The sequence below is a fragment of the Homo sapiens genome, chromosome 14 (assembly GCF_000001405.40).
Source record: "Homo sapiens chromosome 14, GRCh38.p14 Primary Assembly".
NCBI lineage: Eukaryota > Metazoa > Chordata > Mammalia > Primates > Hominidae > Homo > Homo sapiens.
In genome coordinates, this window is record NC_000014.9 from 98,888,866 (window position 1) to 98,960,650 (window position 71,785).

A 71,785-nucleotide genomic window follows, 5' to 3' on the forward strand; every position below is an offset into this window, starting at 1 on the left:
TTTGCAAGCGGTAAAGTTATGGCAAGGGAACAGCGAAGTCCAGGGGTGTGTGTGGAAGCAGAGGAGGGAAATAAACGATTGGAAGCAAAGTCATCCACCCATGTATCCAAAGTATGTTCTGAATCTGCGCATCATTCTCCCATATTAACCAGCCTGGCCCTTATCTCCTACCTGATCTCCCTGATCTCTCTCCTACCCCCAGCCCCTCACTTTATTCTTTGCAGATCAAACAGAGTTGTCTTTTAAAATTGCAAACTGTGTCACGGCACTGCCCTGTTCAAAGCCCTCAGATGGCTGCCATCACATGTAAGATACAATCCTAACTTCTTGCCCTGGCTGCCACACGCTATGCTCTCAAAGCTTCCTACCTCTTTTCATTCCCATCTCTTAAAGGCTTTGAATTCCTCCAGATGCAGGAATCCCGCTCCTATGCAACACAATGTTGCTGCACCCCCACCCCATGCAGTGGTGAAGACTGGAATCTGACTGGGCCTCATGATGTTTAAGCTACAACCTGAGTAACAAGAAGATCTGGGGAAGAGCAAGCCAGGCACAGAGGACTGCTGACCTGAGTGACCTTAGGCAGGAGCAGGAAAGCCAGTGGGGCTGGAGTGTAGAGGGCAGAGGGAGGGAGTGGCATGGGAGGACGCGTCAGTCAGCCTCTGCCATGTAACAAATGGCCCTGAAGTTAGCAGCTTGCAACAACCACCATCTCAAATTTCTTCTGATCCCATGCGTTGGCTGCACAGTTCCTCTGCTGGCATCACTGAAGCACCTGCAGCCACACTGCCCTGGAAGACTGGCCTGGCTGGGAGGTCCAAGACAGTGTCACTCACGCGTCTGGCAGTGGGTGCTGTGCTGGCCGGGATGCCTCAGTTCTCTCACAAGGCACAGCCTTGGCACTCAACCAGTCTCAATTCCCCTTCCTGCCTTTCCTTCACTGTCTTCTAGACCTGGAGTTCTTTCCAGTGGAGGCCTGAAGCCAACCTATCATTGTGAGGGGATTCCAGGAACGCTGGCGCAGCCCTTCAAATGCAACTCCTCAGCTGAAATCCAGGCCTGCTGGAATGAGATGGAGCTCCACAGGAGAGACAGATGCTAAACCCTGGCCCGGGTAGCCCCGGAGGGCAGGCGAGGCCCGCTTCTCCCCAGAACAGGGCTGACAGACCTCATGCCTCCTGGCTCTAAGATGAGCCCCATTCGGTGGCAGCTTGGGTGTCTGTGAGACCAGCACCATGGGCTTTGATTGGCATCAGCGTCATGGCACCTCTCTGACCCTCAGGCTTTTCTTCCATAAAGTGAAGGAACAAAACAGAGGAGGTGGGAGTGTTGGGAGCACCTTCAAGTACCACTGCGTGTGAAGCATCCTTTGTGCTCAACCCGTGAACAGACAATTATCCGTGATATTCTGCTGACTGGGTAGCCTTTGGTCGACCAATGCAGACCCCTGTAACTCTGCAAGATGACAACTTAAGTCTGAGTTACACGAGAAGAAAAATCACAATATGCCTGAGAAGCAAGAGGCTGCACCATGCGATCCTAAGCACCCAGTTCATTTGTATTTTCAGGGAAAGAGGTGGAAATCTCTCCTGCTGCACGAACTTTAAAAAGCCAGCACAGAAATCTCTTGACAGCTCTGCTCTCTGGAATTTCATTGAGGCACTCAATGGAACACTTTAGTTGCAAAGTAACCATTTCTATTGTTCTGAGTGGCCACGATCCCTTTTTATTGATGTCATAAAGTAGGTATTTATGAGATGAGGTTATTAAGATCAATAGAATAAATGGAACGCCCAATTCTATCTTTTTCAGAGCGGCACAAAGCATTCTCTTGGCGCAATCCCAGTGAATAAAGGGACCCGGGCGCTGTCACATAGGCCTAATCCCAAAGCAAAGAGCTCACCCTATTAACGGTGACTCCCTTTTACATGCTTCTTAAAGTCAAAAATTCTGTTGGCCCTAAGTAGACTTTATTGAAATTTTTTTTTAAAAAAGAGTACAGACTGGAATTCATTGTGCAACTGGATTTACTACCTTTATAACCAGGTTGGCCACACTAGCTTTCATTTCACCAGAAGAAGAAAAGAAATAACAAGGAGAGGAAAGAGCCTTCTGTTTTTAAAGCTGTTTGGAAACATGTAACTGGTTTACCTAATACCCCTTTCAAGGGAAAAAGATTCCACTGCAGGGGAAAACGCTTGATCCTAGACTCGACACTGGTGGTTAAGGGAAGCCCTAATCTCTGCAGAGACTGCTGGGCTCTTAAGAAGCTAATGCTGACACAAGCCCTGGAAGGCCCGCCCACTCCTTCTTCCAAGCGAAGGAACAGCAGAACAGGGAGTGAGTTGTTGATCTGTTTTTGCACCAGAACGAATGCTTCCAGGGGTAATTATCAAATGTCTATATTTAGACAAACTCGGCCCATTCTGAGATAATAGCACAGGCTCTTATTTACCAAGTGTGTTTTCCAAGGAAGAAAGCATCCAGCAACCGTGCTCGGCATATTTGCTTAGGTTAAAGCAACCTGGGTAACTAGGGGGCAGAGCCACCGCGCTTTCTGCAGCGGCTTTTGGAAACTGATTCTGACTGCACCCCAACATCCCATGGGGCAGTTCACATCAGTGGAACTGGGAGGAGCCTAGCCAGCACCCAGCACATGTGTTCCACAGCCCTTCACAGAGGTTCTGCTGTGTGCCTAGCACTATCCTAGGCACTGGCTGCGACTGTTCTTGTTTTTGTAGCTATCTTGGCCCACGAGGCCATTGGTGGTCACACCCACCTACCCTGTCCACCTTCTCCCCACTCTCATCCTCCATGCATCCTACGGGCAGGTCAAAGGCAACAGCTTTGTGTGTCCTTTTCCTCCCTGTGACATCCACCCTAGGCCCTGATCAATGGGATCTCTGCTTCCCATGTTCCTTTTCCCTCTCACGAGTGAGATAAGATGTGTCACATCTTATCCGTGGATTTATTACCTCCTGCAGTGATTAAAGAATCTGCACATAAAACAGTATCAAGTTACTCCAGAGCCACTCTTCAGGGTCTCTGCGTCAGCGATGGAAAGAGGAACTCTTCCCTTGGCCCTCAGGGCCAGGGTGAGCAACCCAGATTGAGCCCCAGTCCCTCCCTGAAAACAAGCTGGGGACAGACGCGGACAGATGTAGATAGTGAGGACAGACAGCAGAAAATCACGGAGCATGCAGGGATCTCAGAACAACAAGAGGACATGCCCAGCTCCCCAGCCCACTGGTTACGAGGCATTTCCACATCCATGACCTCATCAGGTCCCTCTACCAGCCAGGGAGACAGTGGATGCCGATCTTGCTTTGGAATTGCAAAAACCAAGCTAGGTGACCTGCCCACAAACTAAGAAGGTGCAAGAATACAAGTTTAAGCCCGTTCTTCCAAAGCTGGAGCCATTGCTCTTTTTACCACACCCCAGGGAGCAGCATGGCATGCCCAGTTGGGCTGTTCCCAGAGTCCCCCTGCCAGGCTTCAGGTCCCACTCCACCCCCATGCAAGCTGGGAGACCTCCCAGGCCAGGTGCCTTATTAGTCCCTCTATGCTTCGGTCTCTTGCCTGGAGAATCGAGGTGCCATGGTGAAATATGGGTGACCCTGACTGTGATCAATAGGGTTATCTTCAGGATTATGAGATAAGATGCAGGAAAGCATCCATATGGTGCTGGACATACATGAAGCACCCAGTAAATAAAAACAATTGTTCTACTTCATTCTTTAGGTCAAGAACTTTACAGATGAGAGGTTGTATACTTGACTGAGACCACACAGCATGGGGCAAAGTCAGGACTAACCACAGACATTCTGATGGACAAAGAGCCTCAGAGTGAGAGGCCCTGCCCTAATAAGATGCAGAAAACATTTGTAGCCCCGTTTAGGCAGTTAGTAAAAGGTGGGTCCAGGATGACACCCAGGATGACACCCAGGTTGACTCCGAATCCTTTGCTCTTTCTCACTTTATTAGGCAGGCCTTCCTTTTGGTCCCACCTAGGTAGAGAAAAGGAGGTGCCACTGAGTCACTAGGTGCCATGGACCAGGACAGCAGGATCCCAAGGTGATGAAGAGTGAGCCACAACCTCACTCGTTCCCCTGGGGTGTGCTGGGCACCATGCCTGCTGATTTCCATCAACTGGGGCCTCCTGGCAGCAGAGCTCAGCCTTTACAATCGTCCTTTCTGAGTGGGTATCATTTTATGATGGGCGAGACCTCCCATGTCCTGAGAGTAGCAGATTTATAATTGAGCAAAGCAAAAATGCCATTAGATCAAAGGTCCCAGGAAGTGAGGCCTCGTCAGTTCTCAGTAAAACATCATTTAAGTGGACATCAGGGATGGGAGTCCAGCAAGGGCATGTTCAAATTCAAGTCATCTAAGTGCCTAAAGTAGTTGGCCATTTCCTAATGACACGGATGGCTCTCATGGCAGGTGCTTTCCCTGGGATCTGAGCTCATATAGAAACAGAGGTTAAACACAGAGTATGGACTTCCAGAGCTGGGAAGAACAGAGGCAACCCAGTCTTTTGCTTCCGTTTATTTTACAGTTGAAGAAATAGAAGGAAAGCAACTTGCCCAGATGTCAGGTCAGACCAGTGACAGAGTTCAGGCATTCATTCATCAAACTCTCATGGAGCATGCCGTCTGTGTCAGGTCCACTGCTAGATGCTAGGCATATATATATAACAAGACTTAGCTCAAGGAGCTCCTGCTCTCAAGGAGTTCACCATCCAGTGGAGCATAGAGTGATCCTCTGAGGATTCAAATGGAGACAGGAGCTACAGACCATCAAATCCAGAGGGACCAAGTACAAATGTCTGATTTCAAAAGCAAGTGGAATAAATGACAGAAGCAGAAATGTGTATCTCTTGGTACTGTATTAGTCAGAATGAGATAGCTTGCACTGCAATAACAAACAATGCACTCACACCATGCCCAAACAGGTTGGCAGAGGAGGCTTAACTTCACACAGTCACTCAGGCTGACCAAGGCCACCACCTTGCAACTGCACCTGCTAGAACACACCAAGGCAGAGAAAGAATGCCAGGAATCTTGGACCAGCAATTACATTCTTAAACTCATAAGTAATATGCTTCACTTCAACCAGCTGCCCTAACCAATTCACTGTCTACTAACCAATTCAAATTAGTCCTGTGTCTCTACCTAATTACAGAGGGGTGGGACATCATAAATCTCCAACAAGCCCAGAAGGGAAGGCAAGTGGATGTGAGTGAGCCTTAGAACCCCACGGACACACTTCTGCCCTAATAGATGCTTGAGACTATGTTTCTCTTCCATCAAAAAACTTAGCTTATCTTTCTTGAAACCCTGTTTCTTTAGTTTATTTTTTATTTTCCCACTTTCGATAAACACATGAACATAAGATATCTTTTGTTCCTCTTAATGTTTCCATAAATGACAACTAGCATTCAGCCCAGAGTGGGAGCTATAAGGGTGAGTGGAGACTGTGGCATAAGGGGGACAGAGAGAGGAGCAGCTTCTGCCCTCTCTGCCTTCCTGTGGCCGTGTTGAAATGCCAGCAGCCTAAGTGGCACCAGTTGGTTTTTTTTCAAAGGGAAGCCAAAAATCTGATTTTTTCAGTAGAACCTCATGATGTTAATATATTAGCAAGTAAGCCAGCTTTTTTTAAAAAAAAAGTGATGGCCATACTACAGACACCAAAAATGTGTAAAATAAAAATAAATGCCTGGCCATCAGTGGGAGACTTCTGCTCCAATCAACATCTTCTTCTCAAAGAAAGGGGCAAGGCTCCAGGGGAAGGAGAAACTGGCCTGAAGTCAGCAGCAGCTCAGGAGACAGGAACAGCCTGGGCGAGAGGACCTATCCTCCGAGTACTGGTGTACTTGGCCTCTCCTTAAGATTCTCCCATCAAAACCGACCAACACGGCTCCTGCTGAAATGCAACACAGCTTGGCGTGGGTCCAGGCCTCTTCCCTGCTTCCTTATCTTTGCTCAACTTTGGTTATTCCAGGGCTTGGCAAGCCTTTGAACAACACCAAGCTGCCAGACTCACAAACTAAGAGAACTTCCAGCATGGAGGAGCTTTCCAATGGTCCCTGCTCATGGAGATGTCCCAGGGAGGGCTGGCAGGGGTGACCTCCCGTGAGGAACCTCAGCTTTCCCATTCAGGACAGACCCCCATCAGAGCTGGAGCCTCCAGTCTCTTAAATTAATGCATGGCCCAGGGGGCTCTGGGATCCCCATTGGGTGTCCTTCTACACTTAGACCCTCTCCTTCCTGAGCTCCAGATCTTTTTCCTGGGAGCAGCTCATGCTGCCTGGGATTGAGACTACCAAACCAAAGCCATGCAATGCACCCAGGGGTAACACAGGGCTACTCATATCGCACTGGATGCTCTCCAAAGTCCTGACAGGCAGGATTTTGCCAAAGAGCCCTTGTTGACCTTAAAGACTCAGAGGGGAGGCCAGGCATGGTGGCTCACACCTGTAATCCCAGCACTTTGGGAGGCTGAGGCAGGCAGATCACCTGAGGTCAGAAGTTTGAGACCAGCCTGGCCAACATGGCAAAACCCCATCTCCACTAAAAATACAAAAAATTAGCCAGGTGTGGTGGTGGGCTACTGTAGTCCCAGCTGTGCGGCAGGCTGAGGCAAGAGAATGGCTTGAACCCAGGAGACAGAGGTTGCAGTGAGCTGAGATCACGCCACCGCGCTCCAGCCTGGGCGACCAAAAATAAAAATGAAAAAGACTCAGATGGGAAAGATCACATGACTGGTTAGCGGCAGAGCTGGAAGTAGGGTCCTGGTCTTTGAACTTTAAGGACACTATTTATTTTGTCCATTTTCCATGAACAGAAAGTGAAGATTTGTGTCAGATGAACAACGGGCAGTATCATGGCCACTACATTCATTTGTTCATCTGAGAAAGAAAATGTGAGTGTTTATCACGTGCCAGCACTTTCCAGATTTCAGATGTGTCTTCATCAGTTCGGGATACTATAACAAAACACCTTAGACTGGGTGTCTGCAGCAGCAAACATATATTTCTCACAGTTTTGGAGGCTGGAAGTCCAAGAACAAGGTGCTGGCATGGTGGGGTTCCTGGTGAAGGATTGCCTCCTGGTTTACAGACTGACACTTTCTTTTTTTTGTTTTTTTTTTTTTTTTGAGACAGTCTCCCTTTGTCACCCAGGCTGGAGTACAGTGGCGCGAACTCGGCTCACTGCAACCTCCACCTCCCAGGTTGAAGCGATTCTTCTGCCTTAGGCTCCCAAGTAGCTGGGACTACAGGCACCCGCCACCACACCCAGCTGATTTTTGTATTTTTAGTAGAGATGGAGTTTCACCATGTTGGCCAGGATGGTCTAGATCTCATGATCTCACGATCCATCCACCTCGGCCTCCCAAAGTGCTGGGATTACAGGCATGAGCCACCATGCCCCGTCCAGACAGACGTTTTCTTGCCATTTTCATATGGCAGGCAAAGAAAGTGCTGGTCCCTTCACTCCCTTATAAGGGTGCTAATCCCATCACGGATGCTTCACCCCATGGCCTCATCCAAACCCTATCCCCTCCCAAAGGCCCTGTCTCCAAATACCACCACAAAGGGGATGAGGGCTTCAGCACATGAATTTGGGGGAAATGCAAACATTCAGTTCAATATGTAAATACGTAAAACAAAACACATACACACCACCCCCACAGATTCGGGAATTGTTACAATTTGCAATTTACAGAGAAAACAGAGGCTCTAAGTTACACAGATAAGAGCAGACAAAGCGGTTGGGTGTGGAAGAACAAAGCTGCAGGGAGGATCTGCATCTGAATTCTCAGGCCTAGATCAACACTTCAGGTTTAAAGATCTCTCAACCCCAGCCAGAGACAATGGAGGGAATTAACACCACTGACAGCCACCACCACGCCTTATTCTGCACCACGTATGATTCCAAGGACTTTTTTTTTTAACAGTTTCATTTACATACCATAAAATGTACTCGTTTTAAGTGTACAATTCAATGCTATTTAGTAAATTTTCAGTTATGCAACCATCACCACAATCCAATTTTAGAACATTTGCACCATCACAAAAGAATCCCTCAGGCTTATATACAGTCACGTCCCACTCCCCTCTGTCCCCAGTCCGTAGCAACCATGAACCTACTTTCTCTTTCCATGGATTTGCCCACTCGGGACATTTCATGTAAATGAAATCATACCATATGGGGTCTTTTGTGCCTGGCTTCTTTCACTTAGGGCGATGTTTTTGAGATCCACTTTTTTGTAGCATTATCAGTATCTCTTTCCTTTTTATTGCTGAATAATATTCCATTGATGGCTGTAACACATTTTCTTTCTCTATTAATCCATGGATGGGCATTTGGGTTGTTTCTACTTTGAAGCTATGATGAATAATACTGCTGTGAACATTCACATACAAGTCTTTGTGCAGAAGTGTTTTTATTTCTCCTGAATAGATATCTAGAAGTGGAATTGCTGCTGTGTAAATTTATGTTTAACTTTTTTAAAAAACTGCCACAGTGTTTTCCAAAATGGCTGCAGTATTTCATGGTTCCACCAGAAACGGATGAGGGTTCCAGTTGCCCCACACCCTCACCAACACTTGCTATTGTGTATCTTTTCACTATTGCCAAGTGATTTGTTGTTATCAATTAACTTAGAGAATCCTGGCAGAAACCATAGAGATACAAGCTGTTCTTATTCCCACTTGACAGCTGGGAAGACCGAAGTGCAAGAATGATGAAGCCCCTTGCCCAAGGTCACAAGCCGGTAAGGAGCAGAGTCAGGGCTGGACCCAGGTCTGCCTCTCCCTGAGGCTGGTCTGCCACTCACCACCCTTCTCTCCTGCCTCCTGTGGCATTGGGCAGTGCACTGGCTTTCCCCACATCATCCAACCATTAATCAGCACCTACCAAGAACCAGCACTGACAGGTCTCAAATAATCCGTGGTCACTTGTGTCATCTCATACTCTCACTCACAGCTAGCTTTTTCCTGCAGAAACTAAGATTCAAGAGAAGTCACCATCTCTCCAGGGATCAGCAAACATATTCTGTAAAGGGCCAGAGAGTAAATATTTTAGCTTTGCAAGCCCAGTGGTCCCTGTTCCAAATACTCAACCTTGATCCAGGAGTGCAAAAACAGCCATGGACGATACATAAACGAATGGGCATGGCTGTGTTCCAATAGAATTGTATTTACTAAAACATGCAGGAGGACAGGTGTGGCCCACAGGCCATAGCTTGCCAACCCATGATTTTTTTATCCATTGTTACATGACCAGGAAGGGACTGAGTAAGAATTTGAATCTGAGTGGGCCTGACGTCTTGGAGCCCGTGGTTGTCCCAATCCTCATAGCCTTGTACAAATCCACTTCCCATGTTGATTTCAAGACACTCTTTCCATCCGGGTTGTACACAACTCTTCCCCTCCATTATTGCTCATGACTGGCTGTGGTCATTAATTCATATATTTAGCACAATTCAACCACTAGCAATTCCTCATGCCCCAGGCTCACGCAAATATAACAGGAGCACAAGTGTTGGCCCCAAATGCCCAGTTCAAGTCCCAGCTCCACACTGCCTGGCTCTGGACCCTCTCAGAGCCTCACTCTTCTCATTTGTAAAGTGGAGGCAGTCAGAGTGCCTGCATCATAGGTTGGTTGTAATAATGAAATAAACTCTAGGAACATCACTTTCAAATAGGGCCTGGCACAAAGTAGGCTATCATCAAATGATAGTTATCGCCAGGTAGCCCCCGCCGTCCAGGAACTGGCATCCATTTCACATCAACGCATTATTTAATATCTCACGGGGGAGAGCAAAGAACGCACTGAGGTTAAAAGTTCCTATGTAATAATTATCATTGGCTGCGCAGGGTGGTGCCATACGGTTCTGCACAAAGTGGAACAGCCCGAGGACAAAACTGTAACACGGTAGTAGTAATAATAATGATAATAATAATAATAATAGCTCACATTTATTAGGCATTTAGTAAGGTGACATGCTAAGTGCTTTCCAAAGACGGTCTCATAATAGCTCGCATCAGGACAGCCCTTCCGAGCTGACAAAGCGTTTTCCTGGGCTGTATCTCACATGTACCTCCCATCAGCCTGTGAGGGTGGCCTCTGTGTCCTCTCTAGTTTACAGATGAGGAAACCGAGACTCTGCGAGGCAACGTGACTTATGCAGGCAGCCAGTGAGAAAGTGGTCAGGCAGGACTGTCACTCAGGACTCTGAATTGCAGAGTGGGCTCCCTTTCCTGACTTCACGCCCCACCCTCCCCATGCGAGGCTTCAGCCTCACGTTTTCCTTATGCTTCTGCCCACGGCTGCAGAGGGAACAGCCATGCTAAGACACCAGGCACTACCCACTCCCAGGAGTGGGTCTGCTCCAGAAGACTGGGGAGGGGGAATGCTTAGCCAGGAGAATGCCCTGTGGCAAGAGGTTCTCATGCAGGCAGGGCCTGCCTGGTGCTTGAGGACCTTCAGGCTGGGGTCCTGCCTGTGGTGGATGTGCAATGTGGAATTTAAAGTGGGGAGAAGCCTGAGCAGCCACTGTATTTGACCTCCCTCCCCAATGCTAGAATGTTCTCACAAGGCCATGCTCTGGGGAAATGCCTCCAAGAACAGGGGATGATTCCTGCCCCCAACCCCAGCAGCGTGGATTGGGAAAGTCTGTTTGTGTGACATCGTCTAGACAAGCCAGGGGAGCCCGGTGTCCTCTGCCCTGTGACAGCCTGAGGGCAGTGCTGCCGGCCGCCACACTTCCTCTCCAGGTGACCCTGCAGTTGCAGCCTGCACCGTTTGTACCTGGTGTCGTTTCCAGACACCTTAAGGGGCCAGCTCCGGCTATGTCTTCACCAACCACACCCATGGGTGGCTGGTTTGGAAGGACACAGACCAACCTTGATCATTTCCCTCCCCTGTGAAACAGGAGTGATGACCCTCGCAGTGTGGCTGGTGTCTGATAGAATCAGAGGCGGTACACGCCAGGGGCTCCCTGGAAAGACACTGTGAACTAGGGCTTCTCTGGCAGTGGTAGATGCTACCGGCTCTGTCGCAAAGCCAAGAGTCCTTCAACAGGGGCCGGAAGGCATGCCTTCATTTTGCATGGACCTCGCACAGCCTCTCCTATTGGGTGAAAGGGATTTATTAATAGAGGAAACAAAATTACTTTAAAAAGTATTTATTTAAACGTTTAGTTGACAAATAAAAGTCGTACATATTTGCTGGTGTGAAGCTTGATGTTTTGAGGTAGGTACACACTGAGGAAAGGCTCAATCAAGCTAATCAACACATCCATGGCCTCACATACTTCCCATTTTTGTGTGTGCAGTGAGAAGAGAATTACAATTTTTTATTTAAAAATGCAGAAAGCAATCTTCACGGCGAACGCCATGGCCATCAGAATCGCGTCTAATCTGTCGCTCCCTCATGGTTCCCGCACTCGGGCTGGGGCAGCAGCGGACCATTACCCCCCACCAGGAACGGCCCCCAAGGACATGAACAAACAGGGATGTGCCTGCTCCCATCAGAGCCTCCCAGGACCCCCAGCCAAGCACCAGGACATGCCATCCATTTGCCCTGCTGTTCCTTCTATCTGGAAGACACTCTCTGTCCCTTCTGTCTTCATGTCCTAGAGCCGCCATCCTCATGGCTCTGAAGCTCTCCCAGGCGGCGTGGGTGTGAATGCTGCCGCTTCCTTTCTTGGTGTGTACTATACGGTGCCATGTGAGTGCTGGCCCCCATGCCTTACTCTCCACCAGCCTGTCACAACAACAATGAACAGCCACTGTCCGCTGAGCACTTGCTGCACGTGAGGCACAGTGCTGGGTGACTTAGATGTGTGTTCTTGCGGTCCTCCCTAAATCCTTGATAGTCAGCCCTTTGGTCTCATCCTCTGAAGAGGAAACTCAGGTTGGCGATTTTTCAAGTTACACTGTGATGTTAGGGCAGAGCTGGACTTGACTCTGAAGCTCCACTCATGATCTCAGCCGTCTATCCCCAGCCCCCAGCACCTGTGATTCCAGCCCAGTGAATCGCAGCCCTCTTAGGAGAACAAAGATTATCAGTTGTTGTCTTGCAATAACAGGGTCTCCCAGATACCTCATTTAGTAGCAAACCAGATGGCAGCCCGAGCCAATGGTTCCTGCTCCACTGCCCAAGGGAAACAGCCTTACCTCCAATTGCATCATCTCCCCTTCCATTGGGGGTTCTTGATCTAATGACCTTGGCAAACAGAGACTTAAGCCAACGCCAGCCTCCTGAATCTGACTGTCCTTCCTTCTTTCCTTCCTGCATTTCTTTTTTAGCCTTTCCTTCCTGCCTGCCTCCTTTCCCTCTTCCCTCCCAGCCCTTATCTCTCACCTGTCATTCATTATCCTGCACTCAGTTGACAGTAGCTGTGCCCTGCTGTGGGCTGCATCCTAGGCCACATGGAGAAGCACACATGTGTCCAGGACGTGGAGCAGACATAGAAGAGGGAAGAGGGGGACTGATGGGTTCCAGGAAGGCTTCACAGAGGAGGTGTCGCCTGCACTGGGTCCTGATGGCCTACACTCTGAGGAGTTATGGAGCCAACAAGACAGAAGTTTGTCCCCACAGCCCCCTGCTGAGTGGTTTCCTCTCCTGATGCTCCAGTCCTTGTTGGCGGCACCAGCCTTCTCGCCTCTCCGACTCAGAAGCTCAATGCCAGCATGGCCTCCTCTCCCTGCTATGCCTCACTGACCCATTAGGCATCGTGTCCTGTTGCATCTCACTCTATAAAGTCTGCCAGCTGGGCTCCTGCTCTTCTCCCCACTCAGTCACAGCCATTCACAGCCAGACCTACAGGGGCCCTGCCCAGCCACTGTCACAGCCCGCAATCTGGCCTCCCTGCTTCCCATGCCTCCCTATCACACCCATCCTCCAGGACACACTGCACCTGCCTGAATAATCTCCCAAGCACAGCAGAGCTCACAGGACTGCCACCCACAGCCATGGCAGGGTGGGGGCCCACATCCCCCACACCTGGATATGAAACCTCCAGTGTCATCCTCCACCACAGGGAGGCCCAGGAAGGCGCCTCCTCTGCACCCTCGCTTCCACCATTCTCCCTCCCCAAAGGGCACAGGCACGGAGAGTTTCGGCCAACTTGGAGGGTGCTGGGTCCTGAGAGGTGACAGCCCCTCCGTAATAGCTACAGCCGAAACCCAACCAAGTGCCAGGCACGATGCTCAGCGCTTCACATGGGTCCACCCATCCAATCCCCAAGACTACCCATCGGGGAACCATCATTAGATCCTTGTCACCGAGGAGGAAACTGAGACTCAGAATGGCAAAGTGGCTCGCTCAGAGTCACCAGTTAGTAAAAGGAAGGTTCAGGCTGTAAGTGCTGGTCCCTGTCTCCAAAGCTCATGCCCTTCACCCTTATGACACCTCTTCCCAGGCACAAAGTGGGAGCTATGGGTCCCTGTCCAACTGCCTGACTCCCTCTTATTCTTTAAGCATCAATCACCTCCTGCAGGAAGCCCTCCTGACCTTCCCCAAGGCTGGGGTGGGTGCTTCTGCTTTGTAGGTATGGCATACACACTTATGAAAAAATCTCTGCTCCCTGCACCACCACCCCCCAACCTACGCCCCAACACACACACACAGACTGTGCAATCCTCCCAGGCCTTCCCCGCAGCCACCACTCTGCATCACACTGGCACTGCTGAGAAAATCCTACAGGCTACATTAAAAGACGGAGGTGCTAGGGCTGCCACAATGAGCAGAAGATAACAAACACCTGACTCAAGGGACCCGGGGTTTCATGGAAGAGCTCTTTGAGCAGGGCTTCATGGGTCAAGGTGGGTTTAAACAGATCTGGGTGAGGGAGATCCCAGCAGGCAGGCCCGTGTGAAGGTGGGAGGAGGAGGAGCGCCTCCAGGCAGGGGTCAAAACTCTGTCCCTCCTTCTCAGTCTATCTTCCTTCTCCTAATCCGTACATCAGAGGTCACAGGCTGGAAGTCCAGTTTTGCTTGACCAGCTCAGCACTTTAGATTTTTTTTAGATGCATGGCCAACATTTAGTCATTGGGAATTTCAAATTAAAATCTGGATTTCTGGGGTCTGGTGGGAGGTGTTTACATCATCAGAGGGAATCCCTTATGAACAGATTCGTGTTCTCACTTGGGAGTAAGTGAGTTCTCACGCTGACAGTGCCCAGCAGAATTGGTTGTTACAAAGAGCCTGGCACCATCTCCGAGCCTTGTGTCCCCTGTCTCCATGGGAGCGATGCACACAGCAGCTCCCCTTTGCTTTTTGCCACGAGTGGAAGCAGCCTGAGGTCCTCACCAGATGCCCAATCTTGAACTTTTCCAACGTCAGAACCGTGAGCCACATAAACCTTTTTTCTTTATAAATTATTCAATCTCAGGTATTCCTTTATAGCAACACAAAACAGACTAAGACACTCCCACCTAAGGGGACCTTCCGTCACCAACCATCAGGGCACCAGTAATGTCACCTGGCCGGCCACAGGCATTGGTGACCCCTGCCTGGCTCTGAAGGCATTTAGATTAACCCAATCCCAAACCACCTCTGATGGGAAGCCCTGGCTCCTTCAACTGGACTTCCCGCTGGCACAGAAAGGTTTCTGCCTGGAATACACTACACTTTTATACAGTCACATATTTTCTCCCCAAACACAACCACGCCCACTCTCCCTTGGGGCCAGGCAGGTCCACACTTGAATTCTAACCCACATGGAATCAGAGTGTGTCTCACAGCCCTCTGAGCCTCAGTTGTCACTCCAACTGTGACATAGGTCACCTTGCCATGCTTGGGGTTTAATAATGTTTTTTTATCAGGTACACTTGACAGGGCCACAGTCCCCAAAGGACATTTTGTATTTCCACCCTGGGCCTCATCTCCCTCCCCCAACCCCACTTCTCTTTCTCTCTCTCTTTCTCTCTCTAACTAACTCTAACTCACACACATACACACATACACACACACACACACACACACACACACACACACACACACCACAACTCCCAAACCCAGAAGTATTTGGTTAAGTTGAAACTTGGCACCAGAGTCCTGAGCCTTAAGGCAAACATTTGTTATAGAATTTATGGAAAATCACTTGGCTTCTCTTAGCTGGGTCATGGCAAAAAAAATGCACAGCAACCCCCTCTGTGCCTGTTCTGCACCACACTATGCCCTCCCACCCCCACTGTGCACTTTGGCTAATTAGAGGCTCTTGGAATTTCCCTGGGCTAGAGACAGGAGCTACTCTAGGCACGCAACTCAGCAAACGCCTGGAGAGCTTCAGAGTCGGCTAGTCACCACCCACGGCTGCAGCCCATCCGGGCCATAGACAGCAAAGGGTGCCCAGTATTGTCACCCATATCCTTCCATCGGCTGGTGCTCATCAAAGCTGCCTTGAGTTTTGGGTGGATTCTTTGTGCCATCCTTAGATAGATTTCCCAGGACGAGGGTGCATTGGCAGAACTTGGTGCTGAGGTGCTTGGCATATGCCTGAGAAGCTCATTAATGAGAGAAGTTATCCGTTCACTCATGTATTCACTCACACATAAATTCTTCCATTCATCTATTCATTTGTTTCTTTATTGCAGCTTAGACTATTTTACTCATTTTCTCCCTCACTCATTCATTCATTCAGAGTTTTACTAGTTTATGTATAGATACAGATCCAGATCCAGATATAGATATTGATTGATATAGATTCCCTTGTTCACTTACTCTGTATTAATGCATCCATCATCCACTTGCCCACTCATCTATTTATCCATTCATCCATTCATTTATTTCCCCAGACATTGACTCACATTATTAATGTATTTATTAATGCATTCACCCATCCACTGTCTATTTATCCATCCACTCAATCACTGCATTTATTCATTAACTTGAACACATATTCACTCAAGAATCAGCTCCTCCTCCAGGGAAAGCAAGTAAGAACAATCAAGGCGAGGGTGTCACCTGCTCACACCTGGGTCTCACACAGGAGATGAGCTTCAGACTGCAGTCAGCCCACCTCAGGGAAGAAGTGAGTCACAGCAAGATTGGGAAAGGAGAGGCCAGGTTCTTTAGGGCACCAGGGGAAGAGGGTAATCTGGGCCAGGGCAACCAGGGAGCTCTCCCCTAAGGGCGGTGCTCCCTGAGGCCACGGAAAACTTCCAAAGGCATGTGGGGCAGTGGTGAAGACTGCTCCCTCAGGTGCTGGGTGGGCAACTGGGCCAAGGAAGGGGAATCCCACCCTCGTCTAGCAGCCGCCAACTTCACAAGTAAAGATACGGGCTGCTGGGTGTCCTGGCTAGGGCAGAGGAATATGGAGCTGCAAGATCCTGGACTCCATTCTAGAACGGCCACCAAGGAGTCCTGAGACCTTGGGTGGCTTCCTCAACCTGAGTGAGCCTCACATGGTTCCCTGTCCTGGAGCTGTTTTGAGGACACCGATGGATGAAACCATTGTCCGTGTCCCAGCCGTGAGGCTCCCTGAGGGCCCAGACCCGGGACTGGGCCAGGCTTATTCCCTGCTGTCTATCCAGAGCCTAGAACAGGGCTGGCACACAGTGGATGCCTGGTAAATATTTGTTGAATAAATGAATGATTGAACTGGAAAGGGATTTTTGAAATTATCTCGTCCAGTCATTTTCAAACTCTCTTTTTTTTTTTTTTTTTTTTTGAGTCAGAGTCTCGGTCTGTCACCCAGGCTGGAGTGCCCTGGCGTGATCTAGGCTCACTGCAACCTCCGCCTCCTGGGTTCAAGCAATTCTCCTGCCTCAGCCTCCCGAGTAGCTGGGATTAGAGGCACCCGTCACCACGCCTGGCTAATTTTTGTGTTTTTAGTAAAGACGGGGTTTCACCATGCCCCTTGGCCAGGCTGGTCTCGAACTCCTGACCTCATGATCCGCCCACCTCGGCCTCCCAAAGTGCTGGGATTAGAGGGGTGAGCCACTGCGCCCGGCCATTTTCAAACTTTTAAGGGGCTGCAGGGATCACTAGAGAAAGTTTGGGGCTGTATCCTACTTGACCTAAGTACCTCCATTTTTAACTGTTTACATATTGGGCTTTCCAAATTTCATTTGCAAACTGAAATTCTGCACACAAAAAGTTACAAAAATCAAAATTTTGAAAAATTATGGTCTAATTCTTCCCTTTTAAAGATAAGACACTAACGCCCAGAGAGAGAATACAACGTGCCCAAGATCGCCTAGCAAGCTGCTGATGGGGCCAGAAAGAGGATCCAGACCTCCAGACTCCACATCCAGGGCCCTTCTCACACTGCCCCCATCACCTGGCCTCCCTCTATCCTAATGTTGACTCTGCAGGCTTTCAGGGGCCACCTGCCATCCAGTCCCCCTCCTGTGGGCTTATCAGTGGCTGCCTACAGGACTCTGAGATTCCAGATGGAAACGGAAAGAATGGTAAAAAGGAGGTAATTGGGCCAAGTTGTGGAGGGGGGAGCTGTCTCAGCCAGGTATGCAGCGTCTCCTCAGGTGGAGAATCTGGCTAGAAATTCCGAAGGGGACAAAAGCTAACTCCATATGACCATGGTGTTGGGTTTTGAAACCCTATACGTTTTTTAAATCTATAATTATGTGGTACACACCTAATTAAAATGGACTATAATTGTTGAAATATTTTATTGAAGTCATTTTTTTTTTCCGAACGACAGGTTTAACAGATGATAAAACTTGTCTTGTGGTTAACTTGGGCTGCCAAGATCCCCAGGCACAGTACAGAGGGTGGGGCTGTCCGACAGCGGACAGTCAACTGCATCTGAATGCCAGCATTCTTTGCTAAGCACTCCCTTCTGAAGGCTCCTCTTGGGCCCCATGCCAAGCGCTCAGGACGGAGACAAATAGCCTGGGTGGGTGTTTTGTGCACAAAGATGATTGAGGTTTGCTTTTGCTCGATGGAGAAATCCTTTGAAATTGTGCTCCCGGGGAGCAAGGGCAGCTAAGATCAGAGGGAACTGTTTATTCAAAAGCACAAGGAGAGAACAGTGATCCCTCCCCACTCACAACCCACACCCTCCTCCAAACTCCAAATGACCACGGCGAAACAGGCCTCGACAGCGTCAGGGAGCTGCATCCTCACGTCTTCCAAAGGATGAGATGGATGTTTCTCTACCCGTGCCTCCGACAGGAGTTGCAGTTTACTGACAGTCTACCAGGTGCTCAGTGCTTTGTATGCTTTGTTTCTAGTATTTACTACCCACTTTACAGATGAGGAAACTAAATCATAGATAAAATGAGTGGTTTAAGGTCTCGCGGCAAGGAAATATGGCATAGTCTTAACCCCAGCTCTGCCAAACTCGGAAGCCAATGTTTTTCCACTGCTGTGTTCTGTCTCAAAGGCTGGCTCAAAGCGCGCATCTTCATTATTCAAAAAACGGAATCAGCCTGCGGGAGGGAAGGGCAGGAAAGCATGCCCCAGGAGTTGGGGGTTCCTTTTCATTTGTGTTGTCTGTCTGTCCTCCCTACCCAGCCCTGCCGGCAGCATGGGGGAGGGGGCATATTACAAGATCCAGGGGTACTTCCCAGCCCACACCACCAGCACAGCAAGGGCTAGGCCAGGGAGGCAAGGGAGAAGTTTGCTCCCTTTCCTGCCTGAGAACCAGGGGGTAGTCATTTGACCCCCAGTTCTGAGCTCAGCGAAAGTGAGAGCAGTAAGGTAGGGCCCTAGTTGTGAGCCACGTGCCGTTGTCCAGATTTTGTGATGGCTTTATCCTCTGTGATTGTCCCAACCCAGCTGTTAGGCAGCTATTGTCATCCCTGGGCTACTGGTGACCAACAGGGGCCTAGCGGCTGCAACAGACCTAACCTGACCCAGCTAAAACAAAGCTCCAAAACCACCCTAAAAAACGTATTCTGGGAGTTTCTCCATTTTGCGTTGGTGTTTTTTTGTTCCTGTGCTTTCTTTGTTCTTCCTTTGCCTGTCTGCTCTCCCTCAAGCTTGCCCTTCATTTTTGCCGTCATCATTTTTATTGAGCACCTACTATGTGTGAGACCCTCTGCTAGATGTGCACTGTGGAGGAAACACGCTTCTTGAATTCCAACGCCCACTCTCCCCCGGGGAGTTGCAGCATTCGACTACTCTCTGCTTCCTAAGTGCAGTTTCTGCCTTACAAGTCCGGCCCTCGGGGTTGTTGTGTGGAAGGAGGGGACGATGTTTGTGTAGGGCCTGGCTTAGGGCCTGTGAGCCCCTGCCCCTCCTCCAGCCCCCCACCTGCCCCTTCCTTCCCTTGGGGGAGGGACAGAGCAGGCTTCATGCGGGACTCATTCTGACAGCTGTCCGGGAAGGGGGGTGATTTGTACAAAGCAGCCTGACTGTGTCTAAATCCCTCCCTGGGGCACTGTTTCCAAATTACAGTGTGGCAGGTTTGATCCCTGCCACCCCGCCCCACCTGCCTCCGCAGGACTTTCCTCCATCCTGGGCCCTGTGTGATGGGATGACGAGCCCTTCCATCTGCCCCACCGTCCCTCCCAGTCCTCCTCCCTCACTCCTTCCCCACCTATTGGATCTGTCTGTCCATTTGGCATGGGGTGAAGCAGGCGGTGCCTACCCTTCAGCTCTCAACCCCAGGATAGTGACAGCAGCAAGCAGACAATTACATTCTAGAACCAATTAATTAACTGAATGCTCCCCTGCCAGTTGCTTCATATCACTGTCTTATCAAGTCTGAGAGCACTGTCTCATTAGGCCCATTTAAGAGATGCGGAAATGGCAGGGCAAGCAGATCACCACCCCAGGTGACAAATGGCCTGGATACAGGTGGATGGGATGCCTACTCAGGGCCTCCTGTCCTATTTATAGTAGGAACGGCTGCCTTTTGAATGTGCCCTCTGGCCTCGGACATGCTGCGTACAGGAGCACCGATCCTCAAAGGACCAGTGAGGTAGGTACCACCTGGCTCACCTTACCCATGAGAGAACTGAAGTCAGGGAGGGCACATGATGGGCCAGGAAGCCCTGGCTAAGCACACTGGTAAAATGAGACCTCGTATCTTTGCAGCCCTCTAACTTTCCCTCCCTTTGGAGACGCAGATGAAGGGGAAACCAAGCTGCCTTGGAACTGGGCTGCCCCCATGCACCATGGCCATTTGGAACTGGGTAGTGAGAGGCTGCCCTGTCCATTGTAGAATGTTTAGCAGCATCCTCTGGGAGTAGCAAACTCCCCTCTCCTGGGACAGTTGTGACAACCAAAATGTCTCAACATTGCCAGATGTCCCCTGCGCGTGGGGGGCGGGGGGTAAAATCACTCCTACCCCAGTTGAGAACCATTGCCTCACAGTCTTCAGCTTTTTTTCAAGAAAGTCTATGTTATTTCTCTGAAGGACATCTAGAAATTCAGAATGCACAATGCCCAAAAGGGAAAGAACACGGAGCATGTCACAGCAAACACTGATCCCACATGGCATTATTATTATTAATCACTAACTTGACTACAGTCGGTGGGAATGAATCGCTCTGGGGGGGTGGACAATGGGACTTCAGGACATCACAGTCGGAGTGCCACGGCTGACTCATAGGCGACTTTGGACAAGTCTGTTTGCCCTTTTGGGACTCAGTCTTCCCCTCTCTAACATGGAAAGCCTGAAGGATGTGACTCACAATGACCGTTTTAATCTAGTATTGGCAGATGTCCCAGATTTTGCCACCGTGGGACCAATGTTATCACATAGTACAGAAGCCAATGTCCTCTGGGTTCTGATCACCTGGGTGCAGACTGTGGCTTGAGTACTTACTGGCTGGGTGACCCTAATCAGGTCATGTAACATTGCCATGCATCTGCCTCCTGCTCTGTAAAAACTCTGGGATCATAGCAGTATCTGCCTTATAGAACTGTCATGAGCCTTAACTGAGAGGATATATACAATACAACAGTGTCTGACATTAGTAATAGCCTCGTAAGAATTAGTTATCTTTAGAAACCACAGGACCCTCAGTCCCAACCACAGCCCGGCTGAATCAGATCTCCCAGGGAGATCAGGAACCAAGTATATATGGCTACTGAAGGACGGATTTGGTTTTGCCAGGTGGAGATACAGTGCAGAAGAAATGGAGGGAGCATTCTCTGGCTGATTTTTTTAAATCCTCCACAAATGATTCTGAAGCAGTGAGTTGCTGGCCTGGCACTTAGGAACCACTGTAAGTTATATGAAGCTCTCTGACGTTAGGAATATTCCAATAATGTTTTGAGTGCCACTCTGTATGAAGGCCTGAGTGGTGCAAAGATGGAAAAGGTACTCTCTGTCCTCAGAGAGCCACTGCCTAAACCAGCAAAAACAACTCCTAAGCCACATATATAGTCCAAGTGGGCCTCTGTGTTTCAGGAGCACAAGGAAGCCTGAAACATGTGCTCAGCGATGACAGAGGAGACAGTGATCTGCAGGATTATCAGTAGGGCTGTGCAGGTTATTGACTGCACAGAGGCACCCAGAGAAAGGTCACTCTTCTTTCTAATTCGCATAAAAGCTCCATCGGGCCAGTGGCAGGTCTGGAGGTCATTATTCAAGCAGGCTGTTCTGGAAGCTCCTACTCATCCATCAGTGAGAGTTTAGCTGCCCCTTTCTCTAGGGAACCTTCCCGAAGACCCAGAAAACAGAGTCGACCACACCCTTTTCTGTGTCATGCCCTATTAAAGTCTTCCTTACCCCAGATTGTAAATGCATGTTTGGATTAACGTCTCCCCAACTTGTCTTTGAGCCTTTTGAGAGTAGTTACTGAGTTTGTTTGGTTTTTCTGGTGTTCTCATGTTAGCACCCCAACACAAGGTCTGGTACAGAGTAGGTGCTGAGAAGATGCTTGTATTTTGTTTTGTGGGGTTTTTCGGTGGGCGGGGGTTGCCTACTACAACTGCTAGCAGCAGATGCGTGTTGAATGAATAAATGGATGGATGGATGGGTGGATGGGTGGATGGATGGATGGATGAATGATGGATGATGAATGAATGAATGATTAAATAAATAAATAAATCCCAACTAACTAAGAGGATTTTAATGAACCTGGGTAGAAAGGACACTCCGTTACCAATCAAGCGAGCTGGATGTCAGCCAAAGTGACTTCCTGGAGGAGGAGCAAATGGCCCCTGAATGATAGATGCGTTTTTGCCAAGTGGAGACACAGTGCAGAGGAAATGTTGGGAACATTCTCTAGCCAATCTCATGCCCAGAAAATTAGATTTTAAAAAGTGAAAGATACCAGGAGTCGTTAGCGAAGTGTTCATGGTTTGATGGTTGCTGTGGCAACATGCTCTTCATTTGGGATGGAATCGCAAAGTAAATATTTTCATAGCATCAGCAGGATAATAAGACACATGTTGCCATATCTGGGAGAGAGCCAGTCCTCTGCACTCTTGTGTGGGTGTCCTCCGTAACTTGGTTATTTTGCCCACAGCTTCCCCTAAACATGGAACAACTGAAGGACTAGACACTTGGCTCCCATGTGCCCAAGAGACAGAGGAGCTCTGAATAGGGGCCTAAAATGCACTGTTTAGCAGGTATGTTCATGTCAAAAATGTTCCTCCCTGGCCTGGGGTCAGAAATGACCCTGTTTTAGTGCCTCACACATCTGGAGTATGACCTCATCTTGCCATGTGACCCTGGACAAGCTGAATTCTCCTCTGAGCTTCAGTTTCTGTATCCATATATTCCCAATACAAATACCCACCTCTCAAGACTCATAGTTGAATTAAATATAATACAACATTGACTTCATGGGCACTTAATCCATGTTGGTTTTCTTTCTCTAGAATGTTCCATGAATGTCCACTCCACACCCCACTGACAGTGTGAGGCAGATCGTCGAGACAGAAAACTAATAAAGTAGTTCTGGACTTATACTCAATGTTTGACCAATTGAACCCAATAGGCATTTACGGAATATGTTACTCAACCACAGAATATACATCTTCTCGTCTGCACTTAGAACATAGTCTAAGATCGACCACATGTTTGACCATAAAGCAAGTCTTAATAAATTCAGAAAAAGCAAAATAATTCCAAGTACACTCCTGGACCACCATGCAATAAAAAGAGAAATCAATACCAACAGAACCTCTCAAAACTACACAAAAACATGGAAATTAAATGACTTGTTTCTGAATAACTCTTGGGTGAACAATGACATTTAGGCAGAAATCAAAAGTCCTTTGAAATTAATGAAAATAGAGACACAGCTTACAAAATCTTTGGGTTGCAGTTAAAGCAGTGTCAAGAGGAGAGTTTAATCTCCTCTTAACACTGCTTTATTTAACTCTTGATGATAAATGCCTTCATCAAGAGTTAGAACAATCTCAAATTAATGATCTAACATCGTACCTAGGGGAATGAGAAAAAAAAAAAAAAAAAAGAACAATCCAACCCCAAAGCTAGTAGAAGAAAATAAATAAATAAAATCAGATAAGAATTGAAGGAAATTGAGATCCAAAAGTCTATAAAAAGATCAATGAATCCAAGAGTTGGTTCTTCAAAAGAACAAGCAAGATTCACAGACCACCAGCTAGCTAGATTAATGAAGAAAAAAAAAAGAGAGAGAATGTATATTTAAAACTTACGGAATTTCCTTTGAACCAGTAATTTCATCAAGGGACTCTGCATTTCAGTGGCCCAAATGGCAAAGATTTATGCCCAACAATTTCCACTGTAGTGCCATAAAAAATGGTAAAAATATAAGCTATGTCAGCAGTAGGGGGACACTTAAGTACACAGAGAAACGCTCATACAATAGAATATTCTGCAGAACTGAGAAGTATGAGTATGAGGCAACACAGGGAAACTATTCCTATACTCCTGAATTCAACTGGGAAGCTACAAACAAGATTCATAAAAAATTTCACCTTTGGGTTCTTTGCTTTACTGCACAGCTTTCTGTTTTGTTTTGTTTAGATACCATTAAAATAGAATACCTTGGGACAACTTCCTCCAACAACCCCAAAGCAGACTCAGCAACCAAGCATCAAAAAACCACAGCTGTCAAGAGCACACAAGTCGTAGGACATCACCAGGATGCTATGTGCTTCCTCTGAAGTAAATATACTGTGGTGGTACAGAAGACCTTGGGCAAGTGCAATGTACAGGGCACCCTGAACAGCAGCTACATGCCCTGTTTCGTGCTAGAGGCTATATGGAAGTGAGGAGAACAGGTTTGCCCTGGCCAGGAGAGACTGTAGTGAGAGAACAGGGATAATGTATAGAAGCTGCCTGTTATCAAGGGAGCCCTCTCACTGAGTCCTACAAATTCCTGGCCTTACTTCTAAGTCTCATCCCAGATACTCATGCTAGAGGCAGCTTCAGGGTTAGGAGCATGGATGCTGCACTGGGGCTGCCTGGGAGGAAAGCCCAGCTCTGCTAGGACCAGCTATGTGAGCCTGGGCAGGTGACGTGACCCCTCTCGGCCTGGTTTCCCCATCTGGAAAAGTACCCTCCTCATAGATGATGTGGGGTTCCTTGGTGTGTAAAGCTCTTAGGACAGAGCATACCTGTTGGCCAGTTCTAGATGAGGCCTTTCTATTAATATAAGTTCAGAGGCAGCTGAGATAAAACTGACTTCAAATCACATAATCTTTCCACTCAATACAACTGCCACATGTCCACAAATAGCTCTAAAAGAAGACTCTCAGAAGGGCTAACACAGAGGGTCAAATAGGACACCATGAAAGCTTCAATGAGGTGGGAACAGGATCACTGGAATTTGACTGCTTTGGGTTCAAATTCTGGTTCTGCTATTCACTAATGATCTACACTCCCTGCCTAGCTCCTCTGAGCCTCTATTTCTTTGTAAGATGGGGTTAGCTTCCACCTGCTCATGGAGTAATTTCCTTCAGCAATAATCACGCATCAGATGAAACTCAAGAACTGTGCTATTAACCTTGCACCAGCATGCCACAAGGGGTTATAGGAAAGACGACGTAAGAGAATCTATGTATTACAACTGCACGAGCCAGGTACCCACCGGTAAGGACAAGCCGAGTCTCTCGGCTGCAAAAGACTCAAGGAAGCAGCAGCTGAGCCAGTTCTTTGGGGAAGCAGGGGTTTCAGATGACACTGAAGGAAGACAGGACTTTAGACAGTCAGAAATGAGGCAGTGGAAGGGACAAGCCCAGGCAATGATCCAAAGCCCTGGAAGATTCTCAGATGGTCAGACTCAAACAGAGCCCCCAACACATGTCTGGAATATAGCAGGTGGTAGCAGAAAAGAAAGAAAGGAGGATGTAAAAGAGGAAGAAAGGATGGGGGAGAGAAGAACGAAGGAAGGAAAGAAACAAAGAAGGGAGGGAGGAAGGGAAGAAAAAAGGAAAGAAGGGAAAGAGGAAGGGAGGGAGGGAAGAAGGAAAGAAAGAAGAGAGGGAGGAAAGGACTGAGGAAGCAGGGAGGGAAAGAGGGAGGTAAGGAGAAGGATAGTTAGAGTCCAGACCTCTTCCCAGTTCCCCATCTGTGGCCAGTGCGATGCTAACCACTTCTCCCACTGCCTGACCCCACACAGAAGGCCCCTTGTTCTGCAGCCTGCTCTGCGTGATCTTGGGGAAATGTGATTACAAACCTTGACACTCCCATTTCACCCTTTCAAAGACCACTGTTCCCACTCAGGCGTCTGCTTCACCCCTCGTGACATAATGCACCCTGCTCACCACTGAGAGATTTAGTGTCCCCTCCCCAGCCTCCGAAAAGAAAAATGTAGCTTGAGATTTTAATTCCTATTCATGTCATTTTACAATAGCTTCATTCATTCCCACTGGCTGTATGATTTTTTTTTAATTTATGGAGTACATTTGTGATGTATGAATTAGAGAAAGAAAATGTTATTAGAAAGGTCCCAGGGAGTGAGCTGTTTCTTGTCTAAAGGCTGTGAAAGTAAGTGTGAAGAAAGAGGAGTGAGTTGGAAGCTAAGAGAGCCAGGTCTAGCTCACAAAGTGGCCCCCAGAGTACTGTGTGACTTTGGAAAAGGGGCTTAACCTCTCTGAGCCTCATGACTCTCTAAGGGATGGCTTCCCACGCTCGTCAAATAGTGTCTCTGCTAACAATTACAATACCCCTGTGAAGTAGGTATGGTTGTTACCATGTTACCATAATTAACATGGGATGTACCCTTTAGGGGACCTGGCCCCAGACCCCACCCCGTCTCACAGGGGCTCCAGCTAAAAGGAGGACAGGCTGAGCAGCTCTGCACTCCCCGACCCCTGCTGTCCAGCTTCAGCTGTCAGGGCCCCTGTGGGCAGAAGCACAAGTGAAGAAATTTAGTAAGGCTGCAGAGGCCAACGTTCTGGCCTCATAAAGCCCTTTTCCAAAACAGCTGCCCACAGCTGCCCAGAGCTATGTTCTGCAATAAATTGGCCCACTGCCCTGGAAATGGAGGGGCTGAGGGCTGGGGCACAGGGGCCAGGGTCGGCAGGAGGAGAAGGAAGAAAGGCATTCCTGGAGGAGTGAAAAGAGTCTCTCTCTGCCCTCTCAAGCCTCAGTTTCCCCAGGTGTAAAGTACAGAGAATCCCCCTCCCCCACATTGCACAGCAATGGTAAGGAGGAGACAGTATCGTGGAGGGTCCTAGGCGAGGCCTGTCACGGAGTGTGTTCTTGGTAGGTCCCCCCCCCAGATGTTAATATAACGTGCGTTCTTGGTAGGTCCCCCTCGAAAGTCCAGCACAACCACCATTCCCAGTTTCTGCTGTCATACAGCCTACCCCCACCCCTCCCCAGCCCCCAGACTGCAAGGAACATACACACCTCTCTCTCCCTCACAATAGACAAATTGCCAAATTCTGGGGCTTCTAAGCAGGTTGTGCCCTACTGAAAGCCAGGTACTGGCAGCTCAGTCTATGCCTGTTGAAAAGGCCATTCAGAAAGGGAGTGCTTTTCCTGGTTGGCTGCAGATATGTTTTATTTGTACTTCATTTACCAGAATGTCCCCAACAGGTTGCAGCAGAGGAAATAGAAGCATGACCTTGCTGGTCTGCACGTGTTCCCAGGCCAAGTCCCAGGGTGCAAAGTGAGCTCTCAGGCTTCCTTTCTGCTGAGGGTAGAAAATCATCTGCTCAGGATAACTTGGTGCCTTCTGATGTCAAACGGGGAAACACTCAGTCCCTTCAGGGTTTGTCCCTCTCCTCTCCAGGGAAGGTCTGAGCCCGGAGGGAGGGAAGTGCATATTATTCTGACCACAGTGGTCCCTTGTGCCCACTGGCCTTGGAGGGCTGACCCTCATGCCCCTCTGTCCTTGTTTTCATAGCCGGGGATCTGAGGATGACGGCTGCCTTCCTCTGTGCTCTCCATTCACAAGGCCTCCCTTGTGCTGAGTCCCCCAGCCCTCTCCCAGCAGTGCCCCAATCTCAGGGGGCTCAGATTCTCCTGGAGGCTTTGCAGACAGGTGCCATGCAGGGCCTGTGGGACTGTGAGGCCAGGAGACCCTTCAACTCACTGCTCTTTGCTCTGCAGCCTGGCGGGACCTGGCCCTTCCATCTAGATCATGAGCAGAGAAGCAAGATGCAGCTTCCCCCCGCTGCCTCTCTCATGGGTCTGGGCTTGCTGTTGCTGCTTCACCCAAAGTTGATCCAAGAAGGGGACAGGCATATCCTCCAGGTGGACCTATGCCCAGCAAAAATCAGCATTTATAATAATACACAATCTCTGTTTCCTCTGTTGTGAAAGACAGTGAGACACTGCAAAGTGGCATGCTTTGCCCTTGCTAACACAGTCAGGAAGTGGAGAACAAGGACTCACCTCCAATCCTGTATTCCCACCTCTGTCATTGCCATTGCACACCCATCCTGGTGTTTCCTAAAAACAGCAATGAGAAAACACCCCAACTTCCCTGTGCACTGGGTAATTGCCCTCCTCCTCTTACATAGACCGTATGCAAATCCCCTATTACATCACAGTTAGCAGAAAGTGACCCAAATGGAACTGTGAACACCCTATGGGCAGAAAATTAGAAGTAAGATCATATCAGTCCTTCTGACAGTTAAAGTAAAATTTTATGTGAGCAATATACTCTCACTCTGATTACCATGCAGTATAATTTTATTCTGGTTTTCCTGGGCCTGCTGAACCCCTGCTCTTTTAAGTGTTCCAATGCTCTGCTTGCCAAGATAAATGATTATAATTGACAGGGCATTGTCAATCTATCGAGAAGCTGATTTCATTAAGCATGCCAAGGGCCAGCTCTGGGGCAGGTAGCTGAGCGGAGAGGGGTTTGATCTCACCCTCTCCCTGTAGTACAGTCCACACTGGCACCAAAGGCTGGAGGGCAAGAGAACAAAGGGAACGTTATGTCTCTGAATTCAAATCTTTCCCTTTGAAATGAGGCGTCCAGAATGGCCAGTAAAACTGTGGAAATGGATTTCTGGCTGCATTTGATGTTAAACCTTTAGTGTCAAGCGCCAGGTCTACCGGTTGCCTTCCCCCCACCCTTCTTTTCTTTCTTCCTTTTGCTCCCCTTGTCTTCCCCCCTTCTCTGGATGGCCTTGTGGGGAATTTGTCTTTTCATAAATAATTTCTTAGAGTTGGCAGTTAGACAGTTGCATCCCATTTCTGCTTTGACGTGAGAAGAGCAAATTAAGTCTTAAAAGGATGGAGACTCACTCTTGTGTCTGTAATAGAATTGGTCTCATATAGATTGATTAAGACCCAGACTTCTCTGGCTTCAGTGTTAAATCCTCTGTTTATTAAGGCAACTCCATGCATGGAGTCTGTCTTTTCCCATTAAGTCATCATAATCCTGCATTCCATCCCTTTCTACCTAAAGGAAGAGTTGGAGAAAAAGTTCAGTCTGGGGCCTCCTCCCTAATCATCTGTGGCCAGATATACCCAACAAGGAGTCAAGCTTTCATCTTCAGGCTTTAGCCTCACCCTTGACTGAGAGAAGAAGATACAGCCATCCAAAGTGACGTCCTCGCCACCCTGCTGAACTGTGCTCAGGCTGAGGAAGAGGATGGAAAACAGAGCTTTGAACACCCAGCCCATCATCAGCTTGCAAAATCGCAGTGAAACTAGTGTGTAGCCCTCCCCACCCCGGCTATATCCCTGAGTGGGATCAAGCTAATCGGCCCCACTCACACTGTGGTTCATGGTTTGTGATAAGAGGAGAGGAGCTATGAAGAGAACAGGAAGCAAGATATGGAATCCAAAAAACCCAGTTTCCAGTCCTGATGCTGCCCCTGATGGACTGATTTTGGGCTGCTGACTTCTCCCTGGGCTCAGACTTACAGCTGTGAAACGAGACCCCCTATCACAAGTTCCAAAGCAGCTGGGACCCTCCAAATCCGTCATATGAAGAAGAGTTCATGTCCCTGCAAGAACACCACAGCCATTAACCTCATTCATGCTTCATAAGAAGTTAGCTGAGTGTCGTGGCGTGCACCTATAATCCCAGCTATTCAGGAGGCTGAGGCAGGAGAATCACTTGAACCCCGGAGGCAGAGGTTGCAGTGAGCTGAGATTGAGCCCCTGCACTCCAGCCTGGGTGACAGAGTGAGACTATGTCTCAAAAAAAAAAAAAAAAGTTAAGCAGAGCAAGTACTATTTTCTTCCACTCTCAGAGTGGGGAAATTGAGGCATAGAGCACCTGGCAGTAGTGATAGAGCCATTCAAGGGAAGAGTGCCATTTCCTGTAATAAAGCCACCTAGGTTGGCTGGAAATCACACACACACACACACAAAAAAAACTCAGGGTAAACTGTACCAAACAGCTTCTTAAACAGGTAGAACAGCTGGCAAGATAGCAAGAAGTCCTGAAGTCCAAATCTAACTGGGGTTAGAGAAGGAAGCGGAGTTGCAAAGCCCTGAGGACATCTGATAACCATATAGGGACCTTGACCTTGCATTTTCAGAGCCTCCAAGGGTACCGAGACATACGACAAAGCCTAGAGCCCATTCAGGTGGAGTGAGGATAGGAAGGGAGGTGAAGGGAGAGTGTCCAAGAGAAGATCCTCCTTATAAAAAGCCAGATTCTCAAAGGGCACAAGGGCAAGCTCAATGGACACACACACACACACACACACACACACACACACACGGAATATAGCCCGAGTGCAAAGCAGAAATGTCCTTAGAATGTCAGTTGGGGGCCCACAACACAGCGCCCCTCCCTCTCTGGCCTCCCCCTGAACTGCTCCCACACACTCCCCAGCTCTTACCATCCCCTCCTTCCCTGCCTCCCGTAGGCTGCAGTCTCAGGCTAAAGCTGCTGCTGGACACCCTCCACAAATACATCCCTCCTCAACCACAGCCCCAGCTTCATCCACATTGGCCAATCCCCATATCGATTATATCTCTTCAAAATCAGAACCCTGGAAAAAATCAAATCAAGCTTTGTCTGCTCAGGTGTTAGGATTTCTCTCCTAATAATAACAACAAATTCAATGAAAATCATAGACACGTCTTCTAGAAACAGCTTCTCTTATATTTTCATGGACCCAAACCATGTCTGAGAGATGGGACGGGGCACAGATGCCAGTAGAAAGGGGACATCATCTGGGGACACCACCCCTGGCCCCAACTCCACTTCTGGCTGATGCTGGCCTGGTGATGGTCCTAGTCCATTTCAGGGCTATGCCCAACATCAGATTCTCTGCAGCCCCACCTTTTTTCCTAAAGACAGAACCTGCTAAGGAAGGAAGGATGAGCTGCTCCAAACCCCTGGGTGTCACCTTGACCTCATCCAGGCCCTGAGCAACAGGACCAGGCCAGAGACCACAAAGTGCACCAGCAGGGGTAGTGCCCTACGAGGTCCCAGCAGGTCCCCACCTTGGCCACACCACACCACAGCCAGTGTGAAGGGCTGGCCCAATCCTTGGTGCTTTTTTGCATGCAATAGCTTCTTTGCTTCTCATGGCAACCCTGCGGAGTGGGGAGGGGCAGGACAGCCCTTACTCTGTGCATTTACAGATGAGGACAAAAGGCTGGCAGGCAAGACACCCAGCAGAGGCACAAGAGGACTGGGGAGAGGGGAAATGAGGATCTGAGAAGGTGCTTGCCGTTTACAAACAGCCTCCCTCAGATGAACTCAGAGAAAAGCAAGGAACAAGGCAACAGTTTCTAAGTTGACTTTTGCCATTGGAGCTGTGTTTCCTGTCCTTAAGCCCCCGGTGTCTGGACCACATGGTCACATCTTCAATAAAGTGAATTGAGTTTGGTTTATACAGCAGAAGAAGACCATCACCTTCTTGTCACTGGATTGATGGTGCTGAAATGGAGGAAGTAAAAGGGTTGGAGATGGGCCGGGTGCAGTGGCTCACACCTGTAATCCCAACAGTTTGGAAGGCCGAGGGGGGCAGATCACTTGAGGTCAGGAGTTAGAGACCAGCCTGGCCAACATGGCGAAACCCCATCTTTACTAAAAACACAAAAATTAGCTGGGCAAGGTGGCGCATGCCTGTAGTCACAACTACATGGGAGGCTGAGGCAGGAGAATCGCTTGAACCCCGGAGGCGGAGGTTGTAGTGAGCCTAGATCACGCCACTGCACTCCAGCCTGGGTGACAGCGAGACTCCGTCTCAATCAATCAATCAATATAAAATAAAATAAAATAAAAGGGTTGAAAAGGAAGGCAGGGAGAAGTACTGCATGCTTTGCCAGAACTAAAAATTAGTCCTGAAATTTTTGAAACCTCATTTAGGATTGGAAAGGGTGTCTAATTTCAAAGCTTCCAATTGATCTGTTTTTAACATATACATGAAGATGTGAATTTATCATTGGAGAAAGAGAATACTCTTGTTTTTGTGAAAAAACAACACATAACAGGTTCTTTTGGAGCTAAAGCAGAGGCCTGCAGCTGATACAGCTATATCTGTGGAACACACCATTCTATATCCAAGTCAGGATGTATTTGTTGAGACCTACTGTGTACCAGACACTGTTCTAGGCTCTGGAAAATGGCAGTGAATAAAACAGATAACAATTCTCACCCTCATAGAGAAGACAGATAAAAATAAGTTAGCTGACTTTAGGGCACATATCAAGATGTTAAATGCTTTGAAAGAGAACAAAACAAGGAGCAGGGTAGGGAATGCTAGAAGGGCTGCGAATTTAAATACAGCAATCAGGGAAACGCTGTTCTAAAAGGACAGAGAGTAAAGAAATGAACTATCAAGCCGTGAAAAAACATGGAGGAACCTTTCATGCATAGCACTAAGCAAAAGAAGCCAGTCTGAAAAGACTACATACTGTATAATTCCAACTCTATGACACACGGGAAAAGGCAAAACTTTGGAGACAGTAAAAAAAGATCGGTGGTTGGCAGGGGTCGGGAGAGACAGAGATGAATAGACAGAGCCCGGAAGACTTCCAGGGCAGTGAAAATACTCTACATGGTCATAAAATGGTGGATCCCTGTCAACGGAGTTCTTCATCGGCCCATCCCCACTATATTAGTCCATCCTCATGCTGCTATAAGGACATACCCAAGACTGGGTAATTTGTAAAGGAAAGAGGTTTAATTGACTCACAGTTCCACATGGCTGGGGAGGCCTCAGGAAACTTACAATCATGGCAGAAGGGGAAGCAAACACATCCTTCTTCATATGGCAGCAGCAAGGAGAAGTGCCTAGCAAAAGGGGGAAAGCCCCTTATAAACCATCAGATCTCATGAGAACTCACTCACTGTCATGAGAGCAGCAGCATGGGAGTAACCACCCCCATGATTCAATTACCTCCCACCGGGTCCCTCCCACGACCCATGGGGATTATGGGAACCACAATTCAAGATGAGAATTGGATGCGGACACAGCCAAACCATATCACCCACATGGACATAGAAAAAAAGGGACCAAATGCCTAGCCCTATCTTTTTAAGTGGATAATTTTTCTTTAAAGACATTAAGTGGAAAGAAGTAGGATTGCTGGTGTGGGCACCAGTGCCTAGATCCAAGTGCATGAGGATGCCCCAGGTCCACATCTTTCTTCATACAACTCCCTGACCCCAGAGGGGAACCTGCTCATCAGCCAGCTCTGCCCAGATACACAGAGCTCCCTGTTAGTTATCTAGAATCTCACCTTTTTAGTTAGGTGGTTAGTCAAGGCTCTCCAGACATCTTAGGGAAGTCTGAAAATAGAAGAGAAGCCAAAAGAAACAAACTGAAAAACCGATTTTAGAGAAAACAAAGATAATTCAGAGAAAATAAGCTTGTATCCTCTGAGATATGTAAAGAGATATTGCACCTATAAGGTAAGAACAAGATGCTATGTAAAAGGAACAATCATTTAACAAGAAAATGTTCTGGAAATTAAATATATGATTGTCAAAAGGGAAGAAAATTCAATGAAAGGCTTGGAAGCTAACATAAAGAAAATCTAGAGAGCAGAATAAAAATGTTATGAGATGGAAATATGAGAAAAAAAGAGAAGAGGCAAAGAAGCATGATTTAAGAGGTTCTGCATCCAACAAATAAATCTAGAAAGAGAAAACAGGTTAAAATGGAGAGAAAAGTGCCGTCTTAAAAAAATTATAATACAAAAGAAGGTGCCAAAGGTAGAAGACAAAAGTCTTCAGAAATACTGGGCCATTGAGTGGCCAGTACACAAATGTTTAAACAGATCCATAAGTAAGCATATCATTATACAATTTTAGAACACCAACAATAAAGAGATAAATGCTCAATCATCTAGGGATCATCTTCAAAGGAAAGGGAATAAAACCAAGGTCAGACGTGTCATTAGCACCTCTGGGTTTGGCACAATGGTGGAATTCCCTCCAAAGTTCTAAGGGTAAATAAGCAACAACTTGGAATTCTATATCCTGCTAAACTGTCACTGAAGGGCAAGAGTAGAATAATGTGTGAGAGATGAAGAAAGACATAATCAGACATACAAAGATTTATAGGAAACTTTATAGAGGCTATGCTTGTGTAATATAGTGAGTAAATAAGCAAGAAAGATGAATAAGATATAGTATTCAACTCAGGACATAGAATGACAGCTCTACAGCACCCAGAGTAATTGGACGAGACTAGAGCAGAAGAATGGAGGATTCCAGGGGTTGGGAAGAATCTGTGAAAAAGAGGTAGAATTCTATGGGTTTGAATTTATTTTTGAGAATTGGGGATACCTCAAGTAGGTGATGAATACAATTAGAAACTAAAAGAAGAAAAAGAAATGTACAGTATTTTTGGGGGTGGGAGATGGAGTTTGACTCTTGTCGCCCAGGCTGAAGTGCAGTGGCTCCATCTCAGCTCACTGCAACCTCTACCTCCTGGGTTCAAGCGATTCTCCTGCCTTAGCCTTCTGAGTAGCTGGGATTACAGGCACCCACCACCACACCAGCTAATTTTTGTATTTTTAGTAGAGATGGGGTTTCACCATGTTGGCCAGGCTGGTCTTGAACTCCGACCTCAGGTGATCCACCAGCCTCAGCCTTTCAAAGTGCTGGGATTACAGGTGTGAGCCGCCGTGCCTGGCTGAAATGAGCGGTAATTATAGTAGTAATCACAGTATATACTACTTGGCTGAAAATGAAATATTTACAGAATACAGTAAACATAATTTGTTTTCTGAACTTCTAGAATGCCTATATATAGACAAAGTGTTGTAGACTTAAGTTTATAAAATAAAAAATACATGTTATCAATCTTAGCAATATAAAAGCAAAAGTACAGTTGTTAGAAATGAGAAGTAGCAAGGAAAGAAGAGGTGATGAGAGATTTGCAGTGTTCCTATGTCCATTTTGTAAACAGTGAGTCAAATGTTATTGTATACAGTTGAATTAATATGTATTCATATATAATTTACATTTACAAATACAAATAATAAGGGAACTAAACTATTGTGAGGGGTGTGTGTGTATAAAATGAGTTGTAGGGAAAAAGACAAAGATGAAGGTGATGGTTCAAAAGAACAAATTCTTCATCTGTTACAAGAGGAGGCCAGCAGATGATGTCTAAAGCTGATTGTTCAAAAGAAAATGATTAATGTGTATATACACATGAAGTGAATCACCAGGATAAACAAAAACAAACAAGCAAAACTGGTTAACAGAATTAAAAGTGGCTTACTCAGGAGAAAAGGACTAGCATGAAGGGGTGCTGTGATGAAACTATTATTTTTTATTATTAGGTTGGTGGAAAAGTAACTGCCATAACTTTTAATGGCAAAAACCACGAGTACTTTTGCACCAACCTAATAGCAATATATCTCTATGATACGATTTTTTAATCACATGCAGGTATTTGATCAATATTTTTAGATAGCATTTTTAAGGCTGACTTCATGTTGCAGCCACGGTGTATGGTGGACACACCTGCTTGTGTGTTCAGAGTTCCAAGCTAATGAGTCCAGGCGTGGACAATCTGGAAATTCATTCCTTATCTATGAGGAACACCTGAACCCCCCACCTGTCCCTTGGAATGCGGGCCATGAAAGGGATTGAAGCCTCAGTTTTGAGGGTCGGCTAAAGTTCGCCAGGTGGAGGTTGTTAGTGGGAGGGTGCTGAGAGAAAATGCTATATAAACTGCATGCCTTTCGCAAGAGGTTGCAGTTCTTCTACCTCACCCGCCACCATGGGACCACTCAGGAGGTAAGTTCCCGCTAATAAAACCCTATGCCTCTTTTGCTAGCTCTGGGTCTCTTCTTTGGCCTCTTGATCCTGGTGCCTCTCTATTGCAGTTGATAGAGTTCCAGCGGGACACGCAAGTAACTGAAATTGAGCGTAACAATTATATTGATGACTCTTGAGGTGATACTAGTTTGTTGTTGCTGTTGTTCATGACTTTCTTTGATGTAGAAGCAATTTTAAACTCAAATCTAGATTTCTCTGTTTCACCCCATTCACAGATCAAACCTAGAAAGCAAGTTTCACAGAGAAAAATAAGTAGCCTACAGTTTGAAAACACTTTTTGCAGTATGAATATTCCACCAAAACCCTACCATTCACTCATTTATCAGCTGGGCGCAGTGGCTTACACCTGTAATCCCAGCACTTAGGATGGCTGAGACGGGCAGATCGCCTAAGGTCAGGAGTTCGAGACCGGCCTGGCCAACATGGCGAAACCCCATCTCTACTAAAAATACAAGATTAGCCAGGTTTGGTGGTGGGCGCCTATAATCCCAGCTACTCGGGAGGCTGAGGCAGGAGAATGGCTTGAACCCAGGAGATGGAGTTTGCAGTGAGCTGAAATAGTGCCACTGTACTCCAGCCTGGGCAACTGAGTGAGACTCCTTCTAAAAAAAAAAAAAAAAAAAAAAAAAACAGGCACAGTGACTCACGCCTGTAATCCCAGCACTTTGGGAGGCCAAGGTGGCCAGATCACCTAAAGTCAGGAGTTCGAGACCAGCCCGGCCAACATGGTGAAAACCCCTCTCTACTAAAAAAAATATAAAACTTAGCTAGGCATGGTGGCACACGCCTGTGGTCCCAGCTACTGGGGAAGCTGAGACAGGAGAATTGCTTGAACCCAGGAGATGGAGGTTGCAGTGAGCTGAGATCGGATCATCACACCCCAGCCTGGGCAATGGAGTAAGACTCCGTCTCAAAAAAACAAACAAAAAAAAAGGATTCATTCATTTATCTATACCCATTGCTTAGGAGGCCCCTACTGAGAACAAGATTTTCAATACAAAGTCTTGCCAGACTCCATTTCTGTCCTTGAGGAAACATGTGCAACTCTTCCCCAAAACCAGGTCACAGGGGAAAGTTGCAGAGGCCGGGTGCCCTTCTGCCCACCTTCACCCACACCTGGGTTTCATACACTATGTATGGAAAGAACTGAAATGAGGAACCTGAAAATTTTAGACCCAGGTCTTTCACTTTCTCTAGCTGTATCACCTAGGCAAGTTGCCTCTCTTATCTGAACCTTGCTTTTTCAAAATATGAAATAACAGTGTTTGAAACAGTAGCATCAGACCCTGTGGCCTTGAGCTAACTGGTCAACCCCAATAGCTGGCATGTGGTGGGGGAGAAGCAGGGACAGGGGGCATCTATCTGACTCTGCAGGCAGACAGGGCCAATTAGTGATATTAAAGAGGACTGTTAAGGCACCAAAGGGCAACCTGCGGTCTACACCTAAGCGATCAGGTGGCAGCCTGTGAAGCAATCCCATATGATGGAAAGATCGCAGGCCCAAGGGTCTCGAGACCCTCGGGTTTAGTTCCAGCTCCACCAAAACTTTGCTGGATGATCCTGAACAAGTCGGTACAGCTCTGTGGCCCTCACTGTCCTCACCTGGAAGATTAAAGAGTTCAACCAGACAATCCCCAGAGTCCCTTCCAGCTCTGACATGCTCTCATTCCATGATTGCGTGACCACCAAATTAAATTAGAATCAGAGCTTTTGCATCACCTCTGTGTTGGCGAAGACAAGAAACACGCCCATGCGTACATGAAAAAGCCTTCCACAGCGGGTTGCTCAGCTTTTTCTTGTTGTTGTTGTTGTTTCTTCCCTGCACTTATCAGCCCATGATCAAGGGTTCCCTCTCCAATGCAGGTGCTTATCTGCCAGCTGAGGCCAAGGGCGCATCTTAGTACCCAGCAGCTGGTGAGGCAATGCGGGCGTTTCTGCCACTGTTAAGCCGCCACCGCTGGCTACAAGGCGTTGCCTGATAAACAGACTTGCTACACACACGTCTGCCTGGGAAGGAAAGAGACTGCCTGCCAGCCTACTCCTGCCAAGGTCTGCACCCAGCCCTCTGCAGGGGTCTGAGGACAGGCACATGCATGGGGCTGTCAGGATCCTGCCAGACTTGGGAACAAGACGGATGGGACTTGAGGCTCCTGTGAGGTGGGCTTCCCAGGCATTTGAACTCATGGCCTGAAGGGTCCCTGAGGGGATACCAGAGGTCAGAACAGAGACTTTGCAATAAGGAGTGGGGCATCCCCTGGAAAATCAAGGCTGGGCTTGGTATCAATATGTCAGGGAGAAATGCCCCCACAGATCTGGCTATTTCTTTTTTTTTTTTTTATACTTTAAGTTCTAGGGTACATGTGCACAATGTGCAGTGCAGGTTTGATACATAGGTATACATGTGCCATGTTGGTTTGCTGCCCCCATCAACTCGTCATTTACATTAGGTATTTTTCCTAATGTTATCCCTCCCCCAGCCCCCCAGCCCCCAACAGGCCCCAGTGTGTGATGTTTCCCGCCCTGTGTCCAAGTCAGATCTGGCTATTTCTAAAGGCCAGGATGACTCATTTTTTCAAGGAAAATTTCCAGAGAACTCATATTCACTGGGCATTGAGGAAACAGATGAAGTAATACGTCTAGGTCCTTCCCATCAGAGTTCCCGGCCTGGTTGTAAGAGAAAATAGGTACATTCTGCAAATAATTGTAGTATGTTTTATTCCCTCATTTATCCAGTGAATATAAAATGAACACCTATTGTGCCCAGGCACCATTCTCTGTACTAGGCAAATTCAAGTGAATATGATAGAAATTATGTCCATTCTGACTGGGTGCAGTGGCTCACACCTGTATTCCCAGCACTTTGGGAGGCCGAGGTGGTTGGATCACTTGAGGTCAGGACTTCAAGAGCAGCCTGGCCAATATGATGAAACCTCATCTCTACTAAAAATGCAAAAAATTAGCCAGGCATGGTGGCAGGTGCCTGTAATCTCAGCTACTCTGGAGGCTGAGGCAGGAGAATCACTTGAACCCAGGAGTCAGAGGTTGCAGTGGGTGGAGATCGCACCACTGCACTCCAGCATGGGCGACAGACTGAAACTGTCTCAAAAAAAAAAAAAAAAAAAAAAAAAAGCAGCCTATTCTTTCGGTGCACAAATTGCCCACTCTCTTCTCGCCATCTTCCCAGGGTGATGATTGTGTTTGCTGAGTGCTTCCTAGGGCCTGGGTACCTTGCTGGAGCTCTGTATGTGTCAGCTCTACTCACCCTAAAGGCCAAGGGGGTAGTGATTACAACTCTCCCTATTGCTCAGGAAACTGAGGCCAGAAAAGCCAGGAGCCTTTGCCCTCAGATAGTGGGTGCCTGAGGTGGCATTGGACCCAGGCTTGCTAACCTCCAAAGCCTGATTTCCTTGTACTAAAATGTTATGCCCCAACTCAGTCTTGCCAAATCCATTTTTTCCACCCCTGCCCTCAGCCTGCTCCTCCTCCTTTATGCCCTTGCTCAAGGACCCACATCACCATATCAGTCAGTATGCAGCAGGCTCTGCTGCAAGAACAGGTGACTAAGTGGCCATGGCCTAAAACAACCGGGAATTATTTCCCACTCATACTCGGCAGCAACGTGGGTAGGCAGGTGGCTCCTGCTCAGCCCCGTCACTGAAGTTCCCAAGCTGATGAAGTCTGCATCTCAACTCGTGTTTCCTTGTGCAACAAAGCAAAATGGAGAGCTGAAGGGCCTCACATCAGCTGGCACATGTGCCAGCCCAGAAGTGTCATCTGTCAGCTTCACTCTCAACGCATTGGCCAGAACTAGTCACGTGCCCGCACCTGCCCACAAAAAAGGAGGCAGGATATTGGGAAGCAGCAGTGATGTCTGTCAATATTGCTATTTGCCCAGGACCCCAGGGTGAAACTCTGGTCTTCTGAGATTAATGGACGCTTTTTCCCCCTTCCCTAGGAGTTAGGGGCAACAGAGCTGACTGTGGAGTCCCGTAGACTGGTAGGACTTGTGAGGCTTTGTTACCGAATTTTTGTATGTGTCTCTGCTGTCTTATCTGTAAAAGCGGGCGATAATGCCTCTTTCACAGGGTCATGGTGAACATTTGCAAGCTAGGTCCCTTTCCTTCCCTCTAACCCCTACCACACTCCCTTACAGTCTTCCAGCCTCTCCTCTTGACCCCCCACTGCTGGCATCTCTCAAGAGTGCTGCTGCAATGAGCTCATCCACCCGCGCCTCTGCCCTGAGCCACATTCCCTCCAATCCATCCTCTGCCCCATGGCTTCCCTGATCATCTTCCTGAGCCGCAAACCTCACTTTATTGCTTCCCTGCTCTTGATTTTCCCACAGCCCTTCATCCCCTCCGTGATATGGTCAGAACCGTATCTGTCTCTGCAGCCTCCTGACTTTTCCACAGCCCCATCCTCATACACATTGCACCATTTCCCAGGAAATTCTTCCTGATTTTTTAAACCTGCATATCTTTGGCTATTTTCTCCTTTTACTTGGAATGGCCTTTTCCTATCTCACCTGGAAAACTCCCATTCATGCTTCAAAACTCAGCTCCCACGTCACCTCTCATATGAAGGCTTTCCCAGCTACCCCAGCAGGGTTGATTATATTTCACCTGCTGTTAGACTCAGCGCTGCCTGAAATTCCATCAACAATACGTTCCATTGAGATAAGCTAAAGTTTCATCAACCAGTCCCCTTTGTAAATGGGCAGAATGGGAAGAGCCCACACCACAGACAGCAGACCCAGCCCTGATTTTGAACTCTGGGCTTTTCTTGAGCTCATTTTGTAATCTTAGAAAGGTCACCTACCCACGTGCATCCATCATCCCCTGGAGGAGGGGCTCACTGTTTTTTGGAGCTGCCATAGAAATATCTCGACTTCTTTATGATTACCGCCTGCCCAGGGCTTTTTCTGTCTCAGGATCCACCTGTTTCCGAGGTGACAGAAACTAGAAATGACTTCACCTTTCAAGAGGGAGCCCTCTCTATCTCTACTCTTTGGCGCGACTTCTCCATTGCCGACACATCGTATCCTGAGGTGTCATAGAAAGCACAGCCTTCCCATGACAAAATCTGTACACACAAAGGGAGCAATATGGGGGGTAGGGGTGTGGTTATTTCATCACAAACACATCCTATGTTGAGGACAAGGGAGTTTTGTATTTAATACTTAGACCCTTAGGTGTGGGGGCAGCTGGAGCTATGGTGGAACCTCACGTTTATCCACATAATTCATTGACAAGCAGTATTCAACTTGATAAGATAGGCAAGGTGAGGCACACAATGGTGAAGTGACTGGCTCAGGGCCCACCTCCATAATTTCAGGTCATGGACAGAAGTCCTTCTGGTTTCCAGGTTATTTTTTCAGAAATTCATTGAGCCAGATTCAATGGCTCACTCCTGTAATCCCAGCACTTTAGGGGTCTGAGGCAGGTGAATCGCTTGAGCTCAGGAGTTCAAGACCAGTCTGGGCAACATGATGAGACCTCATCTCTAAAAAAAATAAAATTAGCCAGGTACAGGCTGTGCTTTCTGAGGCCTACAGTCCCAGCTACTTGGGAGGATGAGGTGGGAGGATCTCTTGAGCCCAGGAGGTTGAGGCTACAGTGGGCTTTGTTCTTACCACTGCACTCCAGCCTGAATAACAGAGCAAGATCCTGTCTCAATAAATAAATAAATAAATACATAAATAAATACAGATCACTGAAAAGCAAGTCATGCATTTGGTGATAACCCATGCCTGTGTGGATAACTAAGAAATAGCAGGGCAGCACAGTAGAATATGTTCAGCCACTGAGAAAAATGCACCTGATCTCTAGCCAGCAACATAAACAGATGCCAGAAACACATCACTGGGGGGAGTATGTTGCTGATGGTTCTGGACGATATGATACACGATATCATTTATGTAAATGTTTAAACACAAAAATAATACATATAATACTTATAAAATACACACACAATTTTTTAGTGGCTTAGAAGGACATGAAACTCATAATAATCACTGCTTCTGGAGACAAGGAAATGGACCAGGTGGAAATAGTTTTAATAGGAGGTAGGCATGAATTGTGTATTTATCTACAAGTTTCTAATAGTTTTTAAAGTACTCTGGTACCTTCATATATTACTTGCAGAATAGCTCAACTATATACACAGAAAAATAACTGAAACATATATAAGAAAAGGTAAAAGGCTAATTATGAGTGGTGAGAATATAAGGTGATTGTAAATTATTTGCACCTTTTCTTCCTTTTCAAATTTCCAAAAAAAATTCTATGAAAATAATTCTGGGTTCAGATCCCATCTCTGCTGCTAACAAGTTATGAGGATCTTGGCAATGGCCTTTCTCTCTGTGTGATTCAGTTTCCTCACTGGTGACCAAAGGAGTTGGGTTAAACAATCACTCAGGTTAGCTTCCAGTTCTTAGCCCCGTGAGCTCCACACACAGAGGTGAGGGCAGATCCCTTCCCAACCAAGTGACATTTTCCAGCCAGACTAAAAATAAACTAGATGTTTCATATGGTAAAAGTATCAATTGCTAAATGTAAGAAGGAAAATGGACGGAAGAGGAAATTATCCACTTAGGATCCGTGTTGAGAAGTAGCAGCAAGGTCTTATCAACCCAGCAACACAAGTGTCTCTATGTGATGCAACTCCACCTGTCTTCTGTGCACACAGGACATGCACACCCCACTGGGCTGTACAAGTGACAGCTAGAACCTTAAGCCTGTCTCCACTGAATGGCCCCTGGTGAATTCTACTTCAGTATCTCAATCAGGGAGGTCAGACCAGTTCAGCCTAGAGAAAGTACCTTTCTCCAGGTTCTGTACATCCCACCACCTCCAACCCCTCTCCCCCAGGTGCATGTGCAGAGCCAGCCACCCTTCCCCATCTAGTAGAGTCAAGACCAGGCAAGCCACTCTTATCTCCCTATTCTAGGCCACCTCTCAGTGGGCTTGGAATCAAAGCACCTCACTCAGGTGAAGCACTCCAAGACAGCTGTTGTCTGATCTGATCCCAGTGGTCACCAGCCAAGGGGTAAGGAAAGAAACTGGCCTCCTGATCCCATAATCATAAAAATCAGCACACTGGCTGTGAGGCTGGCCTTGTACTAAGCACACCACCTGCTTTTTACCATGGGTCCTCACAACAACCTAATGTCACAGGCAAAAAACTACAACTCAGAGGAATCTGCCCAGTCCACACCCAGCCAGGCCAGGGGCTAGCTCCAAGTTCAAGGCTTTTTGCCCTGGACAAAGTCACTGCATGTTAGTAGCTTGGCAAGTTCAAAAGCCATGTGAGGATGGGTTCCAGTCCCCAAATCTTCTGTGGTCACATTCACACCCTTTCAATGCAAAACATCCCCAGCGTTCCCAGGCAACAGGCTGTGATCACTGGACCATCTGTCCATCCCCAGGAAGAAGAAAGGGCGCTCTGGAGTCATCAGGCAAGCTTTTGCCATCCTTGCCTTCTCTCCCTATAAATGGCACAAGGATGCCCATGTCACAGTGTTTTACTGAAGATCAAGCAGAGGGCAGGTAAGAGAGTTCTCTGCAGCAGGAAGGTCCTCTGCAAATTCCTCCCGCTTCGGGTCAGCCTAAAAACAGTCGCAGCTGCTCCTAACCTGTCCTAGTGGCTAAGACAGGCCAACGTGTCCCAGTGAGAAGCGTTGGCTGCCCAAGTCTAGCACTGCCTGTGGAGTTGCAGGATGTGGTTGGCGAAAAGAACAAGGCATGTAGAGAGAGGCTTCCCAGAGGCCTTTGCAGCAAAGCCACAAGTTGGCGGGGCGGGGGGACAATTTGCTGCCTTCACTCTCTTTTGGTAATGCAGATTTTTAAGGCTACCAAAAGGAAAAAAAAAAAGTCATTTTCTTCCAAAATACTCTTCCTTCTCATGAAAGGGTAAGCATGGAAATTATTAGGCCTAAGAGACAATCTGCTGTGCCAGCTTTGAGATCTCATCAGGACACTGGACAGCCTGCCTTTAGAAAAGAGGCCGAACTCCTTCCTGAGCACGCCGGGCAGTCCTTTCAGTCTTAGTAAAGCGTAAATCATTGGGTCAAGGAGCAAAAACAAAACAGCTTTTAATGCCTGCTTGGACATCAAACCCATCTCACAAAACAGCACTTTGATGAGTTTCATGTACGTGAACCCAAAACATGCAGTTTAAAGATCCCTCAAAGCACAGGAGGCTTGGAAATTAGCAGAGAAGTACACTTTTTAAGAAACATGAAAAACAAAAAACCACACTTGGGGCTTTGCCAAGCCCAAAAGTTTGAAAAGATTTTTAACTATAGCCTGGTATCTGAGCCACTAACTGCAACTAGAGTGGACTCCGGGTGCCTATGGGAGAAGCTACTAGAATCTACTGACCATAAGCCCTCCTGGGGTGATCAGCTCATCTAGCCACGTGTCTTTAGAAAGGAAAGTGTGTGGGCACTCCCTACCCTGCACCTCACTTCCTCTGTCTTGTCATTCCCCAAGCAATGTGGCTTTGGGGAGTAAATGATTCCCAGGTGACAGGGAGAGCAGGCTCCATGCACTTGCACTTTTACTGGGTATCTTCCCTGGGCATTCTTCATCAGCAGGTTAATGCCTCCTCTCCTTCCTGTTTTCTCTGCAAAACCAGGACTTATTTTGTAGCTGGATGGACCAGCTGGAGAGGCTAGAGCCCAGGGTGCTTGAAAAGTAGCAGAGGTAGCTAGTGGGAATAGGGCCAGAGAAGCGGGTGGCAGGCACAGAATTATAGCAGCGTCCTTGGGGAGTTTGGGGACAGTGAGCAGGGACCTTGTATTTGGAGATTAACCCAGGAGAGAGATGGAGGGGACAAGAGCTCCTGACCTTAATATGTGTGAAGGTCTGGTTCTCTGGGAGTCCAAGAGCAAGACTCTGAGAGCTACATGGAGAAGGGTTATTGATGAGTGCTCTCTGGCACAACAGGTTGGGAGGGGTGGAGGGAGCATTGAGGAAAGCAGGATTGGGCAGAGGAGAAAGTTGTACTGTGGTTCAGTTGCAAGGGGTGCTGCAGCTGATCTCACAGGAAATTCTGGAGTTAGGAGAGACCTTCAGGGATGCCCCAAATCAAAGCAAAGGGGTTGGGCATTTGTACCCCAGCATTAACTGGACATTGGATGCAGGTTGCCTATAGAGAAGGCATGTTTTGGCCAAGCGCAATGTCCAGAGAGCAATGACACAGCCAACACTCCAGGCACCTGAGGCAAACTGGGATCAGGGCTGCTCCCCACAGTATCCACCATTGTCTACCCCTTGTGGTGCCTACACCCATTTATTTCACATACTGAGTTTACTCTATCTGGGAATAGCTGCTCTAGGATTCTGGTTGGTCATTTTCCCTGGGAGGACTTACAAGAGAAAGGTTAATGGGACAAACTGCAGCCACCACTACCGTTGTCATAGCTGCATCTGACACTCGTGGTCCCTCCTATAGCACATTTTACACCCCTTCTTATTGTTGTCAGCATCTCTACTGCATGGCGGGGAACAGGGGCTCACCAGAGGGAATGAACCACCCCATCTCACCACTGTAAAACTCTCACTTGAAGGATGAGGGCAGCAGGACTGGACAAAGGGAGAAACTGAACTTCGGTGGGTCCCATGCCTTCCTAATTAGGGATCCGACCTTGGCATAGCAGACCTGCAGGGTTTGAGGATCTGACTTCCTCTGGAACACTCTGCCACTTTTATAATTATGACCTGGGCCTGATCCTCAACTCTCCATCCTCCAGGAGGGCGAATCTCTTTATCTGCTGCCCTCTGGCTTTCACACTTAGCCCTTAATTGGTGATTAATCACTCTCAGCCTAGCATTGACTCTGTAATGCATTCGTTGCCCCCAGCGACAATTCCATAATACTTTTAATTACTATCCCCTCCCTCCTCACCTGAGAAATTGCACCTGCCAGTGCATCCCTTCCCCCAGTATCCCATCTCATTTCACCACCAGCAAAAAGGTCGAATAATTGCATTGCCACTGCATGCTGGGGTCTGTCCATGCAGCACCTTCTCCGGTTATGGAGTCTTCACCGCCAGTTAGCCAGCAGGTGATCCAGTGCCAAAATCAAATTCTGGAGTCAGCATCATAGGGCCACTGCAGGAGCATTGATTGTTTAGTGGGCTCCTAGGTAATAGACCATGAGATGGAATTTACATCCTGGAGGTTTGTTGACGAGATCTCTGATATGGTTTGCCTGTGTCCCCACCCAAATCTCATCTTGAATTGTTAGCTCTCGTAATTCCCACGTGTTGTGGGAGGGATCTGCTGGAAGATAATTTTATCACAGGGGTGTTTTCCCCCATACTGTCCTCATGATAGTGAATAAGTCAAACAAGATCTGATGGTTTTATAAGGGGAAACCCCTTTCACTTGTTTTTCATTCTTTCTTGTCTCCCATCATGTAAGATGTGCCTTTGACCTTCTGCCATGATTGTGAGGCCTCCCCAGCCACATGAAACTGTGAGTCCGTTAAACCTCTTTTTCTTTATAAATTACCCAGTCTTGAGTATGTCTTTATCAGCAGCATGAAAACGGACTAACACAAGCTCTCAAGAACCACGCCTGTGATGGAGCAAGGGGAGGACAGGGCAGAGGGAGAAACTGGACTGGGATCCAGTTGCAATAAAGGCCTCAGCCAACCCCATGGGGAACTCTCAATCTGGCGTCACCCATCAGAGCTGTCCTGGATTGAGACAAGGGGGCCAGGCCTTTATGTTCCCATATGGCACGGTTAGTAGAGATGGGATACACCCAGGGAGAGGGAGAAATTTAGGGCTAAGCAGCTTCCTTCAGCCAAGAGAAATTTCCAGAAAGGGATACAGCTCTGAACCAGCCCTGACCAACAACCCCAGCAGCTGGGAAGTGAGTTCCTGGGCCCTAACAGAGTACACACGCCATGCATCACAGCATCCACTACAATGTCCACCTTCCCCAGGAGATGAGACAAAATTCATTGCATGGACACACGAATGAGTATATGATTACAAGCCCTGTGAGGTGCTCAAAGGATTGGGCACCAGTGAGAGTCTCTGTCTTCGTCTGGAGGGTTAGGGAAGGCTTCTTCAGGGAAGAGAATTTGAGCTGAGGGATGAGCAGGCCAAAGTTGGGTGAACATAAAAGGGGATGAAGCCATCCAGCAGAGGACCTGAAAGCTGTGAGCAAGAGCCAAGACACAGGAGGGATTGAGGTACTGTTGAAGAACTGCAAGAAGGCGATGGTGGCTGGAGGAAGAGCAAGGAAAACCCTGGCCTGAGATGAAACCCAATAAAACCAAAAAGGGAAAACCAAAACCAGGCCTGGTTTGATGAAGCCAGTCAAAATCAAAAAAGGAAACCAGGCCTGGAGAGCCACAGGGAGGGATTTTGGTCTTTAAGGAGCTACTGAGGATGAATTTAAGGCTTGGAGAGGCACAGCAGCAAAAAGACATGGCACACAGGCCACTTACTGGGGGTCTCCTGAGGATCATCCCCTGCTGACAGCAACCCTTGGCAATGCAAATCCCTGGTGTGGTCATGCTGAGGTCAGGCTTGAGTTGTGGCTAAGATGGGGCCACATCTGGGTGGAAGGGGCTGCCGGGGGATAGGCACAGGACAGTGAGAAGGAGAAACATGCAGGACCAAGTCCCAGCAAGTGGATTCTGTAGAGGATGGAGAACAAGGCTGGCTGGCCAGGACCAGATCACAGGGCGCACTGTTCACCAGGCTAAGGAGACTGTCCCTCGTCAGGTAGGAGACGAGAGCTAGCAGCCTTGGGATGACGCAGTGTGGGATTAAAGATGGTAACTGCAGGCAGCGTAGTGGAGTCTTGTGCTCGACAGAATAACGGCACCCAAAAATGTCCACATCCTAGTCCCGGGACCTGTGAATATGTCACTTTACATGGCAAAGGGACTTTGCTAACATAATTAAATTAAGGACCTTGAGATGGGCAGATGATCCTGGATTATCCAAGTGGGCCCAGTGTCATCACAAGGTTCTGATAAAAGAGAGGCAGGAGGGGCAGGATTAGGAGATTCCAGGTTGCCAGGTGGCTGGCTTTGAAGATGGGGGCAGGAACAAAGAGCCAAAAATTACAAGCAGCTTCTGGAAGATGGAAGAGTCAAGGAAATAAGTTCTCCCCTAGAACCTCCAAGAGGAAGGCGGCCCTGCTGAGTCCTTGATTTGAGCCCAAGAGGACCCATTCAAACCCCTACTTCTGGGGTGAGATTAAGGAATAGTGAACATAAGGATACGGACAGTGGAGAAGGAGGGGGAGCCATACATGAGAGAGGGTCTGGGAGATAGAAGCCACGGGACTGAGGGGCACCACCAGTCATGAGCAGTGAGAAAGAGTGGGAGCCCCCGTGATTTCTATGGGGCAACATTCACAGAGAGGAAAGAGAAGAAGAGACAGGAACTAGAGGAGAGGCTGGTGTCTGCACTCTGTTGCTGTTCCTTTAGAGGGGAGCCAACCAAGCTCGCCTCTGGGAGAGTCTGAAAGTTTCTGGCATGGCTAGACCTGCATGGCTCATTCAATACTCTACATTTTCCATGTACTTGAGACTACGTGGATGCAGAAGCAAAAGGAAAAGATTATAACTCCCAACACAAAACTTCATCCATAGGCTGCAAGCTGGAGAAGTGTGGGCCTCCAGGATATCAGCTGTCTCGTGCTGGGGACAGTCACCTGTCCTAGTGTGGGGCAGGGAAGTAAGAAGGGATGGAGGGCAGAACTGCATGCTCTGTGACTCAGCCCTATGAAGGTGCCAGCAAGGGAAAGGTTGGGAGGCAAAGAGACAAAGTCTACACCTGGGATGCCAACTGCTCTGCCCAGCCCCCTAAAATGGGCATTCCTGCTTGATCACCTCCAGTGTCAGGGAATGGCCTCCCTTGGACAGGATTGGCAGAGTAGGCTTTGCTGGTATCAAAGATCTTCCTTAGCCTGTGCCAAAGTTGGCTTCCATATTGATGTCTTCTTGTTTTGCTTTCAGGCCCTACTGAGTGCCTTCACTCCTTTTCTCAGTTAGCCCCTGAAATCTGAGGGCAATGGCATGTGTTCCTCTAGGGGCAGCAGGCTCTGTCCTTCCACAGCTCAATTCTGCCCCTCCTCAGTATCCGATGAGATGGAAGTCTCCCCTCCCCCACTCCTCATCACCTTCTTATAAAATGTCCTGCCATTTGCTGCTTTTTGGGGAGGGAGAGCCCACTGCCCACTCTGAAGTGAGCACAATGCCTGCAGCATAAGGGAGCAATGCAGAAATGAGCAGAGCGTCCATCTCCCCATCCTAAACCTGAGCCCGTTGTAATGCAACCTCAGATCTCAATCACTTTATATAAGCCACCACAGCATCTGTTGACTTGTGTTGAGTACGATTCCCAAGGCATTTGATTCATGCATTTCTACAAAGCTGAATTTACCCTACCCTGATCTTCCTTGTGCTCCTGTTCTTTGACCCTATGTGTAGGAGGTTGCATGAATGCAGCTCCAGAGCCCAAAAGGTTTTGTGGTCATGGGTCATTGCTCTGTCTTCCCCATCAGGCTGGAGCTCCTCTAGGAAGTGACTCAGTCTTATGAATGTCTGTAATGCTAGAATCTGCTATAAAATTTAGGGGCTGAGAAAAGAGAGAAAATGGAAGAAGAAAGGAGGGATGACAGGAAGGGCAGCAAATGTGAAAGGAATAGAAGAGGGGACCACAGGAATGTGCCACACTTGGGTAGGTGCAGGTAAGCCTGAGACAGGAAGGGAGGAAGCCGAGGTGGCAGGGGCCTCTGCAGAAACAGGTGTGGCTGAGTGTTAGGCGGGCTTAGAACATGGGGAGATGAGTAGAGCCGGGGCAGAAGGCAGAGACTGGGCCACACTGGACCACACTCAGGCACCACTCAAGGCAGCGTTGTCTGTCTGGTCTGTCCAATCTCATGGGAATGTACCCCAGCCTCTCTCTGAGGCAGTGCACATTGGCTTACTGGGCTGCAAAAAGTATAGGTCCAGCCCCTGGAAAGTGAGGCCAAAGCTGGAATCAGAATTGCCATGGAGCCTGGAGCATGCCTGGGCTGAGTCCTACCCATCCCGCCCCTCCAAAGAAAAGCCATGAGGCTGGGCAATGAGGCTGGAACACAGCAAAGAGGGGAAGAAGAAGGGAAACCTAAGGACATGGAGAACTCGATGAGATGATCTGTGTAGAGCACTCAGCACAGGGCCCAGCACTGGGTAAATGCTCTTTAAACCATGACGATGGCAGAGGTGGTGGTTAGAACGAGAGAAATCAAGAAGAAAACTAGTACAGATTGAGTGTCTACTGTATGCACTTGGCATCTACTAGCTGCCTTCACCATTGGGATTTCCATTAACCCTGCTCAGCAATTTTATGGGACGGGTAATCTTATCTCTGTTTTACAGATGAGAAAGCCGAGGTCCAAAGTGTGGAGCTCTCTGCACAGTTTAAAATGGGCAGGACAGGAGTCAAACCCCGGTCTTTGTGACTCTGCAGCTCCTGTTTTCTAGTGTGGAGGGAGACAGTGGAAGAGAAACAGGAGGAGATGAATAGCATCGGAAAACTACTTAGTAGGGCTGGTGCTTTTCTAGCCCACAAGGGGCCAAACCCTGAGCGACGCACAGAAAACCAAATACGGGCTCTGACCCCAGGGAGTTCACAAAGGTGCACTGGGAGGCAGGAGGTGGTATGAACAATGATCGTACTAAAGCGGACCATGCCACTATAGGGAATGCACAGTGTTCTTGAGGGCACAGAGGAGACAGTGTGAGAGAAGGCTTCCTGGAGGAGGTGACTGAACTAAGCCATGTGAGTAACCATCCATCTTCCCAGAAGATCAAGGCATATTTGGTTCAGGGCAACATGTGAATATTGGCAGTGCCTGACACATTTTCCTGCCCTGCCCTGCCCCTTATTCACCCACTTTCCACAGCAGAGTCCAAACCAACAGTAGACGCCACAGTTGCTCTAAAACCATCCTACTAACATCTTCCTCTGTCTTTGTTCTTCCTTCTGTCCGAGGAACTTTAAAGACTCCACCAGCCCTAACACAAGACATCCAGTCTCAGACTAGGAAAAAAGCTGTTTCAGCCAAGCTGGCTACAGGCAAAGCACCTCACCTGGAAGAGAGAGAAGGTTCCCAGGTTTGGGGCAGGGGGCGTAAATCGAGCCACAGCATACAACAGGAAATAGAATAGTACCTCACCCAAACCAGTTATGTAATGTTTAAAAGGCAACTCTCAAATGGGAAGAGCATTTATCTATTATGAACATTTTCCATTTTTAGTGGTAATTGAAGTTTCTCGTCGGAGGCTCGTGCGAAAAGCGCCGGCGTATTGTGATCTTCCCCACCCTTTCGAATGCAATTAGAGAATTTAATCAAACTCCACTGCAAGTGCAGTGCCAGCCAGGCTATTTTTGCATTTTTCAATCTAGAATCATTTGGGGACTTTTTAATTGTTAGTTGGGTTTATTTATTGAACTCGGGCTTAAAAGAAAAATAAACAGCAAGAAGGCAAGAAGTAGCTGGAAATGCAAGGAGAACCCAATCCTTGTGATTTAATAAAGTCTGTCCTTGTTAGCTCCAGCAAATGCTAAATTCCAATGAATTCAAATTTCAACCGGGTCTCTAAACATCACATTATTTACATCTTTCATATATTATGGTATTTCAAATAAGATTGTTATAAAATTGCCCCAACTTTGGGCAACCGTAGATCATAAAGTGGGAACATTATTGCATTAAAGGAGAGGGGCTGTATCTCATTGAAAACACATAAGCACATAATTTCATAGACATATATCTGCAGCCAGATATATATCTATGAACAATGAAATTGCCCCAAAATTAAAAGCCTTCTGGCTATATATTTGTAAACACAATCAGATCACAATCCAATGAAGGGGCCCTTTTGAATTAATGCGCATCACGTGATCTTCCTATCATTACATTTATAACTTTCCTTTTGAACAGCTCACTGCCTTCTCTTTATCTCCATAAAAATACGGGCATTTATGTGTGGATTTTCTTGTTTTCTTCGGTTAATGGTATGTATATATATACCATTCTTGTTTTTAAAGAAAGGGGATTAGATCAGAATTGTGAAAAAATACACAAAGAAAGAAAGTCACTCTTTTACACCTGCAGATAGCGAGAGTCCCCATCTAATTTCTTAGAACTTCTGGCATAAAACACTTTGCATTTTAAAAAGAAACTGTCATCTCACTCATTTTTATGATTTTGATAATGAGAATGGAAACTATATTGTTAACCAGAAAAGTGCAGTGATTTTATACGCACATTAAAAGGGAAAGACCATTCCTTTAATTTAGATCATTTAAAACAAAACTTTCCAAGTGACAACCTTTTAGTTGTAATTTATTCATCTATTGCAGTTCAGTTTTCATGGAGAAAGCGATACCTGAGATACAGGGTGCACAGTAAATGAGTAAGACTTCCTCTTCCACAAACAAAGCCACAGAGGTACTCCAGAGTCTGGTAGGAGTCCACACTGGTCTGGTAGAAGGAGTCTGGTAGAAGGAGTCCACACTGAGAGTGAGAAGATCTAGCTTCCACCTTGGCTCTGTTTAGTGTGTTGTTTCCAAATGCATAAGGACCACTAAGCCTCCAGTGACCAAAAGCCAAATGGATAAAGTATCTTGTGTATCGCCAAAATCCAAGGTGCACTGGGTGCAGGCATGGCTGGATCCAAGATCTTCAACAATGCAATGGGAATTAGTCTATCTTTCTCTCTTGTCTGTTTTCCTCCGTGTCAGCTTTATTCCTGGAACCTATGTGGTGGTGCTTAGCAGGTACAGATTTGTGTCATCTGCACTACTCTTGTGCATCTGTACTACTGTCTCTATTGGGCACACTAGAAAAAGGCCCCGTGTTTGTTCCCATGGGCCACCTTGGAGTCCTTGCCCATCCCTGAACTAATTCATGGTGCCCAGGCAGGTGGGATGCACTGAATTCCAGAGCCCAGGTCACCTGCACACTCTTGGGATTTACAGAAGGAGGCAAGCCTCATCCACATGACATGGATGGCAGAAGGGGCTATTGCATATCCTCAGGTGTGTTGGAGCTTCAGAAAGTAACAAAATGGGTGATATATGGCTTTCTCATCAATTGCTATCAAATTGAGATTATAAATGTGAAGGTATTTAGCAGAGTCCAAATGAAAAGCTTCATATAATACCAGACTTAAACTACACATTATTATTATGGGATACTATGAGAAGTGAATCAGCAGATGACACCAAACTAGTCTCTGAATGAGTCCACAGCACACACATTTACCCTCTTCACACCTGCTTTGTGTCAGGCAACTCCCACAAGAAAAGAGGCATTGGGGTTCATGATATCACCTCAATGCAGTTAAATTAATGCATTCTTTATAATTAACCTAAATGCAAGTGCACTTGAACTTTATTCCATTGTATGGCTCCATTTTTTTTTTAAGATGTAGCCTGAGCTTCAAAGCACATCACATATTCTTGAGAAAAATGGTTGGAAATAGGTTTGCAGCCACCATTAGAATTTGAATGCCCAGAATGGGCGGCCCAGAGAGACACCTCCCTTTATAGAGTGGGGATAAAATAAAATTAGTTTCTCTTTTTCTTCCATTGTGATAGCATGCTTTTTTTTTTAAGAATATTGACTCTGTTTAGTAAATATGAAACATATTCATTGTGAAAATACCCCGATAATACAAAAAAAAGTACAAAAAAGCCAGTTAAAAAAAAAAAAGAAAAACTATTCAAAATTCCACCGCTCAAACAATGGCCACCAGTATTTGGTAAACATTATTCTAAGCATTCTTCTATGTGTAAAAATAGATAAAATGATAGTGATGATGAAATAAAAGAAAGATAAAGGGACAAAAATAGAAACATTATGCACACTCTTTTTAATATTTAAAAGTTCTAGATTATATTTTACTTGAAGTTAATGGAATAAAAAAGAAACTAAAGTAAAATCGGAAGGCTTGTCTCAGATCCATTCTCTTCAGTATATGGGATATGACTTCCTTCCTAAAAGGCCCCTCTAAAGGAAGACAAGACATTATACCACACATTGGGTTTGAGTTATCTTTAAATTACATTTTAATTTTAGACTATTAGCTTCCTGCAATGAAGGAAGTGGAAATTAACACCGTATATTTCTCCTTCTCTACCTCTTAGCTCTTTTTAATTGTATTATTATTGTCTAGCTTTATAATATTTACATTTCATTCAGTGAACAAAATTTTGGTTCAGTCAGTTTTGATAACTATTATGTTCACCATCTGGCCATGATACCATCATTCCTGCATTATTTATTTTAGTTCATCTTTGTGTTGTGTAGATTTGAAAAACAAAATAAATTGGGAGTTTCCATTTGGGGAATGTTTATTTTTACCTGAAATGTTCATAAGTATTGTGATCTGTAGCCCTGATTTCAGTAATGTTTTCTTCAGTTACATCATTTAATGTTTTTCTGTGTCATTTGTTCTGGTGTCTTCCCAAAGAACACAAATTATGCATTTATCTTATTTCTCCTTTCTGCCTATCTATTATAAAAATATACCGAAGCAGGAGGATTGCTTGAGGCCAGAAGTTCAAGACCAGCCTGGGCAACATAGCAAGACCTCATCTCTACAAAAAATTTAAAAATTAACTGGGCATGGTGGTATACCCCTGGAGTCCCAGCTACTCAGGAGGCTGAGGCAGGAGAATTACTTTAGCCCAGGAGTTCGAGGCTGCAGTGACCAATGATTGTGATGCTAAACTCCAGCCTGGGTGACAGAGCAAGAACCTGTCCCCCACCACACACAAAAAAATTATATTAGTAGTATATCATCTTTACAATCATTTTATATCATCATACATTGAAAATGGGGAATGGTATTTTTGCTTGACACAGTAACTGGAGAGGCTGGGGGTTACATAAGGCTCCTAAATATCTTTCAATATGTGGGAGTCTTGTGCTATAATGAATGTGGTGCTGAAGATGCCAATAGATGTTAGAGAGCTGGCCAGACCACCACGTCCTTGATGATGTTTTTCTAGTATGTTGATTCCCACTTTCAGATTCTAGTGAAGCTTAAATTTGTGTAGCATTTTTCTTTTTCACATCAGTTTTTTTTCTTGAGTTCTGCCAGATCCCTTTTCATCGTCTCTTTATATCTTGCTTTATAATTTTTTTTAATTTATGGAGAAGTATTTGTCTAAATTTTTTCACTCTTTCCTTGGGCAATTTATGTTAGAAATTCCCTTTATCTGCCTTTTGATAAGGGATTTCTTCCCACCATGGCTGTGATTATTTTATTTTCGCAGTACAGTAGGTCATGGGCTGGTTTCTCTGTGTAACCTTTCATGTTGAATGGAGCTAGCCACATATTGACTTGAGAGAGAGTGAGGTGAGAAAGATCATGAATTGGGACATCATGAACTTGGACACAGGCTGGGGTCCTTGTTTCTTAAATGTGATTTCCTTTGCCCTGAAACATGTCTCTATCCTGTTGGCCTTGAAGGGGAGCTTTTCCTTTTCCAGGGGATGTCTCTGTGTTTGATCCAGTGTTCGGCGTCTATCTCTCCTCCTCCACATTTCATATATAACCAGTGCCCGAGACCAGGGGCCTTGGTCGTAGGTACTAGCACTGGCATGCTGAGTCCATTTCTCCTGCACCTCCACCCTCTCATCATTGCATGATGTCATCTGAGTCTCCACAGGACATTGCCCACCCATGCTTAGATGATGTGGTCATAATCCATGGTTCATTCAATTTGTCTTTTAGCCCTGGGTGACTCTTTCTTAGGGAAAGTTGTTTCCTGCTCAAAGTCCAAAGAGTTGGTACTAGCTCTGGGTACCTTCCTCTTCAATTGCATTTTGCAGGATTTAGGAGATACGCATGACTTTCCACGGTTTGGGAGTGTGGTTTTTCCTTATGTCAAGGAAAGAGAAAAATTTGTTTCTCATTTTCATTGTTTGTTGGCTGAGATACATTTTGGCTAACAGTAATAGAGACAAATGCCCCAAACCCACTTTGTGTAGCCAGAAGCCTGGCTTGAGTCTTGTATAGAAAAAGGGTTTCCCGTTTCAAAGGGTCTTCATCCAGCTCAGATCTAGTTTTCTAGTTGTGTAAACTTAGCCCTCAATTTCTTAACTGTGGCACAGTTTCCTCATCTGTAAAATGGGGAGAGTCATCATCCCTAATCTTCACAGTTGTTATGGGGACCAGCGAAGGAATCTATGAAAAGATCTCAACGCAGCCCATCACAAGTACTCAACACCTCCTATTGTTGTGATAATGATCCCACAACTTCATGAGGTAGACACAATTGTCTTCACGTGACAGATGTGAAAACTGAAGCACAGGTCAAATGACTTTCCCAAGTCTTCCCAGTACCTAAGTGTCAAACCTTGGCTTCAAAATCCAAACCTCTGCTCCACCCTGTTCCCAACCTGGAGAGACAATCTGTAGAGCATGCTCTACCAACACTTGTGGGTTCACTAGAGCTTTAGATCAAAGTGTACCCATTTTATGGATGAAGGAAAACAAAAGGAGAGTTGTCTAAGGCCCCACAGCTAGTAAGCCACACAGTCAGGACTAGAATGCTGACCTTCAGCAATCTAGAGACTAATGGAAGAATGCAATGAGCTAACCGATCCATGACCAGAGTAGTACCTGCACCTGGATATGGGGACAGAAAGAGAAGAGGAGGAGGAGGCAGGATGGAAAGCTGGTCCTGTCCACCTGCATGAGCCATGAGCATAGACACGTCATCACACCCTCTGAGCCACCAATGCCTCATACTGAAAATGGAGATAATAACTGCGTCATCAGCATCAAGTGAACCAAAGCCCCTTCTGAAACAGAATCTACTCTGTTATCTCAGTTGTGTTTTTAAAAACCATTTATCCCTCAGTGTGTGTGTCTGTAAGGTCATTTCTCCGTCTCTTATCTATCTACCGATCTGTCTAAACACAGGAACAATGTAAACAAAACACTCGTGTATTTTTCTGGGTGGCAAGGATACAGGTGATTTTAATTTTCTTTCTGCATTTCTAAATTTTCAAACGTTCCTGTAAAGAAAAGAGCATGTGTTATTTATATTACCAAGGAAAAACACAAGCCTTCCATGAACACTGATCTCGGTAGTGTTGCTGCAGGATGACTGAGATATCGAGGGGGCTGAGGTGCCAGGGGTCTGCACTCTGACAAGCCTGACGTTACTTCCCTTTCCCTGGCCTGAGAGCTCTGGTTTGTGCCATGTCATCCCTGAGCCTCCATTTCCTCATCTGTCGAACGGGGATGATACTGACTCTTGGAGCTGGCATGAGAGTTTAATGGGACAGTCTATTCAGATGCCTCACACGGGGCCGTAATTACTCCCCAAATGTCAGATCCTTTGCCTTCGACAAAAATTCCAGCTGGATCCTCTGCAAGCCTTTGCTAATGGGCCAAAACTGTAGCCAGGAAGAACTCCTGAACAATACTGTTTATTTATACAGTGGGAAGATTGAAATCATTATGCTTTGACTGGCAGGAGTTATTTATAGGCCTCGTTCCCAGTGAGCTGCTGGGATCAGGGCTCTCCCCAACAAATTCACCAGCTCCCCTGCCTGGCCATGAAACCCCACGGATATCTGAGTGGGCCTCTGCTTCTCAACCACATGAAAGCGGAATTCCTTCCTGGTTCTATTAAGCTAAAATCACTCCCTGCAGTAAACAAGGCACGAGAGGGAGGAGGCCAGAGGAAACCCTCCAAAAATGACTGGGCGGAGCTGAGCGGCAGGAGCAAACGCCAACATCCCTCTGTACAGCAGCTCTGTGTCCTGAGCAATTAGAGATTCCAACCCAAGAAGCCAGATCTCCCTGCGAGTCCGCCATTACTCCCAAGAGTTGATGCGGCCCAGAGTCTGCAGAAAGCACCACAGTGAACATTATGGGTGTGAATGGATGAGATTTGGCTGGATAAAGATCGGAAAAGGGGATGCCAGGTAGGGGAATCTACACAGGCCAAGGCAGGGCGGCTGGAACGTTGAGGCGCTCGGTTGGGTAGAGCACGGGATAAGAAAGAGCAAGCAGTAGGCATTCACATGAATCCACTCAGAATCCTGGCGCAGAGGAGGTGTTCAGTAGATGTTGACTGGCTGGACATTGATAGACTTTGAGCAAAATTAGGATGAAAGGGGGAGGTCTCTGGAAGAGAGGAGGTTGCAGCATTTTTTCCCTTCTCAAGTCTTAGCCCTCTCCCCATGTTCGGAGGTGCACAAAGCTGATTTGAGTCCAGTGCAGAAGGGATCTGAGCCCCCACCCCCACCCCACTCCTGCACAAGTCTCTTCTGCCTCCCCACCAATCAATTTCCAGAGGGCCCAGGAGAGCCCCTTTGGAACTTATACACGGCAAATACCTTACGCCAAGTTTTCAAAGTCAGGGCATTGAGTAAAACCCAGGCTGTTTCTCCAAATCCTTTAAAAAAAAAAAAACTTTCCTTTAAGTTCCACATGCATCTGAATTCAGGGGAAACTCGGACCACATGTTTTTGATCCATCGACACTTAAATCATCAAAATGCTATAGACTGATGGTTTGGAGGCCAACAGGAACACCAGAGTCTTTTAAAGACTTTCTTCTATTTCTCTAGCAATCAGGAAGTGCTCGTTTTCCAAGAGGAAACCAAAGTTTGACTCCAAAGGGGCTGCTGCATTTAGTTCCAAACTCAGCACCCTCAGAGGCCAAGCAGACTCAGAATTTGGCAAAAGCTGCTGTTGCAATCACCGCGGAGAAAGTATTTACAGTCCAAGGAGCTCCACGTTCCTCTGCCTGTTCTGCTGCCCTGTTCTGCCTGGATGCAGCAGGCAAAGGGGGAGGAGGAGTGGCTACGGGCTGGGAGAGAAAGGGCCAGCGACGAAGGGAGTTAGTACCAGGAACTGCTGGCAGACCCACAGGAAAATGTAGATCCTGGCTTCACACATGGGACCTGATGCTGCCACCCACCACACGTGGCCCTGGTGGGGAGCATGGGCCACTCCATCTCTATGTGGTCTTTGGGAGAGTGAAAGTCAACATCTATTTCATGAGACTGTAGGAAAAAGGAAATATTCAATAAGAGGGAAGTAAAATAAAACAAAGCAAAGTACACGTAAATGCATGCCAGGAAACACACTTAGTCAGGAAAACACCTGGCCAGACAGAATTCCATCAGATTTTACCAAAATCTTGCCCCTGGTAGTCATCGTACCTCCATTCCAAATGCCTACCTATCCACTCTGGCTCACTGGCTGGAATAACATTGGCAGGGATTCTGCAACTCACACAACCAAACAGTGAGTGAATAAACATTGAAAGCTCCCTGTGGAGCAAAGAACACATCGTTTCTAGAGCTTAATGTGTCATGAACAAAACTACGTTTCTAGTGGTTGATATCAACCACTAGAGCCTCTTTGCTAAGAGATGATAACAGTAACAGCAATGATAATTAATAATGGTGTATCCCCATCCCCATGAGATTTGTTCTGTAGGCCTCTTCCTGTGTGCCCCACACTGACATTTCCTCAAAGCAGGGGAAAGTTGGTGACTTATGACATAGACACATCCACCCCCAACCATGCTGGTTTGAGAGAGATAGATCCCAATTCATGCTCTGGCCCATGCAGGCACAATGGGCAGGAGCATGTTCCCATTGGTGGCCAAGCTGAGGTCTGGCTGTGCAGCACTGCCATGCCTACCCATCCCCAGCTGACGTCACCTCACCTCCTGCAGCTACACAATTCTGAGGGAGGCTATCCCTAAGGAGTAAATTGCAGTCTGACTAAATGGATAACAGCACAGAGTTATCCTGGAGTCAGACAGTTGCAGTTGGACTTCTGGCTCCACCACTTCTGAGCTGTGTGACCTTCATCAGGTTACTAAATGTCTCTGTGCTTCAAAATCCTCTACTGTAGAATCAGGATAATAATAGTTTCTACTTCATAAGATTGCTGTGAGGCCGGGCGTGGTGACTCACACCCATAATCCCAGCACTTTGGGAGGCCGAGGCGAGTGGATCATATGAGGTCAGAAGTTTGAGACCAGCCTGGCCAACATGGTAAAACCCCATCTCTACTAAAAATACAAAAATTTGCTGGGCATGGTGGTGCGCACCTGTAGTCCCAGCTACTCGGGAAGCTGAGGCAGGAGAATTGCTTGAACCCAGGAGGCGGAGGTTGCAGTGAGCCAAGTTCATGCCACTGCACTCCAGCCTGGGTGACAGAGCAAGACTCTGTCTCAAAAAATAAGAAAAATAGATTGCTGTGAAAATTAAATTAGCTAGTACATGCAAAGTATGGAGACACCGGCAGGCACCCAGTGCCTCTCCCATGTGTCTGCTATCATCATCATTCTTAGGGGACCAAAGAGTAACAAAATCTGTGGACACACAAAAAAAGCACGTGGCACAAAGTTAGCTCTCCACAAACATCAGTTGTCTTTCCTCATACCCGTGCATGTTTCCGGCCAGTCAGGAAAGTTTGCATCAACAGCAAATTCTGTGGTTCCACGGAAGCCTGGGATCATGGAATCGGAACACCAGGGTAGCAGGGGAGCAACGATGGGGTGAGGTCAAATGATCATGTCCAAATACTGCCTTTGGGAGATTTTGCCTTTTTTTTTTCTTTTTAATTCACCATCAACAGTTCAGTCTCCAGTGCTTTGAAATCTCCTGGGAAGATTTTCCCACTGATGTCAGCTGCCTGAATCCCCAGAGCTAGAGATACAGAGAGAAAATCCTCTCAAAGGTCTGGACCACCCACAATGTGCCCTTGACCAAGCAGCCCCTCCTGTCTGCTAATTGGGGCTTGGGGAGGAGGCCAAAGGAAGGTGGGCCGGGTGAGAAAGGAAGAAAGAGAAGGCAATGAGGAGATAAAAGGGAAGTGGGGCTAGGAGGAGCTCCAAATCTTAATCCTTTCTTTCTGCTGGCCTGTCCAGAAATGAATCATCGCTATTTGGTTAAAAGATGTTTTCAGATCCTGGAAGCAAGGTTAAGTAAAAACAATAGGTCTTAGCTCAGGGGGAAAGGAGGGGGCAACATTGTGTCTGGGGACAAGAACTGTCCCTAAGCATCAGAGTCAGCCCTAGGTAACCCCAAGGAGCTGAGAATTTTCCTGCCTTCAAACTCTTAGGGGAACAAAGAAGTGTCGCAAGGGCTATTGTGTCAGGGAGCGAGAAGTCACTCTGACAGTTGGGAACGGCTCTGACCAGAGAATAAAAAGATGGGAAGGCAATTACCATGGATCTCGTCTTTCCTGTTGCTGCAGTGGAAATGCAGGCGAGTGCCAACTGGCCAGCTCATTTGTATGAAGATGAACTAAAGATGAACAAGACTCCTCCCTGCCTCCCCTGGGGGCTTCACACAACAGGACAGACCACAACATCCAGGGAGCCCAGGCTGAAGAGACAGAACCTGACAGCCCAAGTGGCAGCTAGAAGCAGGGGCTGCAACCCCATCCAAACCCCAAGTTCATCCCTCCACATCCAAGTGTCCATGGTCACAAGAGAGGGGCCGGGACAGGCACTCAGACCCAGGCTTGAACCCAGCTCACTGTCTACATTGGCTGTCCAGGCCTCTGTGTGCTCACTGGGGAACCCGGGAGAGTCACACGCCTTGGTTGTGATGAGGGATGGTGAGAGTCTATCCAGTGACAGTGAGTGTCTAACTTTGGGACACCAGGCCCAAAGTGGGCCCGGAAACAAACAGGTTTGCAGACTGAAGCTCAGTCTTCTCCTTCTCAAAGTCTCAGAGCCCTATTTCCCAAAGAGTCTTTGGCCTTTGGTGATTTGGAAAAGAGAGAGGGAGAGTGAGCAAGACAGACAGACAGAGACCGAGGGACATGGGGTGAGATAGAGATACACAGGAAGAGACAGAAAGAGAGAGATAAAGGAAAGACAGGAGAAGGGAAGGGAAGGGAAGGGAAGGGGAAGAGAAAGGAAGGAAACGAAAGGATGGGGAAAAGATAGGAAAGGAAAGAGACAGAAAAGGAAAGGGGAGGGGAGAGGAGGAAGGGGGGAGGGAGGGGAGGAGAGGGGAGGGAGAGGAGGGGAGGGGAAAAGGCTTCCCGTGGTCTAACAAATTGGGAGACTGAAGATTTGGGCAGAATTCAACCTCCTGTTGTGGAACAGGTGTTCTCCTGGCCTGCAAATGCCAGCTGGCCTTGTCAACCTCCAACAGGACGCAGAGTTTGTGTCTGCATGGCTTGTGCACCCTTGGTGGTGAACACACCATGACAGACCCTGGGCGGCACTGTCACTCCTATCACTTGGCCCACTGGTGCCCCCACAGAGCCCCTGCCCCCCTCACAGGTGAGCCTGGCCACAGGGGTTGGAAGGAGCTTGTGGTAGGATCTGGCCAGACTGGGCTGCAGTCTTGGCCAGGCTACGCCAAGCTGGACCATGCCAAGCTGGTCTGTCTTGAACAGTCAGGATGAGTCATCATGAACAAGATGCCTTAATTATCTGTGTGCCTCAGTTTACTCTTCTGAAAAGATAAAATAAAACTCAGTTCCTAAGGGTATTTAAGAGGAAAAGAAATGAACTGATAGATGTGAATAGTTAACTGTGAGTCTCACAACCTAGAGGGTAGTTCACGCGGGTTCATCCCCTCCTGAGGCCATCCCCATGTGATGGGGGTAGGGGTGTTAGAGGAAGGATGCTGACCAGGGATATTTGGTGCTTAAATGGGAGACAACTCATTGGAACTCTTAACTCATGCTTCCCAGAAAGACCACAGGAGGTCTGGACTAGGGAGCCAAAACCTAGCCCCATTTAGGCTGGGAAAAGGTCACTTTTTGAAGCTGCACTTCCCCATCTGTCATCTGTCAAGCCTGGGTCTATGAAGTCCTACCTCCCCTCACTGTGAGGGGGAAACACATAGGGAAGGAGAACGCACCTGTCAGCCTCAGAGGGCCAGAGAGGCCAGGAGGGAAATGGACATTTCCTGAGGGCCCATGCAGGGAGCTCGCCATACATTTACACGGGGCAGCATTTGCTCAGGATGCCCATTGACCCTCCAAGCCAGCATTGTAGAGTCAGGCCTGGGAGACAACTCAAAGGCAGAGGTGATCGTGTGTGAGAAGATAAACAAGATGGGAAAACAGTCTCACAAACACGACCAAATGGTCAATCCATCCATCAGTGCAGAAGCAAGGCCAGGATGGATGACAAAGTCCTTTCTCCCCACCTGGAAAATCTTCCATATTTTATAATTTGGCATGTCCTCAAAGCCCTTCAGATGGAATCACAAACTTGTTCAGCCCTGAGCCACAGTGGTGCAGCTTGAAGAAGTGAGACCCACCTTCTTGAGGCCACTTAGCACCTTCCACCCTGCAGGTAACCTGAGTGAGGCCCCCAAAGGCAATGAGGAGAAAAAAAGCGGTTCTGGTCAGGAAACGCTGAGTTCAAATCCATGCTGCACCACTTCAAAGCCAAGGCCTCAGTTTCTTCACCTTTCTGAAGGAGAAGTTAACACTGGCGTCTCAGGACAGTCAACAGGTTGACGCATGGGTGGGAACAGGCGCACCCAGCTCAGGAAGCCACATGGGGCTGAAGGCAAACTGGCCACATCCGCCCCCCACTACCCCCAGCTTGGAAGCCAGGAGCTTAAATCCAGGTACTCTAGTCTGGAGATTTCTCAAATAGCTTTAAACAGAACTACCATTCCACCCAGCAATCCCATTACTGGGTATATACACCCGAAGGAATAGAAATCATTCTACCCTAAAGACACAGGCACTGGTCTGTTCATCACAACACTATGCACAATAGCAAGCATAGAGAATCAACCTAGCTGCACAGCAACAGTGGACTGGATAAAGAAAATATGGTACATATACACCATGGAATACTATGCAGCCACAAAAAAGAATGAAATCATGTCCTTTGCTATGACATGAATGGAGCTGGAGGTCATTATCCTAAGTGAATTAGTACAGGAACAGAAAACAAAATACCTTATGTTGTCACTTTAAAGTGCAAGCCGAACATTGAGTACACATAGACACAAAGAAATGGACAATAGATCATGGGACCTACTTGAGGGTGGAGGGTGGGAGGACAATGAGGATTGAAAAACTATCTTTCAGATATTATGCCAGTCACCTGAATGACAAAATAATCTGTACACCAAACCCCCACAACGTGCAATTTACCCATGTAACAAAGCTGCACATGTACCTCCCAAACCTAAAATGAAAAATTAGAAAGAAAAAAAGAAAATACATCTTAACAAAAAAAAAAAAAAAAAAAACATGCTGAGCCTCCCAGGAAAGTCCAAGAGCCCTGTCAAAGGGATTGGCAAGCAGTTTAGGCTTTTCCAGGAAAAAAGGGGAGCCCAGCTCGAGGCCACAGAAAGCTCAGTCCCCAACCCTGACTCAGCCCTGAGTCATAAGCTAAAAACACGCCTTTGCCAATTGCAGCTCTCATCAGCCATAAGTAATACGGGACTGATGAAAACTGGGTTTTTCACTCAACAGAGGAGGGTATCTCAGGTAATTAGCCATAACCTCATGTATAGATAATTTGCCTTTTCACATGAGCTCTGGCCGCCATGTCTGGGCCCTACCTCCAAAAAAAACTTACACCAACATTAACCGGCAAGATGTGTTTGATTTCAAAGGATTACCCTTCCCCTGTAAGTATTTTGAGTGCAAAATGCTAAATACACAAACACCCTTAATTGGTTTGTTCTAATCCGCCGACTTGAGCCTCTCTAAAAGAATCTTTGCACTTGGTCTCTGCAGCCACCTTGCATTTGCTGACGGCTCTGCTCTGAGCTCATCTCTGAGCTAAGCATTCCGTAGGCTGGAAAGAAGTGGAGAGGTTCCTGTTTTGATCTATCATTTGTTCATTCATTTCTTCACATCACAGCTACTGGGAACCCACCATGTACCCTAGATGAGGAGCAGAGAACTCAACTTGGAGAAATTTAAAATTGAAATGGGTGGCAGAGACCAAGTCTGATCACTTCCTTTTACAGATTGGAGCCCTGAGGTCCAGCCTTGCCTAAGTTCACCCAGCAAGTTGATGGAGGAGCTAGGAGTAGAAGCTGGATCCATGCCTCCTGGCCTGCTGAGGAGGCCACAGAAATCCTAGCTATGACCTCCCCTGCTTATGGGGGGCAGGAGCAGCCCCCCACTTTCTCTTGGGCACACCAAGACCTCTGAGTTTGTGCAGAGGCCGGGGATGCTCCTGCCAAGTGGCTAACTGCACAACAAGGTCTTCCCCGGCCAGGCCCCTGACTAACCGCCGATCCCGCAGTCCAAGCCCTGCCCCAACTGCAGGACACTCCTGGGAGAGGTTCCCCAGGTTCCCATGACTAAGGCGGCTCTCCCAGGACAGCTCTATTTTTCACATTGTGCCGATGTCGCAATGCCCAGCCAGATGAAGCAAGAGGGACATTCGGTGTCTACCCAACATTTCCAGAGAAGCTCAGGGAAAACTGCCAAAAGCCAGAATTCCTCGGGGCTAACTCCCAGCTCCCCTAATTCCCCAGCTCTTTCTTCAGCATCAAAACCCCTTCCTTTCCTTTTAACTCTAACAATCTCGGTGGAGAAGTGGAAACAGAAAGAGCCGCCTGTGCTGGCTGAGCAGCTCCCGGAGCAGGGCAGGAGGCCAGGCTCGTGGCACCAGGATCTCGGGGTATGGCTGGGGGTTACTGTCTGCCTCATCTTACACATAAGGAAACCGAGGCGCGGAAACTTTAACGGATTTGCCCAAGGTCACCTGGGGAGTGATTGGCAGACCTGGGTCTGGAACCAAAGGTTTCTCTGATGATAACATTAAAAATACGAGCCAACCATGAGCATTCACTTGTGTGGCACAGGTTTGAGTCCTGGCTGGGTTATTACTCATTGGATCCTCACAACAAGTGTATGAGGTAAGAAGCTTCAGTTCCCCATTTTATACCCTAGCAAACTGAGATGCACACAGGTGAAATACCCTGCCCCGGCCACACAGAAGTGCGGGGCAGAGCTCAAACCCAGGTTCCCCATCACTACAGCAAAAGCGCCTAACTTCTCTCCGGGTGGCTCCGCCATACCCTCTCCACTCATGGGAGCTTTGGTGCTACTCAGCCCTGCATGCTCCTGGGGGGCTCCCTTCTCCTAAGGTCCAGGTTTCCATCGGTGAAATGGAACCCTGATGGCTCCCTCACAGCACACAAGATGACAAGGACCTGATAAGAAATTGTGAAATCTCTCCTCTCCTCTGTTTTCTTGTCCACCCCCAAATCCACATCTCACTCAAGTCATACATGTCCTGGAAGCCCGGGTTACTCATACCCATCCCCTAGACACAGTGAAGAGCAGTTAGTCGGTGAAAGGAAAACAACAAATGGTAAGTCTAAAGCCAGAGGGGCCAAGTCCAGGCTTGATCATGGAGCTATTGGGTGGCCCCAAGCAAGCCCTTCCCTGAGCGGGCCCACTGTTCTCATCTGTAACATAAGCCCATGGATAAGAACAATCACATGTGTCCCTTTCAGTGTTACCAGCTTAGGGCTCTGAAATTCAAAAGATGATTTTAAGCCACTGGCTTCCTAATTCAATAGACCAGAGGTATCGATGTGTTCATTCCCTCCTCCTCAAGAAAAGACAGCAGAAAACCTCTCATTGAGCAGCTAGGATGTGCCTGACACATGAAAAATACTCAATTAATATTAGTTTAGTGAACAAAGGAATTCTTTTGTTTCACTGATTTGTGCATTCCCTCATGAATGAGTGAATGAATGAATTAGTGAATGAATGAATGAATAAGCGAGTGAATGAATGAATGAGGGAATGAATGCAAGTCCTAGGCCCAGAGTTTGGTGCTCTCAGATCCAAGCATTGAGCTCTCATAATTAAGGTGCACTGCCTCTGGCTCGGAAATAAACTAGCCTCGCACCCTGGAGGCATATCTATAAACATCTCCGCACCTCTGTTTTCCTCTTTGTAAAAAGGACCCATTGAAACCTACATGAACCAGGTCCTCGTGTGGCTTCAACAAGGTGCCTGGCCTGCAAATAAGAGAGCCTGGCTGCACTCAACAACCACCCTTATTATTTATTTTATCATAAATAGCTATAATTTAAGGCTGACAGTAGTGAGCACTGTTCGAGGGGGGTAGACAAAGTGTTGTGGAGGTTGATTGGAAACTGAAACCATCCCTTCTTCCAGTCGGGGGGCGGCATCTGAGCAGAGAGCTGACTTCAAATGGGACCCATAGTGAGGTGTGGATGTAGGAGAGGGAAGGTTCTAGGGTGGAGAACAGCAGGAAGGACAACAGAGGGAGGAATCATGGATCGCCTAGGAGAGGGGCTGGTTCATCTACCATTCAGTGGAGCATTTGGCAAAGGTGAGTTGAGAACCTACTAGCACAGCTTCCCCACACTGAACAGGTAAGATTTGCTCCTGGCCTCACAGATCTCACGGTCTACGGGGTGCCTAGACAGCTCTGGCCACCACAAGTGTGCCCCATATTGCAGCAGGGAGTGGCCTGGGAGAAGGAGAAGTTCGCACTGTCGTGGGAAGTTGACAGCCCAGTCGCAAGGAGCCATGACTCCCAAGTTAGGGAGGTAGAAAGACCTTCCCTTGTTAGCAAGGGGAGCCATGGAGGAGTTTTGACCAGAAAAGTAGTACAAGTGAAAAACAGCTTCAGAAAGATGAAGTTCACAGCGGTTCAGACAAAACATTTCACACAAGAGAATCCTGAGGAGACAAGGAAGAAGACAGCTCGAACGGGATTCCAGGTAGAAGGGAAAGGATGACAGAAGGCATGGGCAGGGAAGGGAAGGACAGAAAGATGGTGGTGGTGGAGTGGTGAGAAGGAGGCCAATGAGGTGAGAGAATGACAGGGGGCTCAGGCACACCAGACCCACAAGGAGCAGCAGGCTGGCAGGGCAGGTGCTGGCCTGAGGTCGGGACACATTGCATTTTGAGCTATGGTGGGAAACCCAGGTGTCACTTCCCACCAGCAGTGAAATGTGGGAGAATCGCCCCAGGTAGAGATCAGGGCTGCAGAAGCAGAGTGGGGTGCCACATGCACCCGGAGCAGGGAGTAGGTGTCATCACTGCCCCTGGGGCAGGAGTCGGGACAGCCCGGGGCTGGCAGCGATGGGGCCTCCCGGAGATGCCACCAGGCTGCACTCTGACTTGGGCACTCACCAGCCCTTCAACCTCAAAATTCAAATCTATCTTACAATTAAAATGGGGTTTTTGTTTTTATGTATATAAACACTATTTTTGAGACCCTCTGGAGGCCTTGTGGTCTAGTTCCAAGGCCTTCATGATACAGCTTCCCTGTATCATGAATTCTCAGCCTGGGCGATATTGATGATTTGAACTGGGTCACTCTTTGTGGAGGGCTGCCCTGTGCTTTGTGGCATGTATATAGCAGCATCCCCTGCCTCTCTTCACCTGATGCCAGTGACACCTCCTGCCCCTCAATTATGACAACCAGAAACGTCTCCAGACATTACCAAACATCTCCTGGAGGCAACACTTCCCCAGCTGAGAAGCACTGTGCTGTCATTAAGGACACTTTCACATCTTTCCCAACTTTCTCATCTGACACACTCATGAGATTTCTAAGACATCTTATTAAATAAGAAATAAATATTTCTAAGAAATATTAATAATAATAATGGCTAGGGCTTTGTGGTCAGACCCCAAGACAAAGCTGCTCTATTGCCCAGGTCCATAAAGCATCAGGCAAGTAGCTGAAATTCTCCTCCACCCCAAGGGTGTTCATCTGCAGATTGTGGGGGGAGAGAGAGCAAATGATCCCTTGGAATGAGGGGGATCCCACCCACACAGCTGGCCAAGAAGAGACAAGGCCCCTCCTCAGGCCAGGGTCTGGGCCATGAAGCCGCTACCATGTTCTGGCTGGAGTCCCCGGACTCAGTGACTCAGCTGGCAAGGATACTCTTGCTTACGAAAGAGGGTGGGTTCGGGTGAAGCAACAGTTGGAGCCTGCATAAAAGGCAGAGAGCTGATCTGAGCCTTTTGACTCACTAATGGAGAAGCCCTGACTTTCTAGAAATCTCCACATTCACCAGTGACAGTTACGTCATGCATGTGAAGGGGAGGCAAGGGCTTTGGTGCTTCCCTGTCCAGTTTGCCTAAAGACAGCCAGCAGGGACGGGACGGGAACTAGTGAGTGTTTATGCTATTCACAAGGCTCACCCTGAGAGCTCAGCCCTGGCCCCACGAGGTCTCAGGTGGGTGGCAACCCCAGGCCATGGCAGCCCTTCTTGGGAAATGGCTTGGTCAAGGCTATATCGTCCAAGGGCAGGTATTTTTCAGGTGGGTGGGAATGGGCGTGGACAGGAAGAAGCTGGCCGGCGAGAGAGTCATAGGGTTACAAAATTGGGAGGCGCCTGAGAAATCCTACATTTGCTACAGGCGAAGCTTAGGCCCACAGAGGGCGGAGGACCAGGGATCCTGGCGAGGCGAGGAAGATCTCATTACGGCACCCGTTTCTCAGATGAGGAAATAGAGACCAGAGAAGCCAAGTTCGTATCCTGAGAGCTCAGCTAGTCAGCAGCACAGCTGAGATTTGACTTTGAAGCTGATCCCATTTCCCTGAGCATGTTTCCACCTGGCTTGACCAAGGGGCTTGGTTGGAGCCATCTCCCCAAGCTCTGAGCTCTGGCAGAGCCTGGTGTCAAATCCTTTTGAACTAAGTCCCACCATGTGTGTGACCCAAGTAATCCCACCTGGCACCTGGACCCACTTCCACCGGGCAGTACGCATGGGAAAGAGGCCATTCGATAGCGCGACATGGCCAGTGGGTCCAGTCAAGACGTGAGGCACATTAGAGTCATTAAAAATCATTAGGATGGTTGAGTTCTGAGGTCAGATAAGCAGGATAAACACACTCCGGAGAAACTAGTTCTCCCTTTTCCTGCAGCTGCTCCCACTCATCCCAGCCAAGCACTCAGCCAGCCAGACTCCCAGGAACCTGCTGCTGAGCTCCAGGGGCTCATTTAAGATCCAGGGTCCACGGGCAGGTCCCCGCGCTGCCTTGACTCTTGAGTCACACCTTGCAAAGCCTGTGGGAGATTTGGTTCATTTGGAGTGGGCTTTTACACACGGACGGGATAAAAAGCCCACCCAAAGAAAGGTCCTTGGGTCATTTTGCCTGGAGACAAGGAAGGGACTGAGGTTCAGAGTGGCTGTGTGACTTACCTGAGTGAATACAGCTTGGTAAGTCAGAACGGTCAAAGGCCAGGACTGTGTGCGTCCACACTTGACCTGCCCACACTGCCCCTGAACACCCTTCAGCCCCGGAACAAGTTTCCTCTCTTGAATTTGGCAATCTGCAAACAGACCTTTGCCCAAGCCTGTATCTCAGGTCTGTTATATACAGATGTAGATGGAGAGATGTACTCTTAAATCACTCTCGGTGCCTCTGTCCATCGATCTGTCACCACCACAGGGGCCTCAGCCACAAGGGCAGGGACCTCGTCTTAGCAGGACCAGCTGCTCCCATGGCTCCATGCACCCCGTATTTTACACATATTATCTCTAATTCTCACAAACAATCCTGCAACGGAAATATTATTATCCTGATTATACAAATGAGAAAACCGAGGGCTCCAGAGCTGAAATGACTTGCCCCAGGTCACAGTTAGTAAATTGCAGGGACCTCTTGGACCCGAGTTTCCTCTTTCCCACAGCTCCAAGCCTCCTCTCCACTTTTTCTGTATAATTGGGAGCAGCCCCCGGACCTCACACATAGGAGGTGTTGACTACTTGTTTGCAGAATAAATGAATGAGTGGGTAAATGAGCAAAATGAATTTGAAAACTTAAATTGCTTTACTTGGGTTTTCAAAGATGAGTCCATCATGAGGCTATCGGGAAGAAAACAGACTGTTGACTAAATAGTCTCCTGGATTTCTGAACTCAGTGAAAACAATTTCTAAATAATTTTGTGACTTTTGAACCATTCTTAACAAACAACAAAAATATTTTAAAGTTGATTTCTAAGCCAAATTTTCTTTCTTAAGAGATGGGAAACTAATGTTCACTGAGCAGCTACTATAAGTACACACACCATCCTGGGCGTATCGACACACTTGATCTGGTTCACAGCAACACTGCAAATGGGCGTTAATGCCAGTTATTACCAGAGGAAAAGACCGAGGTTCAGAGTGGCTGTGCAACTTCCCTGAGTGCATACAGCTTGGTGAAGCCAGGAAGGTCAAAGGCCAGGACTGTGAGCATCCACACTTGACCTGCCCACACTGCCCGGGAACACCCCTCAGCCCCCAAACAAGCTTTATCTCTTGAATTTGGCAGTCTGCAAACAGACCTTTCTCCAGCGTCAGCACTTATCCAGTGGACCTTCCAAATGTGGGCTTGGGACACCAGAGAACACACCTATAGTAAAGTAATAAAGAGAAAGAGCCCAAAAGTCTACAAAGAAGCTGTTTTGTTTTCAGCATTCGTCATGTTTGGTGTCACTTCAATAAAATAAAAGAGTCTCTTGTAGTTTTAGTGTTGGCTTCATTTGGAATGGCAGGTGGAGGGTGGGAAGGAGAACCCAGCTTCTTCAGTATGCTGGATCACAATATCCAACCTTGCCTCTCTCCACAATTGGGCCTTCACCCACAGAAAAAAAGTTTCCAGCAGAAGAAGGAAGTTTGCGTCTGTCAGTTCTTCTGGGGGCTCAGTGGCAAGGCTGCCGGTTCACTCTGCCCTGCTGAAGGGTCTGTCTTTCTTGGATCTGTGCACAAATGAACAACTGCACTCAACGCCCCATCCTACACCCCACTCCTGCCCCAGGACCTGCAAAGGCAGGCAAAGGAGCCTGGGCATCCCAGCCCCCAGGGTCTGCCTGCAGCCCGTCAGGGGAGTCCTTGGCAAACAGCCATCCTGACGACTGCTAGAACCTGGCTACTCCCTGCATGTGCAGTGTTGCTGAGCAAATTCCCGGCTTTGGAACTGGGCAGACAATCCCCTTGTGTTTTCCCACCTTCCCAGCCTGGCTGCCAGGAGCTGGCCCAGTCTTGGAGATGCTGAATAGGCCATTTGTTGTGAGATCAAAGGGACACCTGCGGGAAGCGCCCCACCACCTGGAGCAGGCCCAGGCTGCGTCCTGCCCCATTGCCCGCCACCCCGCCTGCCAGGTCCCAGGCCTTTTCAAACACCCCACACCTTGGCCCAGGCATTGCTCCACCCCCACCACCTACTCGCATTTCTCTTTCTAACAGCACCTAACCACCTTCCTCAGATAGCACGCTCTCCAAAG

General features: G+C 47.6%; 4 annotated features.

Annotated features, from left to right (window-relative positions):
* Window positions 6,823-7,420: an enhancer, noted in NCBI's record as "NANOG-H3K4me1 hESC enhancer chr14:99362025-99362622 (GRCh37/hg19 assembly coordinates)". NCBI's record gives its function as "activates a minimal SCP1, AML or CMV promoter by ChIP-STARR-seq in naive H9 embryonic stem cells {active_cell/tissue: H9 hESC(naive)}" and the evidence as "EXISTENCE:reporter gene assay evidence [ECO:0000049][PMID:30033119]".
* Window positions 7,421-8,016: an enhancer, noted in NCBI's record as "NANOG-H3K4me1 hESC enhancer chr14:99362623-99363218 (GRCh37/hg19 assembly coordinates)". NCBI's record gives its function as "activates a minimal SCP1, AML or CMV promoter by ChIP-STARR-seq in naive H9 embryonic stem cells {active_cell/tissue: H9 hESC(naive)}" and the evidence as "EXISTENCE:reporter gene assay evidence [ECO:0000049][PMID:30033119]".
* Window positions 15,746-16,246: an enhancer, noted in NCBI's record as "H3K4me1 hESC enhancer chr14:99370948-99371448 (GRCh37/hg19 assembly coordinates)". NCBI's record gives its function as "activates a minimal SCP1, AML or CMV promoter by ChIP-STARR-seq in naive H9 embryonic stem cells {active_cell/tissue: H9 hESC(naive)}" and the evidence as "EXISTENCE:reporter gene assay evidence [ECO:0000049][PMID:30033119]".
* Window positions 55,538-56,083: an enhancer, noted in NCBI's record as "OCT4-NANOG hESC enhancer chr14:99410740-99411285 (GRCh37/hg19 assembly coordinates)". NCBI's record gives its function as "activates a minimal SCP1, AML or CMV promoter by ChIP-STARR-seq in naive and primed H9 embryonic stem cells {active_cell/tissue: H9 hESC(naive and primed)}" and the evidence as "EXISTENCE:reporter gene assay evidence [ECO:0000049][PMID:30033119]".